Genomic DNA, 72,089 nt, shown 5'->3' with positions numbered 1-72,089 from the left:
TAACACTGTCACTAATTACGTAGCCTATCGTGTTGGCTCCCTCTACTGTTTCCTCCTGCTTTCTCCCTTTCCCACAGTGATATTGTCTATATCAAGAATATAAGACCCCCCATTTTTCAGTCTATTTTTAGAACTCAAACCCCATCTTATATTCGGGTATATACGTTACTGTAATACGGTTTGTAGATGGGAAGGAAGGAGGCGGGAACCGGCGAACATTTCACAAACATTTATTAACTCAAAATAAATAAACAAAACGAAAGTAAAACCGCGGACAGCCCCTCACGGACGACTGCCCGCAAACACACACAAAATAAAACGTGGGCAGCCCCTCACGGACGACTGCCCACAAACACATAAACAAAACATAACATAAAATTCCAGGCCTGGTCCTCTCTCGTCTTCCGCTGTCCTTGCTCCTCCTTATATGCTCCCGTCATATGGCCGCGAGACGAGACCGGTGTGCCACGCAGCTGGCACTCGTGAACGTTAATCACCGGCCCGCTCTCTCGGTCCCTCGCCCCGCTGCTTGCCACACCACAGTTACATTACCTCACGGACACAAATTAGTCAGTTCTGATATTACAGAGGAGCAGTGGGGTAAAGTAACAAATTACAAATACTCTCATTACTGTAATTGAGTAGTGCTTCTCAGGAATTGTTCTTTTTTAAGTAGTTTAAAAACAGTGTACTTTTACTTGAGTACATTTTAAGTGATGTATCAGTACTTTTACTGTGCTATTTTCCCTAAACCTGCTGTCGCTACATTATGTTTATTTATTTTCCTGTCAACATGATTGGCTAAGATAAATAATCAGTCCTGTGTATCCATGCCTCACACGCGTGACTCTCGTCAAATCAACCACAGTGACCAGCCTAGAGTGTGAGAGGCACACGCATGCTTAATGAAATTGGGTATGTGCTTCAAAATGCATTAGGCAATAACCGATCATCACTGCTAGATTTTTGTCCCTTACATCGATTTTGTTTAACATATAAACACAAACCTGCTTTTCTGTCAGTATATTGAAGTGCATATTTGTACACTTCAATAGTGTTCACACATGGCGATTTAAAATTGTAGTCTATGTATATAGCAAATAACTTTAATAAAACATAAGATTTATATTTAAATCAGGTTTATTTTTTAAATTGCAAGCAAAAATAATCAGTGGGAAAAATTGTGAGTTACTCTATTCTGATTTCTTAAATCTATTATTTTTACAGAAAAAAACATCTATTGAAATTAAAGCAGGACAATGAATGTGTCTTGAAAAGAAAGAACTAAAGAATTGTTAATGTACAACCTTTTTTGATTAACCGCAAATAAATATTTAAATACTGTTGATCTCAGGGTGTTTTTGTTCTTATTTAGAATCATCCATAAAAGAGTAAGCTACATTTTAAAATTAGCAGGGTATAAGGTGGAATAACATTCATAGCATAATACTCACTACTTACTACTCATGAGTACTTTTAAAAGGGCTACTTTTTACTCCTATTTTGAGTAGTATTTAGGACAGGTAATTTTACTCTACTACATTTTTTGACAAGTAACAGTACTTCTACTTGAGTATGCTTTTTCAGTACTCTTTCCACCACTGCAGAAGAGGCAGAGTGGACTATTTTACCTTTAAGTGAGTCGCACACGCTTACCCATAACAAAAAGTCTAGTAATAGTAATGAAGCTGCAACTTGTTAAAGGGGTGGTAAAACACAATTTCACTTTTATAACTTTAGCTAGTGTTGCTGTTTGAGCCCAAACAACATCTGCAAAGTTACAACGTTCAAATTTTAGCAATGGGAGATATTTGCTTTTAAAGAAACCCTCTCGTTACGTATGGTAACCCTCGTTCTCTGAAGGAGGGAAGGGAGACGTACGTCTGACGTCACCAACGAATCGGGATCACTTCTATGAGCCTGATCAGCTTCGAGATATAGACAACGAGCCAATAAACATTGGCATGCGTGGTTTGCATATCGCACCCTGCTTCGCGGCACCGGTATAAAGCGGAAAAGATCGCCAAGCACTGTTGTTTTTCACTGAGGAGCCAAACTAGTGACTCAGCCTGCAGTGATGGTACAGCAGCTGTGGCGAAGGGACGTACGTCTCCGTTCCCTCCTTCAGGGAACGATTGTTACCATATGTAACCGAGGTGTTCCCTTTCAGTCGGTCACATTCAACGTACATCGGATGTCACCGATGAATTGGGATCCCTTTGGAAAACGCCACAGTTACTACCACTTCCAGCGCACTGATAGAGCCCCTTAGACCTTGTCTGTTCTGGGCGGGGAAATTCACACAGGTAGAGTCACGCTGCTGTTCTGCAAGACCCATTCAGCAGACTATTGGATAACGCTGGGAAAGCGTGCCGCGGGGGGCCCTTGCGGAAGTCACATCTTGCCTGGAGAATACATGTATGTACTGACCGTGGGCAGTACAACATACGGAAGTCCCAGGTGTGGCCCAGGTCATTGTAGACAGTGAAGCATCACCAGACTGAGACAAGGGCTTGCCGTAGGAGCACTACCGTGGAGAATACACATATGGGACTGCCATGGGGGTCACAACATATGGAACCCTGCCTAAACTCAAGTTCCACCAACGCATACAAGTGTTAGACTTGGCATCAGGTGCTACGCCATGTTTGACTGCCGTAGGTTGCGGAGGACTCGACAGGGTTCGCGAGCCAGCACCTAGGAAGAAGCCACACCCCTGGTGGAGTGGGCTCTAACCACAAACGAGCTTATCTTGGGATTCATAGGCCAAGATGATGGCATCCAGTATCCAGTGGGCCATCCTTTGCTTGGAGACAGCCTTTCCCTTCTACTGGCCTTTGTACCAGACCAAGAGCTGCTCTGAGGTTCTAAAGCTTTGCGTTCTGTCTATGTAAATCTGTAGGGCACAGAGGGGACAGAGAAAAGCCAGGGCTGGGTCTGCCTCCTCTGAAGACAGTGCTTGCAGGTTCACCACCTGATCCCTGAAGGGAGTGGTGGGAACCTTGGGCACATATCCGGGCTGGGATCTCAGGATCACGTAAGATCAAGGCCAATGCAGTAATGAGCACCATCTTCAGAGACAGGATTTTCAACTCTGCTGACTACAAAGGCTCAAAGGGTGGTCTCTGCAGTGCGGTCAGCACCAGAGACAGGTCCCAAGAGAGAGAATCTCCGGGGTTTTTTTTTTGTCTCCTCGCCCTACTCAGGAACCTGACGATCTGTTCGTGCTTTCCTAAGGACTATCCACCTACCAAATCATGATTAGCAGCAGTGTAAACCTTGAGGTTGGAGGGGGACAGCCTTCTCTCCAACCCATCTTGTAGGAAGGAAAGCACGCCACTGACCATCTTCGGGGGTTTTCTCAGTGAGAAGAGCACCAGTCAATGAACAGGTTCCACTTCAATACATGCAGGTGCCTCATAGAGGGCGCTCTAGTGGAAGTGATGGTGTCTACCACAGCCTGTGGCAGGTCGCCTAGAACCTCCGTCAGATGGTGCCCCGTCTCTGAGTCAAGAGGTCCTTCCTCAGAGGAATGGGCCATGGAGGTGCTGTTGCGAGAAAAACTAGTTTCAGGAATCAAGTCCTGTTGGGTCAATACAAAGCTAACAAACAGGACCTGCTTCTTGTCCTCCCTGACCTTGCACAGAGTCTGTGCGAGAAGGCTCATAGGGGAAACGCATACTTGCATAGGCCCCGAGGCCAGCTGTATGCCAGGGCATCCGTGCTGAGGGTCCCCTCGGTCAGGGAATAGAACAACTGGCAATGGGCCGTCTCCTGGGTGGCAAACAGGTCTACCTGTGAAGTGGCTCAATATCAGCTGGACCACCTGGGGATGGAGTCTCCACTGTCCTGGGAGCACTGGCCGTAGTGAGAGCTCGTCGGCTGCAACAACACAAGATCATCCACTTCTCCTGATATATGTGACATTACATGATGTTTTATTAAAAAAAAAATCTGTAGTAGCATGTGCAGATAATTAAACATATGAAATAAAACACAAGTGTAGCAAGCTCAGATTATTAAAGCTAATTAAACACGAGGGGAGCACATCAAGCTAATCAATTTAATCAATGATAAGAGGTGTATATGTTACGCCTCTGTAAAAGAGGAAATACAAAGAACAACACGGACACCATCAGAATCAGAATCAGAATCAGAATCAGAAAGAGCTTTATTGCCAAGTGTGCTTTCACACACAAGGAATTTTTTTTGGTGCTGAAGCTTCCAGTGCACATAAACAATACAATACAACACGGTAATAAAAAATTCTAAGAATAAAAATATGAAGAAAAATATGAACAGTATAAGGTCACGGTTACGTTTAGTCAGAAGACATAGATTATGAGCATTTACAGTATTTGGGTGGAGAGAATAAATATAAATATAAATAATAAATAATATAAGTAATATAAGTAATCACCTGAGTTTAGGAGATATTGCACTAAAAAGTGGGAATAATTGCACTTACAGGCATTTGCCTTGGGGGGGGGGGGGGGGGGGGGGGTTAACTGTTCAAGAGGGAAATGGCCTGTGGGAAGAAACTGTTCCTATGCCTAGATGTTCTAGTGGCAAGTGATCGGAGTCGCCGTCCTGACGGTAACAGTTCAAACAAGAGGTGTCCGGGGTGAGTGGAGTCTGTGATGATTTTACCCGCTCTCTTCCTCACTCTGGAAGAGTACAGGTCCTGGAGGGTTGGCAGTTTGGCACCAATAATCCTCTCTGCAGTCCGGATGGTACGTTGCAGTCTCCTGATGTCTGATTTGGTAGCTGAACCAAACCAGACAGTGATGGAGGTGCATATAACCGACTCAATGACAGCTGAGTAGAACTGAATCAGCAGGTCCTGTGGCAGGTTGAACTTCCTCAGCTGACGAAGGAAGTACAGTCTCTGCTGGGCCTTTTTCACATTGGAGTCAATGTGATTGTCCCACTTCAGGTCCTGAGAGATGGTAGTTCCCAGGAACCTGAATGACTCCACTGCGTCCACAGTGCTGTTCATGATGGTGAGTGGGGGGAGTGCTGGGATGTTCCTCCTGAAGTCCACTATCATCTCCACCGTTTTGAGCGCATTCAGCTCAAGGTTGTTATAACTGCACCAGACAGCCAGCTGTTCAACCTCCAGTCTGTAAGCAGACTCGTCACCGTTCTGGATAAGGCCGATGACAGTGGTGTCATCTGCAAATTTCAGAAGCTTGACAGAGGAGTCTTTAGAAGTGCAGTCATTGGTGTACAGGGAGAAGAGCAGTGGGGAGAGAACGCAACCCTGGGGGGCACCAGTGCTGATTGTAAGAGTGCTGGATGTGAGTTTACCCAGTCTCACTCGCTGCTGCCGGTCTGTCAGGAAGCTAGAGATCCATTGACAGATTGAGGATGGTATGGAGAGCTGGGTCAGTTTGGCTGTGAGGAGATCAGGCATGATGGTATTAAAGGCCGAACTGAAGTCCACAAATAGGATCCTTGCATAGGTCCCAGGTCTGTCGAGATGTTGCAGGATATAATGCAGTCCAATGTTGACTGCATCATCCACAGACCTGTTTGCTCTGTAGGCAAATTGAAGAGGATCCAGCAAGGGTCCAGTGATGTCCTTTAGGTGGGCCAATACCAGTCTTTCAAATGACTTCATGACAACAGACGTGAGAGCAACAGGTCTGTAGTCATTTAGTCCAGTGATTTTGGTTTTTTTGGGGACGGGAATGATTGTGGAGCGTTTGAAGCAGCTGGGAACTTCACACTGCTCCAATGATCTGTTGAAGATCTGCGTGAAGACTGGGGCCAGTTGGTCAGCGCAGGCTTTCAAACAAGCAGATGAGATGCCGTCTGGGCCTGAAGCTTTCTTGATCTTCTGTTTTTTGAAGACTCGGCTCACGTCCTCCACACAGACCTTAAGCTCAGGTTGGATGGCAGGAGGGGGGAGAAGAGGGGGTGCAGGAGGTGATGGTGAGGGTGTGAAGTGCAGATCAGGGTGGGTGTGAGGTGTGAGACTGGGCTTTTCAAACCTGCAGTAGAATGCATTCAGATCTTCAGCCAGTTGTGGATTCTCTACAGCTCGGGGGGATGGTGACTTGTAGTTGGTGATGTTCCTCAGGCCTTTCCAGACTGATGCAGGGTCGTTGGCTGAAAACTGGTTTTTCAGCTTTTCAGAGTAGCTTGTTTTAGCAACTCTGATCTCCTTTGTCAGTCTGTTCCTGGCTTGGTTATACAAGATCTTATCCCCACTTCTGTAAGCATCCTCTTTGGCATGACGAAGCTGTTTGAGTTTCCCAGTAAACCATGGTTTATCATTTGTGAATGATAAGAATGACTGGGTAGGAATGCATGTATCCTCACAGAAACTGATGTATGATGTTACAGTATCTGTGAGCTCATCCAGATCGGTGGTAGCAGCTTCAAAAACAGTCCAATCAGTGCAATCGAAGCAGGCTTGTAAGTTCTGCTCTGCTTCATTAGTCCATCTTTTTACAGTCCTTATTACAGGTTTAGCTGATTTCAGTTTCTGCCTGTAGGTCGGTATAAGATGAACCACACAGTGATCAGACAACCCCAAAGCTGCCCGTTGGACGGAGTGATATGCATCTTTTATTGTTGTATAACAGTGGTCCAGTATATTACTGTCTCTGGTGGGACATGTAACGTGCTGTCTGTATTTTGGCAGTTCACGGGAGAGATTTGCTTTGTTAAAATCTCCAAGAATGATTAAAAGAGAGTCTGGGTAGCTTTGTTCTGTTTCAGCGATTTGTTCAGCCAGCTGCTGCAGTGCCGCGTTCACACACGCGTCTGGAGGAATGTAAACATTCACGAGAACGAACGAGGAAAACTCTCGTGGCGAGTAAAAAGGTTTACAGTTTATGAAAAGTGCCTCTAAGTTAGGAGAGCACATCTTCTTCAGCGTTGTTACATCTGAACACCAACTTTCGTTAATGTAGAAACACAATCCACCACCTCTCGTTTTCCCTGTAAGTTCCGTGATGCGATCCGCTCTGAACAGCTGGAAGCCCGGCAGATGTAGTCCGTTGTCCGGAATGGCTTCACTCAGCCAGGTTTCAGTGAAGCACAGTGCAGCAGAGTTATTAAAGTCCCTGTTAATGCGGGAGAGGAGAATAAGTTCGTCCGTTTTGTTAGGAAGGGATCGGAGATTCGCAAGATGAATACTGGGGAGTGCAGTGCGGAGGCCGCGCGAGCGGAGTTTAACCAGCGCGCCGGCTCGCTTCCCTCGTTTGCCATGTAGATTCAGTCAATCCCATGTTGTAATGCATTTATCATGAACAGCATAACATATTTACACAGTATCACACTTAAACATGTTATTTTCCCTTTGCGCGACATAATGTCTCTCTAAGAAACTACACAATTTGGAAAAATATCAGCTGGTCAATTATAACTCCATATTACTAAAATATTTGAGTTAACCTTTAAAGTCCATTGCCAAAAATACACCTCAATATGTTTACAGCATCTTAAACAGTATTGGCAAATAACCTTGAGAAAAAGTACATTTAATAAAACAGATTAATTAGACAAAATAGATTTAACTTTACTTAGAAACAAACACCAAAATAGAAGATAATCTGTAATGCTTAATACTGCCATTTTATAGTCATTCATTCAGAAGACACTTACCATTTTACCCTCAGTAGTTGTGTTGCACTTAAACGGATAAACTATCTTGCCTCTTTCACATTAAACACTAATTTCTCTTAAATTTTAACAATAGCACTTTTACCTTATCCCTATATAAAACGTGTACACAGAGAGAAAACGGCAGCTGCGGTGTTTACATGCTTTAACTTCAATCCAGGTGCTATACCATGTGCTACGAAACTAGCACGGGCTAGACTGGTACAGCACTTCACGTTTAGTCTGTTAAATGCGCTTACATAAATTACTTCAATCATTAACATTTACTCTGCGCATATTCCTTCCAGTGTTAAACACATACATAAATCGTTTAAACATAGTACAACCCTTGTTCTTACCTGTAAAATAGGAAATAGAAAGAACAACAAGGACATGATGTAGATTCAGTCAATCCAATGTTGTAATGGACGAATGTAAGCCACACTGAACAAGGCATTAGCAGTCGATCACAAACTCGTACTTAAACTTACGGTAAAAGAAAGTGAGACTTATATAAACAAGCAAACACTGCATATTGTGAATTTCCCCAAAATGTTATACAAATAAATAAAACAACATTTTGAGCTCGGATCATCTTTTTATACTGTTCATCTCTTTAGCCTCTTTTACCCAAAAAGCAATGGATTACCGATATACAGGCCATAGGTGTATTTTACCTTTCTCCTGTTTATGGACTATTTTAAGTATCTTTCGACTTTCTTTACTCTATTTAATTTAATGTACGTCATGAAGTGAGGGAACAGGGTAGAAAATGGTTGTGTAAGTTGATCGGTAAAGTTATCACGGGGTGTGGGCATCCATGCCACCATTATGTTTTTTAAAAAACATCTTAAGACACATCTCTTCCAATTGCACCTGACCAATAAAGAATAGCACTTAACTATCCATTAATTTTTGTTGTTTGTCCAAAAAAAAAAGTGTACTGTACTAATTAACTGAGACTTCTTACAGCTCTTACAGGTTGTTGGCCTTGTTTGTTTCGTTGCTTCTATTACTCTCCCCTTTTTTGTAAGTCGCTTTGGATAAAAGCGTCTGCTAAATGATTAAATGTAAATGTATGTGTTTAACATTACATTACTGATGGTGCCTGCTAGATTTATCCCACAAGATCATCCACTTCTCCTGATATAGGGTGAATTTAAGGTTATTGGGACGCTTTTTGGTATTTGGATGACTTGGGAAAAGTGACCCAATCACCCTGAATTAACCCTATTGAGACATTACGTAATGGAACAGTGTAGAAAATTATTGTGTTAGCTGATCGGTAAAGTTATCATGTGCTGTAAACGTCTGCGCCGTAGTTATATGTTTACAACACTGACGAAGATGGGGCCTGCTGGATTTACAACCTAAGATCTTTCACTTCTCCTGATATATGTGACATGTTTGTGATAAAAATAAAACATGAACACATTACAGTGCACCCCACAAACACAATTAAGCTTTCGAAAGAATGTGTTTTACCACCCCTTTAATAACAGTGGTGCTTAGAAATCGGATATTCCCTCATGCTTAGCTCCCTGCTCCAGTCATGGAGTCCTCCGTATGATCTGCCCTGACTGATTTGAAGAAAATCCTACTTACTCCTAATGTGACACTAAGGGTGCATTCACACTTGTATTTTGGTTCATTTGGTCCGGAAACATAGCGAGCCATGTTGCCATGCCCATCTCTGTACTCAGCCGAGATGGGCAGATGTGTAACCAGTGCTAAAGTGGTCTCATATCCATCAATCTGAGCTGTGTGACAGCGGCTATGGATGCCATATGCCCTCGGAGCCTCTAAAATTGCTTCAGTAGAACGTATTCAGGCACTTTCACACTGAACGAGCATGAGCATTGCGATGTCATGATCGCATCTCTCCAATCAAGAACTTGAAAATGGTAGAGGCACCCATATGCTGTTACTTATAGGTTACAGTAGGACTGCCAATCTTGTACCTGGAGATTTAACTTTCCGCAAAGATCAGCTCCAGCCCTGATCAAACACTCATGTGACTAAAACTGATTTTTTCCCCCCTAAAAAAAGTCATTCTAAAAATTATGCCACGTATGTTGGTAGGTTTTTGTATAGCCCAGGCACCATATTAGCTACTATTTTAAACCGGAGTAGGTGTGTTATCCAAGCATTAATGGCAAGGAAAGCACCTTACACTTGTGAGCGTCACATATGATTTGTTTGTGTCTGTTTCTCCCTCATATCTGCTTCAAGGTCTTTATGATAACGTGGCATTTCTTTGTTTAGAATCCAGTATTCCTGTAATTCGATTGTCGATTCGATTCGATTTTATGAGTTTAAAAAATAAGTCTGTTTTTGTGTAGAATTGAGGCATTTCCATTGGGTGTATTTTCAATTCGCAATTTCAGTTTGCGATATTTGAATGGTAATGGAAACACGGCTACTGAGATATATGGCTCTACACAGATTTGTGTTAAAACGTTATTCATATAAATATGACTCTTTATATTAATGGACTGCATGTGAATAACTATTCCAACTATTTATGATTAATTTTGTCTGTATGTTTGTTTAATTTTAGTTTTGATCATGGAGGGCCCTTCAGGATCAAACCAGGACTACAAAAGTGTAGGTTCTTTCTCTGACACACTCTTGCACATTTACTGAAAACAAATATGATTAATAAAGTGTTTTTATTTGTCCTTTTCTGTTCAGATGCCTGTAATCTCACACTGAATCCAAACACAGCAAACACTCATCTCATCCTGTCTGAGGGGAACAGAAATATCAAATTTGTGAAAGATCATCAGCCGTATCCTGATCATCCAGAGAGATTTGCTGATATTCCTCAGGTTCTGTGTCGAGAGAGACTGACTGGACGCTGTTACTGGGAGGCTGAATGGGGCTCCAGGGATGTTGAACAGGGCTCTTGGGCTCGTATAGCAGTGGCCTATAAAGGAATCAGCAGGAAAGAAGGGACTGTCTGTAAGTTTGGATACAATGACAAATCCTGGTGCCTTTTCTGCACTGGTAATGGATTTGCTGTTTGGCACAATAATGTTTGTGATAACATGCCAACCCATGTACCGCAATTTAATAGAGTTGGAGTGTATGTGGATGTGCCTGCCGGCACTCTGTCCTTCTACAGCGTCTCTGACAACACATTCACACACTTACACACATACAACACCCCATTCACTGAACCCATCTATGCTGGATTTAAGGTTTTTGAGTCAGAACTGTCTCTGTGTCCGATTTAACAACAAACAAAGGCTTAAATGCCAAGCTAGACTGAGTACAGATGTAACGGTGAGCAATTGTAACACTAAATATTTCCTTTCTCATGCAAGCTGCACAGAGATGATGATTGTATATGTACATTCACACTGTAATAGAGACAGTTCTCAGAAAGTCATTTTGTTATTATAAAAGCATCTGATTTAAAAAGTAATCACGATTTTATTCTGGCCAGCATTTCTGCACAACAGCAAAAACAAAAAAAAACTATTTTATTCAGTCTATCCAGAGAGATAGCCATCGGGGGTCAGACTGGTGAACTGTAACGCATTTTGACCGGTCTGCGTATGAAACTGGATGAAATATCACTCCATGAACCGGACGCACCACAGTGATGATCAGTGACTGATTGATTTATTATGATCAGGACAAATTACCGAAGATAAACGAAATGGATTCAAATATTGCTTTTTCATCACTTCACTTCATCTTGTCCCTATTTCTCTTGGATGGGGGGCCAGCTTGACATCTGGATCTTGCTATCGTTCCGTGTGCACTGCCATATCTCCCTTCAAGGACAAGCCACAGAACTGAACTTGTAAACATTTTAAATTATGGCTAACATTCTCCTACAACAAAAGTTTAACACAACTCTTACTCGCATCATACAGAATTTGGATTTGATCTTGCTTCACGGCTCATACTCAATTTGTACAGCCGATGCAGTTTAGACCAAAGCCTTCTTATGACAATACAGTTGTTTAGCAGTGCTCTGTTTTGGGTCCTCTCTTGTTTATTGTTTATCTTTTACCCTTTGGTAATATTTTTTAGGATATTTGGTATTCAGTTCCATTAATATGCTGATGACAACCAACGTTACATGTCCTCCAAACCTACCTCTACTTTTCCTCAATCTGTCCTCTTAGATTGTTTGACAGACATAGAAGAGTGGTTTACATCGAAATCTTAAGACAAAAATCCTTCTTGTTGGCTAAAAACCCAAATCTACATCTTTATCTGTGAATATTGATAACTTACCAGTGTCTGTTTGTTTCTAAACAGGTTAAAAGTTGTCATCTTTTATAATTCTTAGCACATATAAACAGTGTCTTTCACTCTGCATATTTCCACATACGTAAAATTAACCAACTTTGTTCGGCTCTCTCAGTAAAGAGCACTGCGATTCTTGTTCATGCTTTAGTCCTATCCTGTAATGATTACTGCAATGCTTTTTTATGGCCTGCCTTCAAAGCTTCTCTGCAGCCTCCAGCTAGTACATAATTCAGCTGCTTGAATCATCTGCAGATCTCCACTAGCTGAACACACTACTTCCATACTAGAACACTTGCATTGGTTCCCAATTAAATATCATATTGATTTTAAAAATCTTTTTTACAAGGCACTTGTTAATCTTGCCCCTTCATACTTATCTAACCTTCTTCATATTTACACTCCTACCTGTACTTTAAGATCATCTTCTGCACTGACTCTTGTTCTCCCTTGAACTCACACTACTTCTATGGGGTCCAGAGCCTGTAGTCCTGCATTTATGGAACTTGCTTCCACAGGATGTGCGAAACAGTGAAAGTATTTAGTGTTTTTAAATCTCGCCTTTAGACCCATCTTTTTATGAGTTTATATGATTACTTTTATGCTTGTATCCTGTAATATTGATTATTTGTTTAATGGTGATGGTTTTGTGTCTGTAAGTTGGCCTTCAATGTCATGTTAGGGGTCTTTAAATAAAATGTATATTAATAGCAATTGACAGTAATACACTTCATGTAAGAAACTTCATGTCTCTCTAACACAAACACACACATCGATCAATGCTTTCTACCTCCGTAATATATGTTTATGAAAAAGTATGATGACATCTGTATACTTATTATATTATTTTAAGACTTACTTTATACATTATATAATGGATGATTTTAATGACAAAATTAGCAAATGCAAACTATAATTGATGTAAATATTTAGAAAAAACACGCTGTAAAACAAATGTTAAAATATAGTCAATCATATAAGAACAATTGACGTCTTCTTTATCAAGATTCATTTTAAGTGTATAATACTGAATTTAAATTTTCAATGAGTCATTAAAACAATGCAAAATTAAAGTTAATTTTGCAAAGTTAAAGTTAAAGTTAAATTTGCAAAGTTAAAGTTAAATTAAAGTAAATTAAAGTTGTTATTCCCTGGATCTTCTTTGAATCAAATTCTCAGTCATGGATGGTTCTAGTGCTGTTGGTTCTCATGTACCTCTATTCCACCAGAATGAACCGGGTGCTAGCTCAGAGCTAGTGCTAATGCCAGTTCGGAGTTGGTTCGACTGACGAGCCTTCTAAGAACCGGATTGCCTTTCCACTTGCTAGAGAGCCAGCACAGAGCCAGGTCTTATGTCACTGTATACATCTCATCTATCTCTCAGCAACACTAGAGAGGCATCGGGAAACACAAACATTGAAACACACCAGGCTTGTTCGAGATGCATTGGTGCTGCATAGACTGATCCATGTATGATATCAAAATACCGCTTGGGAATGTACTCTCTTATTGTACTTTGATGTCATACAGAGATCTGTACAGCACCGATGCATCTCAATCCTACATCGGCATCAAAACACAGCAAATCCAACGCAATCCATTATTTGTATAGACGGAGATTACAATCAAGCAGCTATTAACTAGATTAGCTGCTATTTCAAAAATGGCGCTCACATGTTTATGTGGTCATCTTGCTGTTCACAGCTGCTAATGCATAGGTTCTTACTTCTAGCTCAGCAATGTTTTGGTGCTACTTAAGAACCACTTTTCCTGTTTCGGAGCTGAGGCTTTGGGTGTGAAAAGACAAAGAACCGATTTGAAACTAGGCTCTGAACCAGCACCAGCACTGCCTTGGAAAAGAGGTAATGAACTCAGGAAAGTCAGATTTTAGTGCAGTGAAGTTAAACTCTAAATACTGCAGCTCATCAAACCTTTCTGGTGTTGAGTCTAGATTTTTTGTGAGAAAGCTCTCTCTTCACGCTTTAGATCTCAGAGAACTGTGGTTTGAGCAATGCAGTCACTGAGATACTCCTGTTCAAGACTAAAGCAAATGAACCAGTTCCTCTAGATGCCATTTATGCAGCTTGTTTACTGTAAATCTGATAATGAGAAACCAGTGTCCCATATCCATCCACACAGTCTGACACAACCCAGTTCAGTCTGTTTGCTAATTTATTATTGAACTGTACCTTGGATTCAAATGAATTTGTTTAGCTCAAATTCACATCTACACAACTGCACAACTACCTTATAAATGGCAGATGACCATATATTATACGGATAAATGCATTAATACATTATAACTTAAAACTGAAAGTTATGGTGGTTTGGATTGGAATTAGAATCTGGATCCTGTAATGTCTGATGAACATGGAAGAGATGGGATTGGTCATATTTTCTCTATGTCGCTTACTGGACCCTTTAGAACAGAGCTCCTCAGATAGCGGCTCCGCCAGATCGTGGGATATGATGACAGTAGCACCATTTTACTGTCCCTATAGTTTAAAATGAACAGCACGACAAAACAACAGAGAAGAACAAAAACAAAATTCAAAAATTGTATCTATCATATGTTTGTGATGACATTTTTCATGACATTTTTCATCTACATCAGTATATTAAGAGCATCCCATAAGGAAAGGAAAGATAACTAAAAATGTAAAATTACTAGTTAGTTTTCTGCTCATGGTGAGAGCATTTCGATTATTATGTACAATGTGTGTTTGTTTTTAGTAGATACTTTGATTTAAGTAAAATATAAAAATGGTCTAGACATGTCGAGGACTGATTTTTCTTTTAATATACCTGCTTCAGACAAACACACATTTACACTAATGCACATCAAAGGACCAAAATATATTAGTTTAACATATGAAGACATTCATATTAAATGTAAGGAAGCCAACACTATTTTGAATTGTAATTTTAAAGTTAAATTGAGGAAGTGGGTTAGAGTTACATTTTAATTAATTACTTTACTTTGCATTTAATATTTACTATGACTTATAAGTTATAATCTAAACACGTTATTTTACATAAACATTAAATGGTTTCAATTCTTCAAATGATACCTTTGTATTTAATGAATATTTCATTACCTGTAGTTTCATTAATTGAATTACCCTATATTTAAGTTTGTGTCATGTACACTGTCAGAATGTTTAGCACAATGCTGTCTATTTTTTGTTAATTAATGTTATGCTCCGTGATATTATTAAATTAACATGTTTATGAGGCTAATTTTATTAATGGAGTTTTTTATTTTTTGTTAGGTCAAGGTCAAGTTTATTTATATAGCCCTTTAAAACAACATAAATGCTGACCAAAGTGCTGCACAATATACTAAACAAAACATCCTCATACAATACAATTTAAGCACTAATAATAAAATATCAAAAGAAACCAAATAAAAGTAATAAAATTAAGACATGCAATATAAAACAATATTTAAAACTTTAAAAATTAGTATCAAATTAAACATATCCCTGAGAAATAAAAGTATGTTTTGAGAGAAGATTTAAACGTAGAAAGAGTATGGGAAAGTCTAATAGACATAGGTTAGGAATTGCAGAGCTTAGGAGCATAAACGGAGAAAGCTCTGTCACCAAAGTGCATCTATTCATCATAAAAGTGTTCCACACAGCTCCTATGATGAATTGAGGGTGAGTAAATTATGGGCTAATTTTAATATATATATATGTGTGTGTGTGTGTGTGTGTGTGTGTGTGTGTGTGTGTGTGTGTGTGTGTGTGTGTGTTTCCTCTAGATTGGTTAATAACACACAGCACACAAACATATTTGAACTGTCTCAGACTAGACCTTTTATGGTGGATTGGAATAAGGAGACGAGACCCTCTTCTATCTGTGATGAAAATGTAGAGCAAAAACCTTGGTCAAAACCAATACAATGCATGTTTGATCATTTTAAAATGAATTGTTAATCGCTTAATCTAAACAGAAAAAATATTCTCAAATAATTTAATAAAAACCTGATTGACCCGATATATGGATCTCAATTGTTTTTATCGCAAATCACAGCAATGTTTAATATTAAAAACTTAGAACAGAACACGATTTAATCATTTTAATAATGATATAAATATTTTTCTTTCTTCTACCCATTGAGCACACATGCACTGACAGCTTCTCATAAACTTGGTCGCAAATTAAAATAAAAAGCTAATAAAAAAGTTTCTATTAACAGTAATTTTAAATATAATATAATATCATGACATTGACTCAACTGCAGATTTTCTTTGTAAAATGTAAATTCTGAACTAATTAATTTGTGCATGGCTGTACTAACAAGAAAAACAATTAAATAAATAAAGCTACATGCTTGCAAGACAACAGAAAACTAATGGGTGTCTGAACTTTATCAGCACTGTCAGAAAAAAGGTACATTGCTGTCACTGGGGCGGTACCCTAAGGTACAAAACCGAAAAGGTACTAAAATGTACCTTTAAGGTACTACTATGTTCCTTTAAGGTACTAATTCGCACTCTTAAATAACTGATATGTACCTTTAAAGGTACTAATATGTACAATTTAGGGGTAAGTAAGGTACAAAGATGTACCTTTTCACTTTTGTACCTTAGGGTAATGCCCCAGTGACAGAACTGTACCTTTTTTTCTGAGATTGAATGATGCCAAACAGTTTGACAGTTCTGTTTGACATTAGACACTGCACATTTCATGTGTCTGTTCTAGCCCAAACAAACTATACATAAACAAACACCCTTTGCATTGCACACTGCATATTCAGAAAAATTATCTATTTCATAGCACAAGACGAGTTTTAGGATAATTTTAAACTGTTAAATGTAATGTAACACTAAATCCATTCAATTCAGGAACACTAAATAATCATCTTCATCGAAAGATAGTGAGTGGTGGGTGATTTATGAGGTAGGCATGTCATTCATATTTAGGGGAGCAATTTGACGAGAAAGTGACACCTCTGGCCATTGATTCTGTCGGGTCGTTTGTCCAGTCACATATACTGTATGGACAATCCAACCCAAAATGGCTCAGTTTTTCTATATATCATTCTTTGTTGAGTGGTAGAAGTGATTTTACACAGGATATACTGGGTTAACGGCATGCATTTCCAGTGTGGGGGAATGGATTGTTTTCCCGCACGCCACGCCCCCAGCTATGACATGACACCGACCAAGTCTATGGAATTTGGCGGTTTACCTGGAGAAACCAGTTTCAGTCTCAGACGTCATGCCCACGAACCATCTGAATGACTGGCTGTGCGAGACTAGAAGCAAACAAACTGTTTAGTTTAAAATACCTCTATAGGTATCCGAAAGTAAAAGCCACAGTGGTTTTCAACAACAAGGGACAAGGCTGAAACATTCCCCAGTGGGAGAGTTTTACTTGGTAAGTAGTTACACTGCTTGTAATGAGTTAGATTATTTAAAATGATAGAACTGTGTAAAACGTTTGTAGCTGAGTAATCACCTGCCTGTGAGACCAACTGTTAAAAGTAAAATACAAATATAAAATATAACTCTTTAAATATATGTACGCCACTCTTAATAACAATTTTCAGTGAACAGATTAAATAAACAAATGCATTTATTCATATATCAAGATGCTTTTATCCAATGTGACAATTATTTGAGTAAATTGGGAGCTTTCAATTCACCCTTAAAAAAATTACCGTGGTTTTATTACAGCATTTGCATTAAAACCTTACAGTAACTACAAACTTAACCATAGTTTCAAAATATATGGTTAGTACAGTCACGATTACCACAGTTTTACTCATTACTACAATATTGCTATAGCAGAACCATGGTTTGAATAATTTTTAAAATAAAAAAACATATTTACTACAGTTTTACCTTAGCAAAACCATATAGTGCATTTGACATATACATAAGTATCTTTACAGGAAATGCATGTTTTAAGGTTACAATTAAAAATTATTCTTTAAACAGCCATTTCTGACAATAAAGAAATGTACAAATGTCAATAGCTCTATACATTAGACATTACATGTCGTGTTTATTTGACGTTGATTATGGTCACATGACAAGCAAGTAAACATATCAATTATTAAATCTTTTCTATATGTGTTCTATTTTGAGTGCTGCATGTATATATTATTATCATTAGGGCTGTTGTGATTACTAAATAATTACTAATTAAGCGTGATTATTTCAAATACCCACGATTATTGTGCTTGGTTAGAAGGCACAAGGGGCAATCATATACCAAAGGACACAGGGTTCCCTCTCAAATGGATGCTTGCTTTTACTTCCAATTTAAAAAAAAAAAATTCTCTGTTGGGGCTTGTGGTAAGAATAGCGATTTAATTTTCATTAGTAATTTTGGCTATGGGTTGTTAGATCTAGCATTCTGCCCACTTTAAATGTGACACAGAGATCATTGAATCCAAATCATTGAATGCAGGTGTTCAGTCACTTCCATGGCCACAGGTGTATAAATCAAGTACTAGGCATGCAGACGCTTCTACAAACATTTGTGAAAGAATGGGAACCTCTCAGGAGCTCAGTGAACTCAAATGTGGTACCGTGCTAGGTTGCCACCTGTGCAATAAGTCAACAGCTCCAGACCTCCAAACTTCTGTGGCCTTCAGATGAGCTCAAGAACAGTGGAGAGAGCTTCATGGAATGGGTTTTCATGGCCGAGCAGCTCATCCAAGCCTTACATCACCAAGAGCAATGCAAAGCGTGGGATGCAGTGGAGTAAAGCAGCCGCCACTGGACTCTAGAGCAGTGAGACGTGTTCTCTGAGTGACCAATCACGCTTCTCTGTCTGCCAATCCTATGGACGAGTCTGGTTTGGCAGTCGCCAGGAGAACGGGACTTGCCTGACTGCATTGTGCCAATTGTAAATTTTGATGTAGGGGGGATTATTGGGTGGATTGTTTTTCAGGGGTAGTCCTTGGCCCCTTAGTTCCAGTGAAAGGAACTCTTAATGCTTCAGCATACCAAGACATTTTGGACAATTTCATGCTCCCATCTTTGACTTTGTGGGATTAGTTTGGGGACGGCCCTTTCCTGTCCCAAAATGACTGCGCTTCAGTGCACAAAGCATCGGTCCATAAATACATGGATGAGTGAGTTTGGTGTGGAGGAACTTGACTGGCCTGCACAGAGTCCTGAGCTCAACCCGATAGAACAGCTTTGGGATGAATTAGGGCGGAGACTGCGAGCCAGGCCTTCTCATCCAACATCAGTGCCTGACCTCACAAATGGGATTTTGGGATGTCCCAAAACTTTTGACAATATTGTGTGTGAAGTATATATGTATAAGTATATAAGTGTATTAATAGATGCCTACTTCTGTAGATCTCTATAGTCTGAGGAGATGGAGACGAGGGGCACTGCAGCCTCTTCAAATCCCAGCTGTGTGTCTATAAAGAGTACCAGATCCATAGATTATCCTCCTGATCTCAGTGATAAAACAGTGTCTGCTGACCGCAGGTAAGCGGAAAACTCTAATATTGAGTATCACATGAAGCATGTAATAAATATTGGCTGAATCCTATGATTGATGTTATATATAATGAGTTAAGCATTTTTTTATTTGATCTTTTTTACTATTTTACAATATATCCTTTTATGAACATATAAAGACAATAGTATAACCATAAAAAGTTATTCACTGTGGAAAACAACCCATGTGCACTAGGGGTGTAATGATTTATTGTTAAACGATATATCGATAGAAAAATGTGACAATGTATACTGTTGATGGAAACGATATGATTTGCGATATAGATATATTTTATCCAACGCTCACCTTGCTGTAGTAGGCCTATTTATACTGTATAATTCATCCAAACACAAATGTATAATGTATAATGTATATAATCTGTAATGATCTAATGGGGGAATATTTTTGGGTCCTAATAATAAAACACAAATGATAATAATGTTATTATTTAACAAGGATAAAAAAGTTTAAAAAATACACATTTAAAAAAAAAACTCTTCTTTATGATGGATTACAATATCGAGATACATATTGTATCGTGAGTTCAGTATCACTTGAATTGAGCATATAGGACTTGATAGTACAATCCCTTTGAGTAATCAGCACTTTCTAAGCATCGTGAGTGGGTAGGGGTAATCACTTCATGGGAGTCATCAGGTGGGCAACCTCCTTCTTTAGTGTTTCATTGATAGGCCTACGACACCTCAAAAGGGCTCAACAGTAACACCTGGCATCCCAGGTGTGCTCCCCTCTGCTTGATATAAATTGAATCGTGACACAAGTGTATCGTTACATCCCTAATGTGCACAGAAATAGACAGAGTTAGCTAGTGCTAAAAAGTTATCTTGGGGTAATATTAAATTCTCCATTTGTGTCTATCAGTTCTGAATCACAGTAAATATTTCTGTTTTCACTCAGTGGTAAGAGGGATGATCTGATCCAGGTTCAGCCCAGATGTGGAGTTTGTGAGCAGGTCCTGATAGATCCGATCTCTGTCATCTGTAGACACATTTTCTGTAAACAATGCATCAGTTTCTACTGGGATCAGTCTAGACCATCAGAAGACTTTGACTGTCCTCAGTGCAGAAAGAGATCCAGAACACACACAGTCATGAGAGAATCCAGTTCTGCTGGTTCTGCTTACTCTTACACACAAGCAGCCCTGCAGGAGGCGACTGGAGACCGGCAGAAACCAGTGGATGATGAACTAAAGAAAGTCAAAGACAGGCTCAAAAACAGCATGAAAAACAAGTATGAGAGATTATTTGAGGGAAACAAACTGCAAGAGAATCAAACCCTCCTGAACAGGATCTACACACAGATCTACATCATAGAGGGAGAGAGGGAAGGAGTGAATGAAGAACATGAGGTTTTACAGATGGAGAAAACAGCCAGAACACAACACTCACAAGACACTCCAATCTACTGCAATGACATCTTTACAGCCTCACCTGAACCGGGACGTGAGGATGAGCAGATCAAGACTGTTCTTACTAAAGGCATCGCTGGAATCGGAAAAACCGTCTCTGTGCAGAAGTTCATTCTGGACTGGGCAGAGGGAAAAGCCAATCAGGATGTAGATTTCATTTTTGTGCTTCCATTTCGAGAGCTGAACTTGATCAGAGATCATCAGTACAGTCTTCACAGACTTCTGCTGGACTTTCATCCTGAACTTCAAGATCTGAACTCAATGATTTATGAGGGATGTAAAGTTGTGTTCATCTTTGATGGTCTGGATGAAAGCAGAATCACACTGAGGTTTTCAGACACTCAGAAAGTTTCTGATGTGACTGAGACTTCATCAGTGGGTGTGTTGATGTCAAACCTCATGAAAGGAGAGCTGCTTCCCTCAGCTCTCATCTGGATCACCTCCAGACCAGCAGCAGCCAGTCAGATCCCCTCCAAATACATCAACCGTCTGACAGAGATTCAGGGATTCAATGAGCCTCAGAAGGAGGAATATTTCCAGAAGAGAATCAGTGACGAGCATCAAGCCAACAGAATCATCTCACACATCAGAAGAGCAAGAAGCCTCCACATCATGTGCCACATACCCGTCTTCTGTTGGATCTCATCCACTGTGCTTCAAAAGCTCCTGGAAGAAGATCTGAGTGCAGAAATCCCTCAAACTCTGACTGAAATGTACATCCACTTCCTGGTAAATCAGATCAACATGAGGAATCAGAAGTATGAAGAGGGAGATCCAGAGAAACTCCTGCAGTCTAACAGAGAAGTGATTGTGAAACTTGCTGAAGTGGCTTTCAAACAGCTGATGAAGGGCAATGTGATGTTCTATGAGGAGGACCTGAGAGAGAGCAGTATAGACGTAACTGACGCCTCAGTGTACTCTGGGATCTGCACTGAGATCTTTAAGGAGGAATCTGTGATTCATCAGAGGAAAGTCTACAGCTTCATTCATCTGAGCCTTCAGGAGTTTCTCGCTGCCTTCCATGTGTTTTACTGTTATTTAAGCAGCATTGTGGAGACCCTCAAGTTTTTTAATCCAATGCATAATCTGCTTAGAGGAGCAGTAGATAAAGCCACTGAGAGTGAGAATGGACATTTGGACATGTTCCTGCGGTTCCTACTGGGAATATCGCTAGAGTCCAATCAGAGACTCTTACAGGATCTACTGACACACACAGAGAACAGCTCAGAGAGCATCAGGAGAACCACACAGTACATTAAAGAGAAGATCAAAGATGGACATGGACTCTCCACTGAAAGATCCATCAATCTGTTCCTCTGTCTGCTGGAAGTGAAAGATCAGACTCTGTCTAGAGAGATTCAGGAGTTTGTGAAATCAGACAAACACTCAGAGAAGAAACTCTCTCCTGCTCACTGCTCAACAATCGCCTACATGCTTCAGATGTCAGAGGAGGTGCTGGATGAGCTGGACCTAAAGAAATACAACACATCAGATGAGGGTAGAAGAAGACTGATACCAGCTGTGGTCAACTGCAGGAAAGCACTGTGAGTGATTAATTGTGTTACAGTGAAGCTTTTTAAAAAGTGTTCAGCATTGAATACTTTATACATTCTCAAATTTCAAATTATGCTAATACAATTCAGTACATAAAAAGCTTAAATGGTTAGTTCACCTAAAAATCTAAATTCTATTGTGTTTCTCATGTTCTTCCTTTCAAGACCTTCATTCAACCTCAGAACACAAATTAAGATTTTTTTTAAATGAAATCTGAGCGCAGCCCCCACGCCCAATTTCAAGTACCCTTAAAAGTCGTAAAGACGTGTTAAAATAGTCGATATGAATTCTAGGGGTGGGAGTCACAGGGTACCGCACAATGACGAATACATGGCTCACTATACCGATAATACCATGATACAGCAATTATGTAATAATAAATATATAGCTTTACAATCCTATAACGATACACCACGATATCTGTCTAACTATGAAAAAAATGTCTGTGAGTGCAGATTATCTCTCTTTATTCAATACCAAACTGTTAGAAAACAGCTAGTTTTTCAGTCTGTAAATTAACATTTTATGCTTATAATTTTGAAACATTTAAATGCTTCTTTGTGTAAACTGATACATTTAACTGCTTATTAACTTGTTTTATATTTATCCGTGGTAAAAGCACAGCTGCTGGTTTATCTAAAAATGAACGTCTCCTCCATCTTGACATTAACACTACACTACAGGATCATGTGTGCTCAGATGACTTCACTCCTATTGGTTTTTGCTCCTAAAGTCAGTTAGTTAAATATATATATCAACTTTGTCATGTTGTTGGACATCCATGCATACATTCTCTCGCCAATGGTCACAGTCACTCATGTTAGTCACTTAAATTCCCAGTTCTCCACTGAAAGAAATGGGATCATGTGGCTTTGCCATAAACGAGAGGACCAGGCCTGGACTTTCCATTGTGTTTTGTGTGGCAGCCGTCTGTAAGGGGGTCCATGTTTGAACTTTTGCTGGTACCTTGAACCTCCTTCTTCCCTGAACTACAAACCGTGTTACACTGGTGGTGAAAACCTGGGAGGAAGGAGGGACAACCTGCTGAAAAGGATTGCAGTGCTGAGGATGTCGGGCAGCAAAACGGAGAACTTGCTGCTGCATGAGAAGGAGCGGAGGAGTTTGGTGCTGTTTGCCAGAAAGCTAGCTGCTGACTGTCCACAACTGTAGGAACCAACGCCATCTGCCAGGAGGTGAAGGAAGATCAAGCAACCACCAAGGAGTGTCCAGTACCATCATATGGCACTGCAAGTGAGAGCCTCTCAGCTGGTTGAGGACTAAGTGGCAGTGTGTCCGGACCAAGACCAATATTTATTTTTTGCTTTTCCTCCCACCCCTTTTAAATTTGACTTTGTATTAGGTTGCAGCCAGATGCAGCAATAACGACTTGTTTAGTTAAAGACAGGACCACTTTATTCAGTAAACCACTGTTTAACCTATTTTATGTGAAAACAGTTGATACTATTGAAATACCAGTTGAAGAATTGTCACAGCTGATGCACCGATGAAAAAGAGCATAGTCTATTTGGAGCAGTCTTCATTTATTAACAAACAAAAAACACTAAGATACTAAAGATAATCAGAACTCAGCACAAAACAAAACATTAACAGAGCAACCAGCTTTTATCAAATAAGACTAATAGAATACAGTCTCAATATATACTAACCAAATCCAATGAATAAAATAAGAAACAGGTGCAGTGTATTAATCAAAAATTGAATAACCATGATAACAAATTTTAACAAAGTAATCAGAACAGGAAAAGTGAAAAACCAACTAAGAATACAACTCAAACTGTGACAAAATATGATACGAAATAAGTTAAAATAAATTGTCTTGCTGTCTTTCAGTCTTGCTGGCTGTAGTCTCACTGAGCAGACCTGTAAAACAGTGGTATCGGCTCTACAGTCCTCAAACTGTGTCCTGCGAGAGCTGGACCTGAGTAACAATGACCTGCAGGATTCAGTAGTAAAACTGCTCTCGAATGGATTGAAGAGCCCGAACTGTCAGCTGGAGATATTGAGGTGTGTAAGAACATAAGGAATAATGTGCAGTCATGTTTATATGTGTCTGTAGATGATCTCTCTCTCTCTCTCTCTCTCTCTCTCTCTCTCTCTCTCTCTCTCTCTCTCTCTCTCTCTCTCTCTCTCTCTCTCTCTCTCCCCTCTCTTTCTGTTTGTAGGTTGTCTGGCTGTATGGTGACAGAGAAAGGCTGTGGTTATGTGTCTTCCGCTCTGAGTTCAAACCCCTCACACCTGAGAGAGCTGGATCTGAGCTACAATCATCCAGGGGATTTAGGAGTTAAGCTGCTCTCTGACAAACTGCAGGATCCAAGCTGCTATCTGCAGACACTCAAGTATGTGGGAATCTAAATAAGATACCTTATTGGTTGGAGCCCAAACTTTGCATGGAATATATATAAAAAAGTTTTTCTTCCAACAATTTTCTGCATGTACTGATAAAATCATTATATTAGCTCACAAAATGTATTTGTAACATATTCTTTATTGTTGTTCTAGCATAATATATGTTACAATGTCTTCTTCTACAACTGTATATTTAAAAGAATTTAGAGGTAAAGTGCAATATGGGCAACATTTTCTTTTTTGCTCGATGTAAATCTAAGATTAAGAAAATGTTTGCTAAATACAACAGGAAATTAATTAGAAAATATAAAGAATTTGAAGATGCAGAAATGTCATGGTAGGCGGCTGCAAGGAAATGCATGACAACTGAGAATACAAGGAAATAGTCTTTAATCCAACATTTTACAGGAACACTCAGGGAAACATTAGAAGACATTAAACATAGACGACACCAAAGAAAGAAATGAATGAAGACAGGACTTAAGTAGACAGAGGAACAAACGAGCTAATGAGTTAACAAGATTAATAAGATAATAAGTGAACAAGTTCATTAATCAAATACACTTTGAAACTAGGTCAAACATGCAAAAGCAAAACCAAACTCAATGAAAACTAAATAAAAACAGAGCATACATATGTTACAAGAGATACCTATATTATAATATTTATATGTTAGTTACTGAATGTAAACAATTTACAATTGGATATAAAAAAAAACTTTCTGATGTTGTTTAAAGATTATGTACATAGATCCGATCACTTTTAACTCTTTGGCTGTTCACTCGGGGTTCAAAGACATTAAGGGATGTTTTTGGCATGTTTTTTGCAGTCCGAGCACGATTGTTCCCGGCACCCCCTGCAGCGTTGGTCTGGTTTCACAATTAACGTGATTCTATCGAACCCTTGTGAATTTGCATTTATCTTACGTTATCACAAACGTGCACGCTGCATGATAGAAAACAGAACGTGGGTCAATAGATTTAGTTTTTTTTATTAATTTAGTGCTATTATATGCGGCTGTGCAAATGACACTTGGGTTTACTATATGCACATTCCATGAAGGCAGCTTTCTTCTGTTTGGAAACAAATTCTTTTGAGGAGACAGTCTATTGCCATTCATTTACTGCCCTGATTGCACTCGTTATGCTCGCTGCAGTCTTGCTCTCGGACGTATACAAGGTTATCAACACTATCATCCCTTACATGTATTCTTTTGAACCGTGCCCCGTTTCGAACTGAACTGCCAGTGTGAAAATGCCCTGAGACATACGGCACGGGAAATCAGATTTGGAACAATTTGTATTGAGAAATGTGCTGTATATTTAAATATGACTTGACTCCTTATATCAATGGACTGTATGTGAATAACTATTCTGTATGTTTGTGTGTTTTAGTTTGGACCATGGAGGGCCCTTCAGGATCAAACCAGGACTGCGAAAATGTAGGTTCTTTCTCTAACACACTCATCACACACATTTAATGAAACCAAATTATATTAATAAACTGTTTTTATCTGTCATCTTGTGTCCAGATACCTGGGATCTCACACTGGACCCAAACACAGCAAACACTCAACTCATCCTGTCTGAGGGGAACAGAAAGATCACATATGTGAAAGTTCATCAGCCGTATCCTGATCATCCAGAGAGATTTGCTGATATTCCTCAGGTTCTGTGTCGAGAGAGACTGACTGGACGCTGTTACTGGGAGGTTGAATGGGGCTCCAGGGATGTTGAACAGGGCTCTTGGGCTCGTATAGCAGTGGCCTATAAAGGAATCAGCAGGAAAGACGGGACTGTCTGTAAATTTGGATACAATGACAAATCATGGTGCCTTTTCTGCACGAATACTGGATTTGGTGTCTGGTACAATAATGAGAGCACTAGCATAAAAACCCATGTACCAAAATCTAAAAGAGTTGGAGTGTATGTGGACGTGTCGGCCGGCACTCTGTCCTTCTACAGCGTCTCTGACACACACACACTCACACACATACACACATTCAACACCACATTCACTGAACCGCTCTATGCTGGATTTAAAGTTTTTGAGTCAGAACTGTCTTTGTGTCAGATTTAACAACAGACACACACAGTCGACAACATTTTCTACCTCCATCTTAATCTTGGTCATATGGCTATTGATAAAGAAACCTGATGTATATAATATATGAATTTAACTACAGAAATTGTAAACGCAGAATGTAGTACATGTACATATAGATAAAACACATTTGTAAAATAATTTGATGTTATAAAGAAACGTGAATATTAGGACAAACTAGTTAAATAGTCATTTCCTTACTAAGTCATACTTTAGATGTGTATATTGAGTCACAATATAGGCACAGGTTTAGGTTTCTCTTTGGATTCTCTGAGCAGTTCCTTTTAATCTGTCTCAATGATCCTCATGCAAGTGAATCAAAGAATGAACTTGAATAAAAGGATGAGCTTTACAGTTTAACTGTAAAGCTCATCCTTTTATATAAAATTCTTTCTTAAGGTTAAGATCTAAACGGTAAATATCCTCAGGTATCTTTTGACGTGTGCTACAGCAATTCCTGCTTATGAAATTAGAAGTTTTCAGCAGTTTTGTTAAAGATTCAGATGTCAGAGGTGTTTTTAAAGCTTCACAAAAGGACTGGTTTGGGGAATGCTGATTTACTGGGAGCCACCTGTTTTTTTAGAATTGGGCTAGGGAAACAAAAGTGAATAAACTGGTTTCACTAGACAGGCTATTTCTGTAGAGTTTACTGTAAACCTGTGCTGGTTGCAAACATTGTGTACTGTCAAATATAAGATTCAATAAACAATAAACACCAAAGTTTTCGTATTTTTTCATCATTTCCACAGTTATGGAGTCTTCTGGCCATACAACGACATTTCCAAATAATCACATTATGTCTAAACAAAATGTGGACAAAAATACTCTAAAAGGACTTAACAACAATTCAAAATCAATGCAAATACTGAAACAGCTCAATAAGCCTTCACCGTGTCCTAACCAAACGTGACATACTCTGCCATATGTAAATGCCGCCAAGAGTGATTATAGCGACTGATTATAGTTTTCCCCTGTCTTACAAAAAAAAAAGCGTTTTTATCCTTGGTCCAGTTTGGTTTAGATTTCTCTCTCTGTAAAGCTGGTTAGCATATTTTGAACATCCTCCGATGTCATTGCTGGAATCATAAAATACACAACTAGTATTCTAGAAATAAGCCCCCAAAACACAACATGTGCCTGTAATAAATGGATAATGGACTTGAAGATGACAAAAAGTTTAAAAATAGGCTTGTTTGCCTCTTCAACAGTGGTGGATGAATGCATATACTGGTGGTATATGCTAAATAAAAACTGGTGGTGGTTGAGGAGATTCCCCCTTCTATGTAAAAGCGCTTTGAGTACCTAGAAAAAAGCGCTATATAAATGTAATGAATTATTATTATTACTTCCATTGATGTAAATACTGTATATGAAGAATAAATTGTTTGTTTTTTCAAGTAAATTTACATTTACACAAGCAGCGCAGCGCTTTGTCATACAAGGTAAGATGTAAGCTGAACATGAAGACAATACAGCGATATTTGCCAAGTATTTACGACAAATATGTTCAAAGACTGACATTCATTTCCATGGATGCAAACTTCCTTTTTGAATTTCTGCAATTGTAATGATATTTACGTTATTTGTTACACAATGCACAAATAAATATTTAGCAGTTTTCAGTATATCAGACAGAGGGAGTGAATGAGTAAAAAGTAATGATGCTGAAAATTCATCTTTGATCACATTAATAAATTACACTTTACTATACATTCATATCGATTAATAATAATAATAATAATAATAATAGTAATAATATTTCACACATTATTAACTATTATTAACTACCATACCAGAGTATTGTTATATTGACTGATGTATTGAACTGTCTATGTGTAAAAATGGTCATGTAGGTCAGGAAAGACATTATAATGTAAAGAAGTTTGTCAGTCATTCATTATTGTTAATGATAAGCATTTATATTAAAATGTAAATAGCATTTATATTTGTGTATGTTAGTGTGATAGTACGTGTTAAAAATGGCTCTGTGTATAATGAGCTGGTGAGTTTGCGCTTTGCAGAATGTGTTTTTGAATATGATTGTATTTTCTTTAAGAAAAATAATATTAGATGTGTATGGTTTCACTTAAAACTTTTATATTGTGTGAGGCCTTGTGCACACAAACCTAAACTCTCACTTTATATTTATAAACAAACACACATTTACACTAATGCACATCATGGCAGAGGACCAAAATATTAGGTGCTTAACAATATTAAGAGGTTTTGGATTTTTACTCTAGATGAATTCATAACAGTTTAGCACAGAAGTATTTGCCTGAATCATATCAGACTGGACCTTTAATGGTGGCTTGAGTTGAGGAGCCTGACATGTAGCGACCCCTTCTGGAAAGAGAGAGAAAGTTCTCCTTTAATGTTTATTATGTCCACAATTCAGAATTGAATCAACAATAATTAAAAATTCCTGAATTTGAATTGCTTTCTAAATTGATTTCAATTCTGTTTAATTAAAACACAAAATGCAAAAAGTATTCAGTATTTTTTAAATCTGAATTTAAGGAAGCAGGGTTAAATTAAAACTGGAATTCATATATTTGTGTTTAATTGAGTTTGCATTTATTTTTGAATCCTTCACTATTATTTGTTATTATGACACACACAACAAATGAGGTAAACATTAGATGACGTTAATATTTGAAATACAATCTATAGATATGTGTATGTATTTTTTGCATTTCTTAAGGGCCATATTTAATTTTTTTAAAACAGTTAGAATTGGACTTTATAACACAATTATGAGGGAAAAAGCCCGAATTGTGAGATAAATAGTTGCAATTATCTTGTAAATTGTTTTTGTCAGAAGAAACCATTTGAAAACTTTTTAATCACAAATCAACTTGAAGTTTGAAATATGATTTGTGTAAACTAACGTTTGCTTTATATACAATTATAGTAGGCTACTTTAAAATGAAACTAATTCCTCCACACACACACTGAGCACGCATGCGCTGACGGCCTCTTCGTGAGATTTTTAGTGAAGTATAGTCCGATTCATTTCCGCGAACCGGTTCTTTCGGAGAGTTTGTTTCAATGAACCGACTCCAAAGAACGATTCGTTCAAGAATCGAACATACGTCATCACCTAGTGTTTTACCTGAAGCAAACCAATCCGCATTAAGTGCTCTGTGATCGCGTCAGGTACACGGAATAATTTATCTTTGCTAACATGCCCTGAAAGTTAGCTTTGTGTTTGAAAGCGAAATTTTTGGTGAACTTGAACTGAGTTAAATGTGTTAGCTGTTAACACCTAGGCAAACGAAAGTAAAAAGCCACATAGGCTACATTAGTTTTGATCAACAAGGAGCAAGGCTGAAACATTCACCCGCGGGAGAGTTTTGGTAAGTACTGAATAAAGTAACACTGCATGTAATGAGTTAGGTTATTAAAAATGACGAAAGTGGAAATAAAAACGATGTTTATAGACGTTGTAGAAATCATCGTTTGAATTGAGATTCGTTAGTATTGACAATAACTGTAAACTTCAGAAGTTGCTAAAAGTCTTGTGTTTTTGATGCCTAATTAAATGGCATCATGCCTACTTAACTTTTGTAATATTAGAGTTGGTAAATTCGGTTAACCTAACTTTAAACGATTTAAAGAATATATTTTAAAGAACAGTCTTATAAAGAAAGATAATAACATTCTAAATATAAAATATTTTTGATTGTAAATTAAGATTATAAGAACTGTTTAACATTTTGGGATTGAAATAAGAGTGAAAAGCATGTCATTGGGTAAACACCTCATAAATGTCTAATAACTCAATGGCAGGTTTGGCCGGTTCTCACAGATTTTGACATCCTCCATTTTGTTTTGCTTTGTGCAGTTATACAAAAATGACATGCTCTTCTCAAATGGCAATTTTGTTTTTAATAATCCCACTCACAACATCAGGGCCAAGCTTAAAGTGCAATTTTAGTCTTAAAGGGATAGTTCACCCAAAAATGAAAATGTGATGTTTATCTGCTGACCCTCAGCAACATGTAGGTGCGTGTTTCTTCAGTAGAACACAAATGAAGATTTTTAACTCAACCGTTGCTGTGTGCCAGTCATATAATACATGTGAATGGGTAACAAGTCTATGAGAGCAAAAAAATAAATAAACACATGCTTAGACAACATGCACAAAGAGCCCTGTGGCACATGACGACACATTGATATCTTAAGACACAAAACAATCAGTTTGTGGTAGAAATCAAGCCATATTTATATAACATTTACAACGCTATATCCAACAGCCTGAAACGTGCTTCACTTCCGGTAAGATGAATATACACTCTTTGGCGTTGTGTACGAGATTCACTTCTGGCGTTGGCGTAAACTACGCCAGATCGTGTATACCGGAAGTGACATCTTTACACGTACACATAGAGAGTGTGTATATTGACCTTAAGTGTATATTGACCGGATGTTATGCCCTTACATGACATACTTTGATTGTGTAAAGTGATGTCATTACATTAATGAATTAACTAATTAATAATTCACTTAAATAAATAAATGTACATAAAATAGCTAGCTTGGATGCCAGCCGAACTTAGCTCCGCCCACAACATTTTTAGGTCGGGAAGTTCTGTCTGGACTTAATCCATAGAGGAGTGATTATGCCTGAATAGAAACTGAACAATGAAATCATCAGGGCGGGCTTTAGACGATGACGTAAAGGTGATAAACAGTAATGTAACCATGCACGTCATCAAAGGTACTTGGATTATATTTGTTCAAATCCTAAACGGAGATCTTGTTTGTATCTGCATCACCTTCACTATTTCTCTCAGAAATGATGATCATGTTGGTAAGTAATCATGTTCTCGAACATTTATAAAATAAATATCTGCAAAATAAGGGGGATAGAGCACTTTTAATAATTTATGAAACAGCAGTTGTTTTTATGTTGGAATCTGTACATTTCTGCAAATGGCCTTGATTATTTTCACTAGGACTACAACAACTAGTCGATAAAATGGATAATAATCAATCATGAAAATCATCGCCAACGATTCTCATTATCGATTAGTCGGGTCTGCCATCACTTTCCACTAGTCGCACCAAATCACAGCACTGAATAACGTATTTCTATAAGTTTCAAACTTTACTGAACGAGCTCCGGGGCGGGGGGTGCACTTCAAACAGACAGAACGCAGTTAACGACAATTAATATTCAGTGAAATATTAATTCATATTAGCTGAAATATCTATACCTAAACGTTACATTTAGGTTAAACAGTGTCATTTAATATAAATGTAAGACATTTCTTATAGCAAATATTTACAGCAAAAAGAAATTACAGAAACAGGTAACTTTGTCCAGAGCGAATGTGTGTGAGTTCATGCAGAACATTCCTCTTATCTGGTAAAACTGAGTGTTTGGGTTTTTGTTTTTCTTTAATATAATTTTAATGTAGGGATTCCAACTGTTCTTTTACTTATCCACACAACATATAGTTAAACTAGGGATTGAAGCAAAACCATGGCTAATTTTGTGGTTTTATTTATTATTGTTGTTATTATTATTGTTTTGTTTTAAAACCATGGTTAAGTTTTGTAAGTTATATTTAGGTATTATTAGCATTCAGCTGACACATTCGCTTAAAGCATTGGGCAGGATGGGGAGTGTGTTTTGTCAGTAAAAAACAATAACAAAAACTTCTAACACAGTGTGGCATCCATTACCACATTAGTTGTTGTTATGACTGGAATCTCTTATTATTGTTGTTGGTTTAAATACATTTGTAAATCAAATAGAATGTTGTAATGAAGGTGTTTTTGTGTCTCATTGTCACAGTTACTCGATTAGTGTGTTTTGTATGGAGAATGTGAATTTTGTTCCATAAATAACCTATATGTATTTTCTATAGACTCTGAATGAGGGCTGCTGCAGCCTCTCCAGAACCCAGCTGTGCATCTGAGGACTGATAAATCCATAGAATTACCCCCGATCTTAATGATGGAGCAGTACCCTCTGTCCTCAGGTGAGAAAATACACTGATATTAAATATAATTGGAATTTGCTGAATCCTTTCATGTAATAATGAGTAAAGCATTTTAAAGTTTAATGGTAACTTGCTTGTTATATTGTTTGCAAATTATCCTTGTATGAACATGTAAAGATAATAATAAAACCAATTAAAGGTGCCCTAGAATGAAAAATTGAATTAACCTTGCCATAGTGAAATAATAAGAGTTCAGTACATGGACATCACATTCTGTGAGTCTCAAACACCATTGCCTCCTCCTTCATATGTAAATCTCTTGAATCAAAAATACCACAGAAAAAAAAGTGCTTCTCAACATTAACCCAACCGTGACGCAAGCGTTGGGGATCATTTATATGCACGCCCTTAACATTTGCATCTGTCCAAACATGTTCATTTTCAGGCAGAACTGACGAAGCCGAATCCTTGAGACTGCAGGTAAACAAAACACTCGAAGATAGCAAATACAGCTCTCATGACATGTCATGTTTAGGCTGTGCAGGAGATGTGAGGACTTTTCATATGTCAACAGTCATGGTTGAGGTTTATTATAATCGGATACCACAACAAATCGTTCGTTTGTTCGGCCCACTTCAAGCAAGCTTCGCTCAGCCTCTTAAACTGAAGAAAGGGGCAACTGTATTCCTGCAAGCAGGCAGGAAGTAGTGAATTATCCACTTATTGACGAGCTGTTTAAACAATTTCTTATTAAATTGAAAGTTTCTTAGAGAGACAGCATTGTCTAGATAACACAAGATGCTAGTACAGTAACAATAGGAAACTCCAAGTACCATACAAAACTAAATAGTGTGTCTAATGACGAAGGGTAGTATTATTTTGTATTACAAAATACAACCGTAGATACGTTGCTTACAGATTGTTCACTCAATCCTTCTAGCAAACGCCACCTTTTCCACCATATGAGTTAAAACAACAGTAATTTGACAAGGCTATTCATTTTGTAAAAATATAAGTTATATATTTTTATTTTTGAGCACTGAAGTAGGCCTATGATGTTTTTGCATGCTTGTATTAAGAGTACATCACAATCACTGCGTAGCCTACATTGTGACTAACGTTATATAAACATGCAATATCGTTGACGAAAAAAGACAAGTCTAAAATATTGACTAAATGACACTTTAAGCAGAACATCTCAAATGGAGATAGCTTAAATACAGCTTACTTGTTTATTGGTTTTTTTTGATCATCCGCGCGTGCACGAGAGAGAGAGCTCATGTGCATATGGTTGCCAGACTGGATATGTTTAGGTATACACCAGATGTGTTCTTTTCACAGAAAAGCTCTGTTTGGGGGATTTAAATTACTGAAACGAATGCAAGCTCTTTCTCGTGCGCGGATGATCTGAAAACACCAATAAACAAGTAAGCTGCATTTTATCAATCTCCATTAGAGATGTTCTGCTTAAAGTATCATTCAGTCGGTCTGTGTTCTGTCAGGACTCACGAGCCACTTCACTGAACTGCTGTGAGCTGCTGAAATAAGCCAATCAGAGCAGAGCTCAACATTAATATTCATGAACTTTCCAAATAAGGCAAAAATAGAGCATTACATCCTAGCGACAATTTATACGGTTGTAAATGGACCTGTAAAACTGTATCTGGACAATTTTTTCCTTAAAGGGGTACTTCAGCGCTGGGAAGATGAATCTGTATTTAAACTGGGTCATCAATGTAGTAGAAATGTGAAATTATTTTTGAATTTAGTGCTTTCTAGACTGAGAAAAGACAGAAAATGTATTTTTGTCTCATGGGGATGAAAGACTACAATTCACAGAATGCTTCGCTGCCCTGTGAGGCCATTCCCAAAGCCACCTAGGTTATTGGATTACTGTGACTGAGTTGAAGACACTACAATTAAAACCTGAACGTGTGTGTTCAATATAAAGAGTGAGTCACCGCGCGAGTATCACAGCACTGAGCACTAACTGTAAGAGAAATTAGCTCGTGATGATGACAGCTGAGGTAATCGCGACTACACTCGCGGCATACATTCACAACGCGAGTTCAGTCTGGCGCTTTTCAGTTCATGCCTTTGCAAGCTTAACTTTCATAGAAATTAATTTGAGAAGTTAAAACACTTACATTGCTCACCATAGCTCCGTTTAAATGAGTGCCTGCAGCTGCCTGCTGAGCTCTCCGAGCTGAGTGTAACCCATGAGTGTAACCCATCCCCCGTGCGCGAGTTCAAAACATGCGGAAATGGCTCCCTCTGCTGGCTGTAGTCTTTAGCCTTATTCCAAACATTCCTCCTATGATGCAAATATCGTCAATTTGCATCATAGGAGGAATTTTTCCAGAAATAAAATGCATAAATCTCTTGTCTCAGGGGGATATAAGGGGGGAAAGCACAATCATTTGATTATACTTCAGGGTTTCTACTGATACAAAGCCATATGCTAATCGCTGAAGTAACCCTTTAAATAAGCCACATACCCTCTATGTAGATATCAGAGAACAATTTAACATATTGTTTCAACTCATTCTAGGGCACCTTTAAAAAAGTTATTCATTGAGGAAGCATCCCATGTACACAGAACTGACTGATAATGGAATTTGTCAATTTTTTTGTTTATTGTAGCAATAATTGTTTTTGCAAAGGTGAGCTGGTGCTAATACATATTAAAATAATATAAAAGCTAGATTGGGCAAATAAATACTTACATTTCCCCGTTTGTGGTTATCAGTTTTTATGTAAATATTTATTCTTTGACACAGTGGTAAGAGGGAGGATCTAAACCAAGTCCAGCCCAGATGTGGAGTTTGTGAGCAGGTCCTGAGAAATCCGGTCTTTGTCACTTGTAAACACAATTTTTGCAGACAGTGTATCAGTTTCTGCAAGGATCAGTCCAGGCTATCAGAACTTTGACTGTCCTCAGTGCAGAAAGAGATCCAGAACACACACAATCATGAGAGAATCCAGTTCTGCTGGTTCTGCTCTCTGTTATACACAAGCAGCCTTGAAGATAGCATCTAGACACCTGCATAAACCAGTGAACGATGTATTTCAGAGACTCAAAGACCTACACAAAACCAGAATGAAGAACAAGTATGATAGATTATTTGAGGGTAACAAATTACAAGAGAATGAAACCCTCCTGAACAGGATCTACACACAACTCTACATCATAGAGGGAGAGAGGGAAGGAGTGAATGAAGAACATGAGGTTTTACAGATGGAGAAAACAGCCAGAACGCAACACTCACAAGACACTGCAATCTACTGCAATGACATATTTAAAGCCTCACCTGAACCGGGATGTGAGGAGAAACACCAGATCAAGACTGTTCTTACTAAAGGCATTGCTGGAATCGGAAAAACCGTCTCTGTGCAGAAGTTCATTCTGGACTGGGCCGAGGGAAAAGCCAATCAGGATGTAGATTTCATTTTTGTGCTTCCATTTCGAGAGCTGAACTTAATCAGAGATCATCAGTACAGTCTTCACAGACTTCTGCTGGACTTTCATCCTGAACTTCAAGATCTGGACTCAAAGATTTATGAGGCGTGTAAAGTTGTGTTGATCTTTGATGGTTTGGATGAAAGCAGAATGACAATGATGTTTTCAGGCACTCAGAAAGTTTCTGATGTGACTGAGACTTCATCGGTGGGTGTGTTGATGTCAAACCTCCTGAAAGGAAAACTTCTTCCCTCAGCTCTCATCTGGATCACCTCCAGACCAGCAGCAGCCAGTCAGATCCCCTCCAAATACATCAGCCGTCTGACAGAGATTCAGGGATTCAGTGAGCCTCAGAAGGAAGAATATTTCAGGAAGAGAATCAGTGACGAGCATCAAGCCAACAGAATCATCTCACACATCAGAAGAGCAAGAAGCCTCCACATCATGTGCCACATACCCGTCTTCTGCTGGATCTCATCCACTGTGTTTCAAAAGCTCCTGGAAGAAGATCTGAGCTCAGAAATCCCTCAAACTCTGACTGAAATGTACATCCACTTCCTGGTAAATCAGATCAACATGAGGAATCAGAAGTATGAAGAGAGAGATCCAGAGAAACTCGTGCAGTCTAACAGAGAAGTAATTGTGAAACTTGCTGAAGTGGCTTTCAAACAGCTGATGAAGGGCAATGTGATGTTCTATGAGGAGGACCTGAGAGAGAACGGTATAGACATCACTGTGTATTCTGGGATTTTCACTGAGATCTTTATAGAGGATTCAGTGGTCCATCAGAGGAAAGTCTACAGCTTCATTCATCTGAGCATCCAGGAGTTTCTTGCTGCCTTTCATGTGTTTCACTGCTATTTAACCAGCACTGTTGAGACCCTTACGTTTTTTGATCCACTGCATAATTTGCTTAGAGGAGCAGTAGATAAAGCCATTGAGAGTGAGAATGGACATCTGGATCTGTTCCTGCGGTTCCTGCTGGGCATCTCACTGGAGTCCAATCAGAGACTCTTACAGGATCTACTGACACACACAGAGAACAGCTCAGAGAGCATCAGGAGAACCACACAGTACATTAAAGACAAGATCAAAGATGGACATGAACTCTCCACTGAAAGATCCATCAATCTGTTCCTCTGTCTGCTGGAAGTCAAAGATCAGACTCTGTCTAGAGAGATTGAGGAGTTTTTGAAATCAGACAAACACTCAGAGAAGAAACTCTCTCCTGCTCACTGCTCAACAATCGCCTACATGCTTCAGATCTCAGAGGAGGTGATGGATGAGCTGGACCTAAAGAAATACAACACATCAGATGAGGGTAGAAGAAGACTGATCCCAGCTGTGATTAACTGCAGGAAAGCCATGTGAGTGTAATAATGAGGAAAACATCAATGCATAGCAGAAATATCCTTTATGATATTCACAAGAAATAAAGTCACATTGGATTTTGAAATGTAATAATTAGATAATAATAATTTTACTCTCTTTCAGTCTTGATGGCTGTAATCTGACTGGTCAGTCCTCTAAAAGTGTGGTATCAGCCCTCCAATCCTCAAACTTTGTCCTGCGGGAGCTGGACCTGACTAACAATGACCTGCAAGATTCAGGAGTGAAGCTAATCTCTGATGGACTGAAGAGTCTAAACTGTCACCTGGAGATACTGAGGTATTAAGAACATATAAGGGATAAGGGATCCCTTCAGTCAGCTACTCATTAATTTGAAGTGTGTTTGTTGACTGTGTATGTCTGTAGGTTGTCTGGTTGTATGGTGACAGAGGAAGGCTGTGGTTATTTGTCTTCAGCTCTGAGTTCAAACCCCTCACACCTGAGAGAGCTGGATCTGAGCTACAATCACCCAGGGGATTTGGGAGTAAGGCTGCTCTATGACAAACTGGAGGATCCGAACTGCTATCTGCAGACACTCAAGTATGTGGGAATACAACTATGAATGTTTGCAAACGTATTTCTCATCTTATTTTTCATCTCTGAATGTAGTGATGAGAGTATTGGACTGTGAACTGCAGACATAATTGTCTTAAAGTGTTCTCCCTTTTTATCTCGCATTCATACCATATTCATGACTGCTGTTTTTAAATATCTAGTAACATTTCTCTGTAAAAGTGCAACATCCATCTACATCTAAAATGGAAAAAAGTATTGAAAATGAAACTAAAAACATTAAGAGGATTGAGAAGGATAGTAGAGAGACATATGAGGTTATTTATAGGGTGCATAGTTACTAAAGGCAAATAATTCAAAACAAATTAAAATATTTTTAGCAGCTTTGTCTGTTCATTGGGGGTTAAAAACAATTAAATCATATATCCTGTGTAGAAGTTCAGTAGGACCTGAAGACACTGAAGCATAAGACATGTACAATAAAGCCATTTTAGAATGATATTGAGGAAAAAAACGCTATAAACATAGCTATGATTTCACTCCTTAACAGATTGTATATGAATAACTATTCCAAATACTTACGATTCTATATGCATGTTTGTTTGTGTGTGTTTTAGTTTGAATTATGGCGATCCCTTCAGGATTAAACCAGGACTACGGAAATGTAGGTTCTTTCTCTGACATACTCTTGCACATTTAATTATAAGAAATTTGATTAATAAAACAGTTTTTTATTATTTGTCATCTTGTGTTCAGATGCATGTGATCTCTCACTGGATCCAAACACAGCACATACTCAACTCATCCTGTCTGAGGGGAACAGAAAGATCACATATGTGAAAGATCATCAGCCGTATCCTGATCATCCAGAGAGATTTGCTGATATTCCTCAGGTTCTGTGTCGAGAGAGTCTGACTGGACGCTGTTACTGGGAGGCTGAATGGGGCTCCAGGGATGTTGAACAGGGCTCTTGGGCTCGTATAGCAGTGGCCTATAAAGGAATTAGCAGGAAAGAAGGGACTGTCTGTAAGTTTGGATACAATGACAAATCCTGGAGCCTTTTCTGCAATAGTAATGGATTTGCTGCCTGGCACAATAATATGAATAGTAAAAAAACAATTCAAATACCAAATAATTTACAATTTAATAGAGTAGGAGTGTATCTGGACTGGTTGGCTGGCACTCTGTCTTTCTATAATGTCTCTGACACACACACACTCACGCACTTACACACATTCAACACCACATTCACTGAACCCCTCTATGCTGGATTTAAGATTTTTCAGTCTGCACTGTCTCTGTGTCAGATTTAACAACAGAAACACTGATAAAGTGCTAAAATATACTAGCGATGCACAGGTCATGATTTTTCATGGCCAGGAAAAATTTTTGCCAGGAAATGTGGCAATTTTAATACCAGTTGCCAATTTTTTTTATTTAAGCAAATTTATATGTTGTTAATTTGCTTTATAACAGGTAAACTGGCCTCAAACAAAAAATGTTTCTAGCTGTTTGAAATGAGAAGAAACCACTGCATTGTAATCATTATCCAAACAAAGATGCTACACGTGTAAAGTGAGCTGTTGTACTATTTACAAATTATATAGCATGGATTTCCAGATTTAAAGCAAAATTTTAATCGTCTGATTTAGATGTGTTCGATTATGCAAAAATATATATTTTTAATTTGTGTACATTACAATTTTAGATATGCAGTTTGTTTTATTTTGTGTTGCTTTTTTCCTTTTAAATGTGTATACACTGTTGGCCTTTTCTCAGATAAAAAAAGTAATAAATACAAATATTATTTGACACTAACTTACTATATGTTGCTTATTTATAGTAAAGTTGCTCTGTAAGTAAGGCTTAAGGGATGTGGCAATTGATTAGGAGTTAAAACACAGACTAGGACGGGTGCTTTATGTATATGACAATGTCCACTGTAATAGAGATAATGTGATAGATGAAGAAGGCTCCAGAAACTTTCATCGCCTGACTGTCAGACACAAGACTATAACATCCACAATCTCACAGATAAATATTACTCAAACTCAGGGGAAATATTCAAAGGTATTCATTGATACCTACTTTGGGTTTTCACTGTTTATCTGTTTATGAAATCAGAAGAAAAAAAAACAGTCAGTAGTTCTCTTCAAGGTTGAGAAGTTAGAAAAGTTTAATAGGAGGGTGGTGGATTATCATGAGATCTGGTTTATGGAATGTGAAGGAAAACGTAATAAACCGGTCCCTCCTGATGTATTTCCGGCAGTTTGTTTACTGTAAAGGTGCTGTATGTTTTTTACCTGAAATTTTAAGAGAGAAAAAAAAACTATTGTCAGTAGTATAGAGGAAACCAAGCAGCTTTGTTGCTCAATGCATTATTGTTCAGAGTTTGGTGGTAAAGAAGTACATTTACTTGAGTATTATTCTGGAATCACTTTGCTTTTAAAAATAGATTTAAAAATTAGTACTTTTACTTTAACTCGAGTAAATTTCACTTTTACTTTGGATAAATATTTCTATAGGTACTTGTACTTTTACATGAGTTGTTTTTAGATATTCTACCCATCTCTGTGGTTATGTTCTGTGTTCATAAACTGCAGTACTGGGCCAGCCCCCAAGAGGCTGTGAGAGAAAATGGTATGCTGTCAGAGTAGTTGAGGAGAAGAATTTTAAAAAAGTGTTGATAATGTTGTGAAACATTTATTACAAGACCCAAAATTTAGGCTAAGCTGCAACTTCATCAAAGGCCATCTGAATTTAAAGGATCAAGCCAGCCTTCCATTTGAGACGCAGCCTCTATCAAACTGAGCTGTGATTAGACTGTCAGATTGTCTTTTAGTGCCCCCTTCTGGACTGAAACCAATCAGACAGACAATCGAATGGATTTACAAGAGTTTACCAGAGCTGATCTATTTATAAAGAGAATTAAATGTTGAAATTAGACGTTACAAACATTTAGAACATTTACATTGTTCATTTTAATATCTTATACTTTATTATACGTTTTTAATTTACATAGTTAATAGCTATCATAGTAATAGACACCCATGCACTGGCAGGATCAGTGTGATCTATAACACCTGGAGTTGGAATTGGGACACATTTTTAGGAAAAATTATTTGAATGATGAATTATAAGTGAAGTTAATAAACGTAGTTTCGGGAGGAGTACGCCCATCTAATCTTTCAGTTAATACCAAGGTATAAAACCAGGAGCTTACCTCTTCCCCTTTTTAGTTCCTGAAGCATCCCTCCTCCTCCCCTGCTCCTCCCTTTTGTACAATTTTGTACACCACATTGGTGGTGGTTGAGGAGAGATCCCTGACACGAGTGTATAGCGCTTTGGGTGTACAGTAGTACATATGAAAGCGCTATATAAATGACTCATTCATTCATTATTTTATTAATTCAAATTTGCCTGTTATAGGGGGGCAATCGGAGCTCGGGTAGAATATCCCCTCCAAGCCCCTCTATAGCAGACAGCAAGCCAAATCTGTTTACCACTTTCACTAAGATTATATGGGCACACAAACTCGTGAAATTATAATAAAGATCTTACATGCTACATCAAACACAACAGCCTTATTTGTTTTACAGCACATGTTGAAACAGGAACACATAAATTGGTGCACAATTACAATTCCAGTTTTGTCAACAAACTGAAAAAATGTACTAAACTAGAGAGAAGATATCGGAGAAAGAGTGTAGGACACTGCCTTGCCCGAACTTATCTCCTTGCACCCCTCTCCCTACTGCCTACTGTCTCAGTGCGATTAGTAAAATGCTATTAGTTTCACTGCAGTCACCGGTAGTATAAGAAAGATTGAAAACTTGTGAAATCTGTTTTTGAGTAGTGTATTAGACAGCAATAGACAACCTACAGATGCCAACAATTATTTGAGCAATATATTTCAAGGTAAATTGTTTTCCAGATATAGTTACATGGATATATGGATTTTACTGAAGTTTAAAAAAATAAAAACAGCAGCAGCAGGCACTTGTGGGTGGAGCTTAATTCACCTTCTCAAACCAAAAGTGGAAGTGAAGTCCTCGACAGATGGACTTTTCAAGATTTTAACAAGAACCTAAAACACCATCACGTAAGTTTGTTAAATTTGTTTTGCCTACAGAGAGATGCTCGGTTTATACATGCATCATTTATGTCAAACTTCAGTCAATAATTGTACATGTGCCATTATTTCCTGATCATTTAGACTTCCTGGAATGTAAACATGGTTTATATTATTTTTTTACGTTTAGACTTCCTGGAATGTAAACATGGTTTATATTATTATAATTTAAAGTTGATGTTTTCTCTAGAAAGGTAATATCAATATAATTTTAAAATTCTATTTAACAACTTAACACAGATTTAGGTGGTTTGGTTATATTGATCCTATAGCATTGGTTTACTTTAAAATTGACTCTCGCTCTCGGCTCTCTCTCTCTGTGTGTGTGCATGCTAGGTGAACATAGACTGTCAGTGAGAGATGCATTCATTCCGGTTTTGCTGCTGTCTCCCTCCAAAACAAGTTATCCTTTCCAATTGTCCTCCATTCATTGCAAAATGATACACTTGAGTGCACTCTTATGCATTAAGGAAAATTAATGGGACCGATCAATTTGATTCCCCTTGGTAAAAACAAACAAAACAGAATTAAATCTTATTTAGAAGTCACATATAATTTTAAATGCTGAGTTTCAAAACCTGGAAGTTGCTGTAAAACTGACATTGAATGGGTCAGATTATACAATATTTATCACTGTTGATTCAATTAAATGTTTTACTTGCGGTTAACAGGATCATGTGAGACAATCTGGAGGCTGAGAAGGAGAGTAATCCCGTAACGGAACAGGTGAATATGGCTGTAGATAATATCATTGCAGATAGTACTGATAATGTACAGAAAGATGAAGCCACAGCTTTGTCTAACAGAGGAGAGGGCTCTAATGTGCTTGCACAAGATTCTCCCACTGAAGTTATGAATGCTTCCATCATCAGTAGCCTACACATGTACATGGAGATGAGAAGCTCATCCCTTACAAAAATGAACCATGGTTTTACTACAAAAAACAAACAAAAAAAAAAAACATGGTTTTTATAGTTTAACCACGGTATCCACAAATTAACCATGGCTTTGCTACTGTAACCGAAGTTTAACCATGGTATTTGTGGTAAAACTCTGGTAATCAATTAGCCAAAATAACATGGTTACTACACTTTTACTATATTAAAACCATGGTTAATTTTTGTAAGGGATTGTTGCGGTACGGAAACCCTAAGAGCTCTTGTTTTCTCGTAATCATGACTTAATCTTACACATCTGGGATTTAGTTTTGGGTCAGAGAGAGTTAAGACCTTTCATGATTGCTATCTTTTGGTCAGTATTGTGTGCATTAAATTAACTAATGTTAAATGCTTGAATATGATTTTTGTGCTTTAAAGTGTATCTGTTATCATTGCGCTCCAACTGTTAAGGATGCATGACTCATCACAGGTTCACTTCTGCAATAGAGTTTGGTGTGATTCTAAAATTATTGCTTATTAAAACTAATTTTGATGCCACTGGATTCTGTTTGTACCTTATTGTGCATCTTTAAGATTCCATTTTAATCATCAGTCTAAATAACTGTTAGTTTACCATTACTCAATGTATAGCCTATTGATATGAAATATGATTTATAGCCTATGTAAAGATGTGTAGCGGCCTATAGTTTAATTCAGTTATAGTGTGTAACCTGTTGTATTTTGTATGTCTTTGTAGGAAACCACACACATGCACACTCTTCTCAAACAGTAGGCTATTCCAAGATTGTATTTAGCCTATATCAACTGGATCAAACTTTTTTTGGAAATTTGGAGCATTGCACCTTTTTAATGAAAGAGCATGGCTAGAAGGAGAAAGCCAGTTAGAGCTTGCGTGCGTGTAAACCTCACTTCCCTAATCTTGTTAGAGCGCCCGCCTCTCACCCTGGAGACCACAGTTTGATTACTGCTCTGAGCTGGTTAGTAGAACTGGTTACACATATTTTATAGATTCTTTCAGAAAGGGAGCTTGATTCTACTGTGTCTCTACCTTGTGCTCACGCAAAACAAAATATTGTTAATATTCAGGTTTTTTAATGTGTTAAAATTCATTGTATCCTTTATGTATTGTGTTTCCTCAAACAGATCACAGATTCTGGAGATGATGGAGGGAGGCGCTGCCTCTAAAATGAGTCTCCATGAGGAGAGAGAGGATCAAACCCAGAAAGCACCATCTGCAGTATCCAGCTGTGTGTCTTTGAAGAGTAACATCTCTATGAGGGAACCTCCTGTATTGAGTGATGGAACAGTGACCTCTGACCCCAAGTAAGATGCTACGTAACAAATACAGTACATAGAGATGCAATAAAATTTGAACTGATTAACTTATTTATTTATACTAAAAATACTTTAATTTGTTTTAAAAATTGTTATATGTGTATAAAAGATGCCTGTTTCAATACGGCACATTCATCAAAGGGGTTCTGTTATAAAATATTAAAAATGAACAGAAAGACACTATTTAATATTAGTAGTACAAACAACATGTACTATAACTTACACAAACAACACCAGCAAATGAACTGAAGAAATAGAGGGCAAAATTCACCCAACTAACCAAACTAAACAAAGAGCAGGTGTGTGAAATCAGTAAAAAAACAATCAGTAACCATGATGGCAACCAAAAACATACTTAGCAATCATGATAACAGAAGACAACCCCCCTCTGGAGACAGCTCCTGACATGACATCTACACAGGACACAAATGATTATGAATAGGTAGGACCATTGACATAAGAGGTACTGGGAAACCAGCCATGGATTAGACCAGATGGAAGCTGGCAGCAGACGAGATCATGGGAAAGCTGGCAGCAGAAGGAGCCCAGAGTGATCCAGAATGATGGTTGCCCATGGCAGAACTGATGGAGGGAGGAGCCAGGGTGGATTCATGAACCTAACCAACAGATGTGCCACTGGGAGAATAGACCAATGGATGAATAGACCAGGCAACACTGGTGGACCAGGAGACTTGGTGAAGACCAGGAAAGGTGAAACCACAGTAGCGAGCAACCGAGGTGGATCCAGGGGTGCCGGAGGACTGAGGCAAAGCCAGTGGGCGTGAGGACTGAAGTAGAGCCAGAGGGAATAAGTAGCAAGACAGAGCAGAAAGGGTGGGACAACGAGGCACAGCCGAAACCCCAAAAGTCTGTGGCAGAGGTAGATCGATGACTGACTGACCAAGGTGATGTTGGAAGGACAACAGTCCCAGGTGGAGTCGAGAGAGCAAGAAGCCAAGGTGGAGCTGACTGGTAAATGGGCTGAGTAGTGGGCTCGGAGGCTCAAAGCGCTGTAGCATCATGGGGATGAGTCAGCGGAGAGGAGGAGATGAGGACCCTAATTGTACCGACAGAGCCGACACGAGAACTAGATGGCTTACTTGATAGAGGATGGAGTGGGATACTTTGCATGACCCTCAGAGATGAAGGAGACATGGGGCGGGTCATAACCATCAGCAATGATGAAGACTTGGAGCTGGGCAGGACCACCAGCGACGAAGAAGATTGAGAACTGGGTGGAACTAGTGGTGATGAAGAAGACTTGTGAAGAAGACTTGGAGATGAAGGAGAAGATGTTTAAAGCATGGGTTAAAGAGAGCCCTATCATGCCCCTTTTTAAACAATGTAAAGTACGTCTCTGATGTCCCCATAGTATGTATGTGAAGTTTTAGCTAAATTTTTTATAGCATGTTGAAATTGTCACTTTTTTAAGGGGGGCGTTATGTTGTCATCTTGCTAGGACGTTAATATTATAATAAGATCCCCTTCCCTTGTCACTAGGTGAGCAAAATCTGAGTGGCCGTTTTTCTCTCACATGCTTGCAGAGAGAGGCTTCCAAAACAAAGTTACTGTGATGTACTTTTTCACATTTTCTGGGTTGGTAGATGCACCAGGAAGTCAGATTTTCATGATATATCCCCTTTAAAATATCTGGGCCCGTATTCATAAAGATTCTAAGAGTCCTCTCAGAAAACTCCTAATTTAGCTTAAAACATTTTACATAGGAGTCTTAGCTTAAGAGCTATTCAGGACCGATCTGAGAGCAACTCTGAGCAAGGAAAATACAAAAACTTTTATCTTAGTGAAGAGGCGGGGCTGACGCTGTTGCTATGTGTGTCTATTGAAGACTATGATTTGTTGCTTGTCCAAAAATTTGCGCTCCAAAACAAGAAGTCATTCATTGTCTCCAACACAATTCTTCTCCTTCTTCATCTCTCTGCCATTTTATCCGCTGCTAAAGAAACTCTTAATTCTCTTAAAATTCCTTGTCCATGCTCTTAACAAATTTGACCTTAAGACCTCTTTTAAGGGTTAAGATGCTTTCTGAATTACTTTTTTCGTTACTAGGATTTTTTTGGGTTAATTTTAAGAGTAAACGCCCACATTTCTAAGAATTTTCTTAAAATTTTGTCACTATGAGCTACTCTTTGCATTAAGATTTTTTTATGAATACGGGCCCTGATTTGTTATGTGGAGTAATAAACCAAGTGTTGGTAACTTCAAGCTGTAATTAAAGGGATATTTCACCCAAAAATGAAAATTCTGTCATCATTTACTCACCCTCAAGTTGTTCCAAGCATAGCATTGAATACCATAGTATTTTTCCCCAATTATGGTAGTGAATGGTTGCTATTTCTGCTTGGTTACAAACATTCTTCCAAATTTCTTCTTTTGTGTTCAGCAGAAGAAAGAAACTCATACAGGTTTGTTACAACTTGAGGGTGAGTAAATGATGACAGAATTTTTATTTTTGGGTGAACTATCCCTTTAAGTGAAATAATCATTAAAAACATTGGTCATCCAAAAGTGTAATTTACAGATTTTTTTTTTCAGTGTGTTAAAATGTATTGTATTCTTTATGTATTGTGTTTCCTCAAACAGATCACAGATTCTGGAGAGGACGGAGGGAGGCGCTGCCTCTAAAATGAGTCTCCATGAGAAGAGAGATGATCAAACTCAGAAAGCACCATCTGCAGTATCCAGCTATGTGTCTTTGAAGAGTAACTACTCTATGAGGGAACCTCCTGTATTGAGTGATGGAACAGTGACCTCTCACCGCAAGTAAGATGCTACATAGCAAAGACAGTAACGTAGAGATGCAATACAATTTTAATTGATTGCTATTTTAAGTATAAAATTTGTATATTCAACTTTTAATAATGAATACAATTGAGAGACATGTTTCAATCCATTTTAAAACCATAGATTAACAAATATTACGATAATATATGAATATTATATCACATCCGGTAACTTATACACTGGATTTACTGTCAGAGTGAGGGTGTTCACATACAAAGTTATGTCATGATACTCTAGAGGGTGCAGGCTAATAGATTCTAGATTCTAACTAGCTTGCAATCAAATCTTTGTCTAAAGGGCACAGCTTGCATGCTCAACCTTCAAATAGTTGGTTCGCATTTGCCCTAGCAGTGCAGAGCACTTTCAGAAGTCTTATACTATATTACTATGCGTTATTGTGTGGTCTGCTTTATCAATTCCTTATTAAGTAACCATGCAGGAGGTTTAATTCGTGTGTCATGTTGATTGGAATTTTTTTTAACCCCGCCCATATCAGCTGATCCGATTCCTATGCACTCAATTGGAAATTCTCAAACAGTGTGCCTTACTTAAAGCTGCTGTGCGTAACTTTTTTTTTGGTTAAGAATAATTGACAAATCGACAGTTATGACCAGTGTTTAGTTTAAAATACTGCTTTAACAGGAATTTGGCCATAATTTAGGCTGATATCACTTTCCAGTCGTAGTCTTTAATACTTCAGCACAACATAATGTACAGTTTTGCAAAGATTTTAAAACTGAAATCATAAATGACTGTCAAGCACAAGTTTGACGAAACAGCCATTTATAAATGAATTTTCAGTGTTTAGAAACATAGCCTACATGCATTATTGTTTTAATAATAACTAAAGTACCTTATTATGTTATATATTATTTTATAATATTTAGTGCTGGGCAACGGTTAAAATGTTTAATCGCGATTCATCGTACGATTATCTGTAATTAATCGTGATTAATTGCAGCATGCACAAAATTCTGTAATGAATACAAAAGTAGTGTATTGCATACTTTTATTTTAAAAGTGCTGCTATATGAACAAAAGTGCAATAACATATGGTTTGCAAAAACTTTAAACAAATAAGGTGCTTTTTACAGCAGTTAAAAGGTAGTTACATTTACAATATTTCTTGTAAATATCAACTTAAACTTTAATTTAATCAAATTAAATATAAAACCAAAACTATTTGCCACTGCCAGGGCATTAACATTTTGTTTGGTTTGGTATATAAAAAAACAGGTTATGTCTAGAGCAGGGGTCCCCAAACTCAGTCCTGGAGGGCTGCTGTCCTGCAGAGTTTAGCTCCAACCCCAATCAAACACACCTGAAACAGCCTTTATAGGACCTAGTAAGACATTGATTAGCTGTTTCAGATGTGTTTGGTTGGGGTTGGAGCTAAACTCTGCAGGACAGCGGCCCTCCAGGACCGAGTCTGAGGACCCCTAGTCTAGAGCCTCAATCATAACATTATAACATTGTAACATTTTTGTGCACTCTGACAAGAAAATAAAGGTAAAAGATAACATTTGCTTCAAGTAACAAAACATTTACACTAAAGCGCTGGGCATTGTCACAAATTTCACAATTTGATTTGATATTGATTAACTCTGGGCCTATCAGATAGAGTACATAGCAAATTGTATGTACTGTACAATGTGTGGGGGGGATTTTTTGGTGGTATACATATATTGATTCTGTAGTAATATTCTCATCAGTGTTCTATCAGCTTTAACATAGGCATACTTAAATCGGCATATTTCTGATATTCACCCCAGGCTATTTTTAAAAATCTTATAAAATGTATGCATCATCTTTAATGCTAAATTCTTACATTTGATTAATAAATTTAGTTATAATAGTAAATATACTATAGGGCTGTTACCAATCAAATGAAATAATGAAAACTTCAAAAAATACAGCTGTAATAAGTAATGTTATAAAATTGAGGTTCAAAATAAAAACATGCAATCATACTTTTAAACAATAATGAGTAAGTCATTAAGTCGATCATTCAAATGATTCATTTAAAATGCTGAATCATTTAGTAGCAAAACACCGCGCTGAGCGTTGCTTTCCTCTGGAACTATTTTCGTCGGTGAAATAGAACAAAAAAGTTGTTTGGGTCTAAAATGTAAGTAACTTAATATTAATTAGACTACTTGTTTATTGAACTACGCCATTCATGCTACACAATTCACCGTTGCAAAGTCGACTTGTGTTATTAACAATATCATAAATAATAAATATCAAAAACAACAACTAAAAAAAACACAGTTTTACCCCAGTTTGTTTCTTCTGTGAGTTTACATTTGAATATAATAATAACAATGAAAAATCGGAATCATTCTCACTTCTGGTTATTTTAATACTTTATTTGTACCATTTGTCCCAGACAAAGAATGTCAAGCCCTTGTTCTCCTGTGACCAATGGTTTGTCTGTATGTCTATTCAGAGGCAGTGAGCAACGGGCTTTCAATATAATAATAAATAACTACGTTAATGCGCGATAAAATAATTGTCGGCGTTAATTAATTCATGCAATAATAATGCGTTAACTTGCCCAGCCAATAATTTTTACCCATTTTTGCCCATTCTTTTTAGAATAAGTGATTAGTTTTGCTCTTATTGTTCTATTGTCAACTGTTTTCTATAAACATGTTTGCATTGGCTAACGTTTACTCAGCTAATGCTTGTCCTGTTAATAATTTGCAATCAAATGCAAAAAAACCCTTTTTTGTGGGATTAAGTATTATATTTGGAAATTGGAATAATATAGTAAGTATAATAAATATAATAAATAATAAGTATTTTAAATGACTCACACACATACATAATGTTCCTTTTTTACTGTTTTCTAGGGGTTTCTCAATTTTAGACCAGTTGACTAGTCATTACAAAACTTAAGTTTAAACAACTATCAAATTAGTCGTAGCACACATCCCTGATGTAAATACTTGAAATTGCAAACAAAACAATTATTTCCATTTATATTAAATAATTGAATGTGATTCACTTGTGGTTATCAGTTTGTATAAGCACACATTATGCAATGCAATATTTATCATGGATAAAACATTTATTTGAGCAGGTGTTTTGAAACTTTTAACTTTCACTGTATATTAGGGGTGGGATGGTTGATTGGCGGTCTCTAAAAATGCCAATCTCATAAACCGATCTCATGCTGACGATCCGCGCCTGCCATGAAAGCATTCAGCATCACCAGCTCATTCTCTTTCGAGCACTGGTAAAATAATTATATAGCTGAAGGTGAGGTACAACTTGTATTTCTTTATTAAATAAATTGCAAAGTAATTAGAAAACTTTCTGCGAAACGCAAGTTCACAAACAGCGTGGGCAAATCACTGTGCGCTCTCTCTCTGTCCCTCTCAAAATGCGCAAACGGCTTAAAATCACCACAGAGCTGCACAGCTGACACAGTATTAAATTGCCACTTGCTCAATTGAGGCAGTATCACACAGGCCACCTCACAAAAAAAGTGAGTCCATGCTCATTCTTTTTCTTTTGTTGTTTGATTAACCTTAGTGACCCTCTAAGGATGAATCTGATTTAATTTATTCAGGGAAGACCATCCAATATTATTTTACATTTGAGTCCATATTAAATGTATTTCTTACCTGAATACTACCTACCTGAAAAAAACTAAAATCACTTTGTATCTTTATTCTATTTTATGTATTTGTGCTACTGCTTTTACAATTGTTTATTTGTGCTTATTTTATTACTGACTGCTTACTTTTTGTTTGAAAGTTAGTTTGAAATCTGGATTGTCCTGTGTGTAAGCTATTGTGCAACAATTGCCCTATTGTAAAAACAAAAATGCACTTCATGAAAAATAGGGATGGGTGATATTTTTTGTTTGCGATATACCAGTAAATTTTTTTTACTTACAATAAGAATTTGTCTTCCCACAATAATAACGATAAAGCTTAGTTGGCAATTTGACCCATTCAAAGCTCAAGTGCAGAGCGAAAACTACTGTGGCTGAAGGCGAACGTGAAACTGAGAAGGAGTTTATCACTAAAATAGGAGCTACCTCTACAATCTGGAACTGGTACACATAGATATATTTTCACTCGCTAAATACTTGGATTGAGGGTTTAAGAGTTTTGCTCTCTGTCAAGCGATCTGTAAACTGTGCCCTTTCAGTTAATCTCAATTAATAAACATATTTTTTAAATATTTTCTTTTCTGTTCCACAGAAATGGCATTTGAATGTTTTGAGTTTTTCATTGAAAATGTTTTTCTTTGTCTGTTTCTTTGAAGAGTGGAGAGAGATGGCCTGATCAGATCTCTGAACTCTTGTCAGACCCATATCACACAGCAGGAGGAGACTGGAGACCTGCAGAAATCCGACTTTGACTGTCCTCAGCGAAAAAAGAGATCCAGAGTCATGAGAGGATCTAGTTCTGATTCTGCTCACTCTCACACACCAACAGCCCTGCAGGAGGAAACTGGAGACCTGCAGAAACCAGTAGATGATGAACAACAGAGAGTCAAAGACCTGCACAAAACCAGCATGAAGAACAAGTATGAGAGATTATTTGAGGGAAACAAATTACAAGAGAATCAAGCTCTCCTGAACAGGATCTACACACAACTCTACATCATAGAGGGAGAGAGTGAAGGAGTGAATGAAGAACATGAGGTTTTACATATGGAGAAAACAGCCAGAACGCAACACTCACAAGACACTGCAATCTACTGCAATGACATATTTAAAGCCTCACCTGAACCGGGATGTGAGGAGAAACACCAGATCAAGACTGTTCTTACTAAAGGCATCGCTGGAATCGGAAAAACCGTCTCTGTGCAGAAGTTCATTCTGGACTGGGCAGAGGGAAGAGCCAATCAGGATGTAGATTTCATTTTTGTGCTTCCATTTCGAGAGCTGAACTTAATCAGAGATCATCAGTACAGTCTTCACAGACTTCTGCTGGACTTTCATCCTGAACTTCAAGATCTGGACTCAAAGATTTATGAGGCGTGTAAAGTTCTGTTCATCTTTGATGGTTTGGATGAAAGCAGATTGACAATGATGTTTTCAGGCACTCAGAAAGTTTCTGATGTGACTGAGACTTCATCGGTGGGTGTGTTGATGTCAAACCTCCTGAAAGGAGAACTGCTTCCTTCGGCTCTCATCTGGATCACCTCCAGACCAGCAGCAGCCAGTCAGATCCCCTCCAAATACATCAGCCGTCTGACAGAGATTCAGGGATTCAATGAGCCTCAGAAGGAGGAATATTTCAAGAAGAGAATCCTTAACGAGCATCAGGCCAGAAGAATCATCTCTCATGTCAGAAGAGCAAAAAGCCTCCACATCATGTGCCACATACCCGTCTTCTGCTGGATCTCATCCACTGTGCTTCAAACGCTCCTGGAAGAAGATTTGAGTTCAGAAATCCCTCAAACTCTGACTGAAATGTATATCCACTTCCTGCTGATTCAGATCAACATGAGGAATCAGAAGTATGAAGAGAGAGATCCAGAGAAATCCCTGCAGTCCAACAGAGAAGTGATTGTTAAACTTGCTGAAGTGGCTTTCAAACAGCTGATGAAGGGCAATGTGATGTTCTATGAGGAGGACCTGAGAGAGAGCGGCATAGACATCACTGATGCCGCAGTGTATTCTGGGATTTGCACTGAGATCTTTAAGGAGGAATCTTTGATTCATCAGAGGAAGGTCTACAGCTTCATTCATCTGAGCATTCAGGAGTTTCTTGCTGCTTTTTATGTTTTTTACTTCCACATAAGCAGCAATAAAGAAGCAAGTTTAGATTCACTGCATAATCTGCATAAAAGAGCAGTAGATAAAGCCCTCGAGAGTGAGAATGGACACCTGGATCTCTTCCTGCGGTTCCTGCTGGGCATCTCACTGGAGTCCAATCAGAGACTCTTACAGGATCTACTGACACACACAGAGAACAGCTCAGAGAGCATCAGGAGAACCACACAGTACATTAAAGAGAAGATCAAAGATGGACATGAACTCTCCACTGAAAGATCCATCAATCTGTTCCTCTGTCTTCTGGAAGTCAAAGATCAGACTCTGTCCAGAGAGATTCAGGAGTTTGTGAAATCAGACAAACACTCAGAGAAGAAACTCTCTCCTGCTCACTGCTCAACAATCGCCTACATGCTTCAGATGTCAGAGGAGGTGCTGGATGAGCTGGACCTCAAGAAATACAACACATCAGATGACGGGAGAAGAAGACTGATCCCAGCTGTGATAAACTGCACAAAAGCTCTGTGAGTGTTGCAAAGAACAAAATATTTCTGAAGAGCCGCATTATCCGCTCTGAATGTATCATGTTCAGACAAAATAAAGTCGTATTGAATTGTATTGGAAATAATAGCTTTTCTCCTTTCCAGTCTTACAGGCTGTAATCTCACTGCTCAGCATTGTGAAATTGTGTCATCAGCTCTTCAATCCTCTAACTCTGTCCTGAGAGAGCTGGACCTGAGTAACAATGACCTGCAGGATTCAGGAGTGAAGCTGCTCTCTGATGGACTTAAGAGTCCCAACTGTCAGCTGCAGATACTGAGGTTTGTGAATAGAATGGAACAGTCACACCCACCACCACCCAAATGTAGGTATTTGGTTCACAGGGGCAAAAATAACTTTACAGTGTTCTGGTATCATGTATATGTAGTACTTTCAAGATACAAATTGTCCATGCTCTGCTTTGCTGTGAAATAAAATCACAATTCCAGCAGGTCATGATGATAATGGTGTTAGGGTAACAGTTTTGTACCCAAGACCAGTAATGAAAAATGAAGACCAAGAGTCAGGGGTGTAATTAATTCAAGAAAAATTACAGAAGAATAGTTTGCAGTTTAAGCAGAAGCCAACTTCAAGTCTAACAAGGAATTTGTTGGTCGGCCTACCTCTCTACCAGTCGTACATATAAAATTGTACATATAATTTCTCAACAGTTATACTCTTTTTTTAAATGTCTAGCCATGTCATTACTGCAAGGTGGATTATTCTGACTGGCTCAAAGAAAGTTAACAGTCATGGTAAATTTCCACACATTGTCAGTTAATCAGGTTCATGTGTCCTTAGAGCACTTGTTGATGCTTTCACCCCGGATTTAGTCACGTATGTGACCCCCCAGCTTGTCCAGAACAACAGGTTAACCCATCTCTTAGGATCCCAATAATCCTCCCCCAATACTAATCTCTAATTATGAATATTGCACACATACACAGTTACACAGTCTCTCCAAGGTTTGAGTTGGTTGAGCTCTGGTCCTAACCAGAAAGTTTCCCAAAACATACTGATATCTTGTGGTCTGTTAAAGTAAGAGGTACAGGCAGTAGCACAGGCAACATTTACCTTGATTTTTTTAGTGTTTGAGTAAAAGGAAATATAAAATGAATTTAAAAAAAATAAGAAAATGAAAGAGAAATCCATATTTCATATATAGAAGCCAGACTAAGTAAGCTGCACTCCTGGCATGTTAGGGTTGTGTGATACCTCCAAAATCCAAACACACGGTAACAAGTTCTGCTATAAGGTGTTTTGTAAAACATCTCTAGGCCAGGCCCGAACAAATAAAAACTCTAGAAAACATATATGAAGAAACAAACAATCAGTGTTATACATTTAATTAGGATACAAGTATCTTGAAGTAGCAGTGGATTTCAGAATTAGGATATATACAAGTATATTGAAGCAGCAGTGGTCTTCAAGTGTTTAACTTTTTGAAACTATATGCATTATAAAATTAGAGTTAAAAAAAACACTAATTTTGAAATGGAGGATCACATCACCTGAATTCACAAATCATGTGTGACATGCAATATTATTTACAGTACATTTCTTAGACTAAGTTATTCTGACAAATAAAAGGTTTTCAAATTTAAACATGCAATTGTAATGCAACATAATACATATTTCTCTGCAGGTTGTCAGGTTGTATGGTGACAGAGAAAGGCTGTGGTTATGTGTCTTCAGCTCTGAGTTCAAACCCCTCACACCTGAGAGAGCTGGATCTGAGCTACAATCACCCAGGAGATTCAGGAGAAAAGCTGCTTTCTGACAAACTGAAGGATCCAAGCTGCTCACTGCAGACACTCAAGTAAGTGAGGCAGTATGAGAAAGTTGTGTGTTTGCACGTGTATAATTGGGATTGATTTTACTCAAGACTTAACTCTTAAGAAGAATACTGCAATGTTGTTAAAAACCCTCATGCTTCCCTTGCACTCAAAATGACCTACAGCATTACTATTATACTTTTGTTTTTGTTTTATATCACCTATTTATTTTAATATTATTTAATGGTTAGATTTTTTTATTGAATTTTATTTTATGTACATTTAAATGAATAGACTTAAACTATAATTTAAAGACATTATTCATATTCTTTCAACTTGAATTCAAAATAACTCAATATTTAATGCCTAACCCTGTTAATTCAGCTCAGAATATCTCACATCTGGTGTCTCTGCTGATCTCTTGTGGGGAAAAAAATATAAGATGATATTTCATGACTCTTGCCACTAGATGGCCTTATAGCTGTATATTTAGGAAATTAACTGTTCTCCTGGTTCTTAAAGTTCATTCTTCAGGCTTCAATTTTATTTCTTCAGTATGCATTCAGGTATCTATTTAGATATTATAAAATATTAAAGTTTTAACATTTTTATGGTTTTTCTATATATATATATAGAAGTGTCATATATTGTAATAATTAAAGATAGAAAGATGGACAGCAGGGAAAAAATAAAATAAATCAAAGAAATACATGAATTAAAACCTTCTTTTTAAGATGCTATTTTAATTTAAAGCTTCAAAAATGTTAGAATTTCACTGTTTATGTTGCATTTGTGTGGGGTGGTGGGTCTGGGAGGTTTGTGGGTTGTTCTGCATTGTAGATATGTTATAATCTAATCACTACATATATGTGCGCAGTCTGCATTGTGACTAGCCATGTGCCGATTTTCGGTAATGCGATATTATCACGATAAGGAATATGCACAATATTGTTATTGTGGGCTCTTCAAAATATCATAAATAATAATTTATTAACAATTATTACATTTTTTATAATGCACTCAAGAATACTTTGCCCATCAACCGTATAAATGCTCAACACCACTATTCTGCGTCAAAGGGACACGCGCCAATGCTCCCAATTAATGCTCATTAATCGATTATAACAGTTAACTGTTAAGATTATAATATTGAATTGGCATTAAATAAAAATACAATTGACGAGCGTCTGTGACCCGTTAAAAATACTTTTTTTAACTGCAAACAGCAGAACAAACAGAACAGCTCAACAACATAACTGCAGTGTTTCTGACAACAGAGGAAAAACTGAATAAAATCATATAAATAAAAAGGCCTACACTAAATATTTTTACGTAAATAATTATCAAATTATAATGACAAAACGAAAATACACTGAATCCGTTTGAAGCTTTGAACAACCCGAATAGTTTTGCGTCAAATAAAAATAGCAGATCTACCTTAATCCACACTTTGACTGGTATTATTTATTTTTTAAAGTAACATGTCTACAATATGTGGGTTAGTCTGGTGTACAAGACCCACAGCAGAAAGCCTTGTTTACACGTTTGTCTGTCTTCGCAGTACAGTGTGCGTCTGTGATGACTGGGAGTGTTAATACCAGAGGTTTATACTCAACGCGCTCGCTGTTGTGCTGTTCTTTGAAATGACAGGGGGCGACTCAGATTTATTGTTCTATAAACCATCAAGAAAAAGAGGCAAGAAGAACATACGTGACAATGTTTACTTTAGTAAACCTAACCAAAACCACACTCCGAAATGCCTTAAACAAGGCTTAGATGCAGAGCCGGCCCAGCCACTAAGCGACCCTTGCAATTGCAAAGGGCCCCGTGGCCTGCAGAGGGCCCCCTAGAGAGCGCACGCACCTCGCCTCATCTGTTTGGGGAGGTGTTTATTATACTCGAAGCGCAGACTGGGTGCAGGCGTGATGAGACGTCATGCTCGGCCAGATTCGCCTCGAGCTTCTTCGGTTGTGGAGCCGCACGCAAAGTTACAAAATTTGACGTGCACACCGGACACCGCCAAGCGAAATTGGGTCTCGCGCACTCCTCGTTGACGCAATTTTTGCCGCGCTCGTGCGGACGCGTCAAGTATTAACAAGGCTTAAAGCTACACTGAAGTTGGCCGTTTGATAAATGCAAGTTAATTCTTCAGTTCAATATTTGTGTCTAAAAAAGGCACATAAGTTCCTGTAGAGATAGCAATACACAATCTCCTTTTTTTTTGCCAAATAAATGAAAGCATGTCATCAATGTCTTTCTCTTGCTGTATCAAAATATCACCTAGCTTTCCTCAGAAATAGTCAAGTTCAGTTTGTGCATGATTACATGATATAACAATTGTGTTAATACTGTATCCTGAATTGTGGATAAGTAAGCTATATATCATATTATGCTGAAGTAAATTTCTGGAGTGTTAACAAGTAAAAGCAAAAACAACAACAACAACCGTACAGAACTTAAAAACCGTGACCCTAAAGCCGTGATACGAACCGAACCGTGGCTTTTGTGAACCGTGCCACCCCTAATGTGTACCCAAAGCAGTTTTCATCAATTTTATTTATTGCTTTTGGTATTTATTCAAGTGTATTTTTTGTTAACAGACTGAGAGTCCATTGCTTTTCTTGTTTTTTGGTTGTTTTGTTAATTTATTGTGGACATTTAAAATGTTTTCCGTATCAGAGTCTTTAAAAAATCTTTAAAAAAGGTGTACCTGCATTATTATGCCATTATCATTATTTTAGATGAAAATGGGTTTAGAACGAAAAATCTTATCATTTATCGCAATAATTTCTCGACCAATTTATTGTCCAGCAAAATTTGTTATCGTGTGCTGTTTTTGCCTTTTAAACTCTGGTGTCAATTAAAAATGTTTCTTTGATGGTCAGTGAAAATCACTTTATCAGTCTTTTTATTCAGCAAGTTCATCCGTGTGTGTTCATTGCACTGCACTGCCATTCAGCTCAGTGGTATCATAATTTTCCTGTTAGACATCAAACATGGAACTCAACTCAAGAACTCAAGGTCTTTTATTGACGTTCTGTACATGTTACCACATAAGAACGAAATACGTACTCAGGACCAGCAGCGTAAAAAAAGATAATTATCATACAGTAGGCTACATAGAATAATTAAAACATAATTTAATAGACTACAACATTTTAAAGTAATATAGTAGATATATGTACAGTATAGTTATAAGGTAGTCATTGCTTTTCTTTAGGCCTTACTTAAAACGGTCAAGGGCCTCCAACCAAATTTTGCTTAGGGCCCCCAAAGGTCTAGGGCCGGCTCTGCTTAGATGTCACTGGTGCCTGGAGAATACATCATTTGCTTTCCACCAATCAAGATCTTGTAGTCCTGCTCTTACAGTTTTTCTCAATCGCTTTGGTGCATTTCTCACATCACTTATTTACATTTGCACAACAGTTTATGCAGTTCTCAAAATAATTAGTACAAACTGCAAAACCTAGTTAATGACCTGCAAAAGTGTGTCACTTGCTCAAAATGGATAGCTCATTCCTCAAATGCAAGTATTCATGTCAATGAAAGTGGCAGTGTCATCAAGATGAAAAGTCCTGACACCATTGTTTATTAACAAGAAAGTCAAATTGCTTTGTCATGTTTTCATTATGACAATTTACTCTGTAAATGTTTTCCAATGCATAAAAGTCAGATCTTGGTGACTACCTAAAAATGCTCAAGATAGCACTATATACCATTTGCACAGCCATTTGAAAAAAAAAAAAAAACAGAAAAGTTACACATTACTGTATTTAGTGGGGTAACTGAGTACAAGACACTGGATATGTATTTCACATTTTTACTGCATATGCTCTTTATAATTCTAATTTGTTCACAGCATTGAGCAAAATAAAAAATACACCCTTATTTAAAACAAACATAAACTCCCTTTGGGTAGAGCTGTGCACAACTGTAAACAATATTGCAGTACATATTGGAACTGAACATACAACATACATAGTAATATAATCATTCATGCTTATAGATATTCCTCTCTGTCTGCCCACATAATTTCATCTACATCACAGCGAGGCACATGAGACATTTTCAGGAAAAAAAAAAAGATTTTAAAAAATGTGTAAAATTAGCTTGACAGATTTTTGACAACTAGTTCAACATTTTTGTATGTAATGACTCAAGCAATGAAATGAGGACTTTTAGTTTTATATGGAATGACTATTCACCATTCCCAAGTATAGTTAATTTTGACTGACATGACATAAGCAAATGATAATGTTATTAAACAGCAGAGAGTTGTATGAAAGCAATTGATGCATGTCCAAAAGTATTTGCAATTTGTTGGAAGGAATGAGAAACGGCGACTATAATGTCCACAAATGTTGTGGAGGTTGAGCTAACTATCTGAGAAAAATGCACCAAAGCGACTGAGAAAAACTGTAATACCGCATAGCATATTTTGCAAGTAACTTCATTGCCCTTTCTGTCTAAATGGTCCCACACAGTAGACTTCTTCTTTTCCATTACTTAAATTTGCTGCATATGTCTGTGTCGGCACGTGTGGTTGCAAGTGTTAACGTGCTCTGTGAGTTAACAAATACAGCATATATCATTCTTTAGCCATGCAACAAATAAACAAACAAAAGTGTTAACAAAAACTTTTGTTTAACTGATAGTATTAATGGTTCGGTTAATGGTAAAACGGTCAATATGAGCATCCCTACTTCTGTCAAAATCAAACTTTGTAATCTGTGTGAAAAGTGAGATGTGTTTATAGTTTTGAGAAATGTGTCTCGCTTAAGAATAGAATAAATGCTTTGGGAAATTGTGCCAAATTATTCAGTTATAGTTTGTTATCAGTCAGGTCCGTTTGTAGCCATTTTGACGCCCTAGGCGAAATTCTTATTGGTGCCCCCTATCGAATTTTAAAGCAACATTGGTATTACTGGTATCAATTAATAAATACATACATACATTCCAAGCTATATTTGTATATATATGTTAATATTAATACAAATTATACCATTGTGTAGCCAGATGCCTGTATAGCCCATAGGCCTGTGTGTGTGTGTGTGTGTGTGTGTGTGTGTGTGTGTGTGTGTGTGTGTGTGTGTGTGTGTGTATTGAATGATTTTTTTGTGTGTTAATGAGGCTCTCCTGTTTCTCTGTCACTTTTTAAATATCTGGTGTCTATTCATTTGTCTAGTTTGAATCATGGAGAACATTTCAGGATCACACCAGGACTGCAAAAATGTAAGTCTTCACACACAACAATATGAATTCAACATATCTTAAAAACTGTCCATGTTCTAATCTCTCTCTCCCCCTCTTCTTGTGTTCAGATGCTTGTGTTCTTACACTGGATCCAAACACAGCATATACTAAACTCATCTTGTCTGATGAGAACAGAAAGGCGACTCTTGTGGAAGAGCTCCAGCCGTATCCTGATCATCCAGAGAGGTTTGAGCTCTATGAGCAGGTTCTGTCTCGAGAGAGTCTGACTGGGCGCTGTTACTGGGAGGCGGAATGGAGCGGATATGTTGATATTGCAATGACATATAAAGGACTCAGCAGGAAAGGAAGAGGTGATGACTGTGATTATGGACTCAATAAAAAGTCTTGGACTTTGAGCTGTGTTAAGGGCAGATTCACTCTCTGGTACGATAAAGTCAGCATTGATATTCCTGTACCTTTATCAAAATCTACTAGAGTAGGTGTATTTCTGGACTGGCCGGCTGGCACTCTGTCCTACTACAGTATTTGTGACAAACACACTCTCACACACTTACACACATTCAACAACACATTCACTGAACCCCTCTATGCTGGGATTGGGGTTTTTTATTCTAACTGCTCAGTATATCTGTGTCAGGTTTAAAAACTTACAGCAGAGAAATGGCAAAGAATGTTTCTATGTCTAGGAATGACGGCACGGTACCGACAAGTTATTTCGTTTGTGTTTAGAAGCTTTTTGCTGTGTTCAGACACCTTTAAAAATTATTTTTACTGTAATGACTTCTTGACAATAAGAAGGAAATTAAATATGAATTTATTATTAGTATTATTGTGGGAGTGTTTACACTTGAATAAAAAGACAATGATAGCTGTGTGAAACTTGTATTCATTTTGCATTAATACAGTAAGTAGCTTACTGTATCAAGTAGCCTATACTTTATAATAGCAACAAATCTAATTTCTCTAGAAATATTTTTTTTCATAAATATCCCTGTCAAATGTTTTTTATTGTGATATTTATTTACCTTGCACGACATCCTGATGTGTGAAAGTATTTGCAGAAAATACATAAATAAATACTGAATAAAAATATTCTCAATCTACTTGTTCTTATAGTAAACAGAATATAAAATAAAAAAGTCAAGTGCCTAATTTTAATGAATGCTTTATACTGATGATATGCCAGAATGTATTAATTAACTAAATAAAAAAATCATATATTAATACAGAAGAATGCATTTTATGCACATCATGTATATTAAGTGAGTTAATTATAGTTTATAATTATTTACTAAAGTATTTGTCGGCAAACCTAAAAATCCTTTAATATGTATGTATTATTCAAAGAAAAGTAAACTTTAACTTCAGATATCACCTGCTCAGTAAGGGAAAAGTGTAAAGATATTAGGTGTAAAGATGTTTGAGTAAATGTAATTAGTTACTGATGCTTTGTAGTTGTACTGAGTATCAAAGATATTAGCAACTTTTACTCTCTACGGACTACATTTTTGAACAAGTAAATGTACTTTTTACTCCAGTACATTTGTGTTGAGTAATGCAATTAGACATTATATTTTGCATGCCACCTAACTTTTTCTGCAGCAGTTTGTTTCTGCTCTTAAGAAGCGATATCGCCATCTAAGAGTATTGAAGGTCAACATGTCAACAAGGCTACTAGACATCTACTTTGTAGACATTTAAGAGGCTTGTTGGGATTTTTTAAGTGGCTTAATAGGATTTATTACAATATTGAAGTGTTGTTTTATTTTGATTTTAGAAAATAAACAGGATTTCCCATCGTACAAATCAATTGTTTCTTATTTTTTTACTGGTATGTCTCTCAGGTGCTGAGGACTAGTGCATCATTGAGCCTATATTTAGTATTAGAAAAATACTTAAGTACTGTTAAAATCGGATACTTTAAGACTTACTCAAGTTGTATTGCAATTAATGACTTGTAATGGAGTCATTTTCGCTGTAAGGAATCTGTACTTCTCCTCAAGTATGGTTATCAGATACTTGGTTTTCAGATACAGATACTTTACACCTCTGGATTTATATGGTAAGAAATTGTATAAATGTACACGGCACGTTGTTTTAAAATGATAAGTCTTTGAAGACATATGTACTGTATTTAGACCCGGAACATAAAGCACGACGCTGTTTGCATTAATAATAATATAAATAATAATAACAAGAATATAGCTGTAGGTATAATTGGGGTTAAACTCTAAGCCTACGTTTTACAATATATCATTAATAATTTCTCAATCAGTCTTCACTAAAGAGAGAGAAAAGTCACTCTGAATTGCAGCACACCAGGGCAAAAACAATGGATATGAAGCTTTTTGTATAATGTTTTCCACATTTACAATACCAACTGCTTGTTTACATGCTCCCTCAGACTCGCAACTTACACATATATAGCCGATGTTGTGTTCAGAAGTTTAAAACTTTGAATAAAATGTTGGGTTCTGCCAATAAAGTAATGTTTAACTGCGAGAGTAAAGCTGAATTAAAAATTCAACACTGTTTATGAAGAAGTTTATGACCTATGCACCTGTAATTGACCTTTTGGACTTCACAGCAGGGGCGAGGACACATACAGCAAGTGAAAGGCTGCGGCAATATAGGCTACTAATGGTTCGGAAATAATTAGAAATTAAATGAATACAATACATTTCTCTATTGCACCAAGTGGGTAAGTAGTTGGATAGTTGCTATATTCTGTTTTTGCTATACTCTGTTATTGATATGTATGGAATAGCCTAATTTGAGGACAGGCTGTTGAATTCTAGAAAACTGCAGCCACACCTTTCAAATGAGTTTGAAATAGCAATCAAGTAAAATACATTATTTTACAATATCTTATTTTATTGATTCAGAAGAGAATTTGAAAAAAGCTGTACCTTCAATATTAAACATTTTAACAAATCTATAGTCATACATCTCTATAGGGATCTTTTTTAATATACTACAGCTATGTTTGTGATTTGAGTTTTCCTTCTCATGTATGGCCTGGGTTATTTTTTGCGAAGAATTAACCTTTCATGTAAAATAAATTGAATTGTACTCATGTATAAAGTTATTTTTAAGATGCTGCCCTTGAAACGTTTTCTTTTCTTTTTCTGGTCACTCTGGTTTCAAAATAATTCTCACACAGTTATGTAGAGTTAATATTCATTGATTTTGTAGATGTTCATTAATGCAGTTTAAACTTAAACTTACAGTATAGAAGCTGTTCAGTTGACAAAAGATGATTAAAAGGGTGGATGCATGATGTCCTTATTAGCCTGTATGTGGTGTGCTCTTTATGGAGAATGATAATTGTTTAATTTATAATTTGTGTATTTCAGCCCTAAAAGCTGCCTATTTCTGTATAAGAATAGAAGAATAGCACTATGTCCAAAACTACTCCATTTGAAGAGCTGGAGGAGGTGTGCACTCCCTCTAAAATGAGCCTGATGGAGGTGAGGGGAACTGCATCTCCAGAACATAGCTGTGTGTCAATGAAGAGTAACCGGTCCTTAGTTATGCCCACCCCTGATCTCAGTGATGAAACAGTGAACTCTGAACCCAGGTAAGACAAGAATCTGATACTGAATACCATAAAGAATAAAAATAGAGATTTACTTTATCCTATGATTGATGTAATGAGACTGAAGATCCAAAAAGCAGCATCTCCTGAACCCAGTTATGTGTCAATGAAGAGTAACCAGTCCTTAGTTATGCCCACACCTGATCTCAGTGATGAAGCAGTGACCACTGAACCCAGGTAAGACAAGAATCTGATACTGAATACCAAAAAGAATAAAAATAAAGATTGACTTTATCCTTTGATTGATGTAATGAGATTGAAGATCCAGAAAGCAGCATCTCCAGAACCCAGTTATGTGTCTATAAAGAGTAACCGGTCCTTAGTAATGCCCACCCCTGATCTAAGTTATGAAGCAATGACCTCTGACCCTAGGTAAGACAAGAAACTGAGACTAATAAAGAATATTATTAAAAAAAATTATTATAAAATAGATGACTGACTGATGGCTAACTTATGTGTTGTATGCAATAAGTGAAGCTTTTTTGGAATGTTACTGTTGATATGATATTAGGATGACCTATTTTGCTAAATATTTTTGCATGAGTTCCTAGCTGTAATGAAGTTCATAGAATAAGGAGGAAGATGGGAAGCGGTGAACATTTAACAGACTTTAATAAATAAACAATCTGATAGCAAAACGCAGACAGCCCCTCACGAATGACTGCCACGCACATACATAATAAAAGATAAACAAAACACAATGTAAATTCCAGGCCTGGTCCTCTCTCATCCTTCACTGTCATTGCTCCTCCTTTTATGCATCCCATCACTCCACCGTGAGATCCGAGACTGGTGTGATGCACAGCTGTCACTCATCATCAAATCACTCACCAGCCTCGCGTTGCTCTCTTAGCTCTCGCTTGTCCTAGTCATCACACTAACATTTAAAGATTAAAATATAACCATAAACTGTTATTTACTGGTGAAAAATATATAATGTAAACTGACCTGGCTGATGTTGTCAGTTATTTTAGCTTTAGGGTAAATCCTCTCAAGTAGTCCAATACAGGTTCCTTGACACATTTTTAATATTCCTATTTTTTTGAGTGATTACCTCTATATATTAGCAGGGGTGTAAAGTAATGACTTTAAAAATACTGAGGACGACCTAGACATTACCATAGTCAAGTCGTTTTATCAGAAAATTCACTTTTTTAAGTAATTAAAAAAGCGGTGTACTTTTTATTGTACTTAAGTACATTTTAAGTAATGTAACTCTAGTTTTACTCTGTTATTTTCCCTCGTCGTTACATGCTTGTTTTAATTTTATTTCTATGCATTGCACTGCGTGCTGTAAAAAAAAAAAAAACAGTCCAACTAAAGGGGCAAGGGACTCTGGTGGAGGGTGTGGAAAAAATTGTCGAGGGCACAGAAAACTGTCCATGGGGCAGTAGAGGGTGGCAGGTGCCAGGGGGAAGCAAGGAACGGAAAGAGGATATCCAGAGTCCATCCAGGATGACACAATAGAGGGAGGCCATGGGGATGACAGATAGAGATGGAACCAAAGTACCCATGGGCTGAGTTGGAGCTGGGGGGAAGACGGAGCCAGACAGAGCCTTAGTTGTGGAGAGACGGTGCAGCAGACAAGTCCATGTCATAGGTGAAACAACAGCCAAACAAAGTGGAATCAGCAGGTCAAGGGAGCCCTGTGGAGCTATAAGGCCGATGGTCCTGGGTGGAGCCGAGGGAGAGAGGAGCCAATATGTAGGAGTCTGGACGCCAGGCCGAGGTGAAGTGACTTGATCAATGGCTGGATGCGGAGACAGGGGATCCATACGTCCAGACAACACTGTAAAAGGGCTGGAGCGAGGTGGATCCATGTCCTTTGGGGCGATGTACATAGAATAGTGAAATTTGACCACAGAGGGTTAGTGGAGGAGGAACTGATATTCTTTGGTGGCAGCTTGGCTGAGGAATTGGTACCAAAAGCATAGGAGAATTATAGCTGGGCAGAAGCAATGTAGACACAGGAGTGATGTAGACACTTGGGATTAGGTGCGGGGCTGGTGACTTCCTCCTCAGCGTGGTATGTTCTGTTCTTCTGTCACAGGTTGGTTTTGTTACTATAGCTAAGTAGATAAGTAGTGTGCAAGGAGAAAAAAAATTGTGAATTTCAGATTGATTATCTCTGAATAATATATCCTCTGAGGGGATCGGATGGGAACTTTAATTTTAACAGTTATAAGTATTATATGGCAGCATTCTTGTGTAAAAATGCTGTGATTGATATATTGTTAATTATAGAGCTAGTAAAATCTGGGGAAATTTTGAGAAATTTTGAGAAATTAACAGTTGTAACATATACATAATATAAGCAAAGAACGCTGAAATAAAAAATGGTCAAGCAACTTCTATTTGACCACTTGAGATATATTGAATCATTTGATTTTAGGGCTGGCATAAACAAAAATATTTTAAACTGTCATTTGTCTTTGACTCAGCAGTGAGAGGGACGATCTGATCCAAGTTCAGTCCAGATGTGGAGTTTGTAAGCAGGTCCAGAGAGATTCCGTCTCTATTACCTGTGGACACAGTTTCTGCAGACACTGCATCAGTTTCTACTGGGATAAATCCAGACCTTCAGAAGAATTTGACTGTCCTCAGTGCAGAAAGAGATTTAGAACATGTCCTGTTCTACAGACACACAGGGTCATGATAGGATCCAGTTCTGCTGGTTCTGCTCACTGTTACACACAAGCAGCCCTGCATGAGGAGACTGGAGACCTGCAGAAACCAGTAGATGATGATCTACAGAGAGTCAAAAACCAGCAAAAAAACAGCATAAGGAACAAGTATGAGAGATTATTTGAGGGAAACAAACTGCAAAAGAATGAAACCCTCCTGAACAGGATCTACACACAGCTCTACATCATAGAGGGAGAGAATCAAGGAGGGAATGAAGAACATGAGGTTTTACAGATGGAGAAAACAGCCAGAACACAACACTCACATGACACTCTAATCTACTGCAATGACATCTTTAAAGCATCACCTGTACCAGGACTTAAGGAGAAAGACCAAATCAAGACTGTTCTTACTAAAGGCATCGCTGGAATTGGTAAAACTGTCTCTGTGCAGAAGTTCATTCTTGACTGGGCAGAGGGAACAGCCAATCAGGAAGTAGATTTCATGTTTGTGCTTCCATTTCGAGAGCTGAACTTGATCCGAGATCATCAGTACAGTCTTCACAGACTTCTGCTGGACTTTCATCCTGAACTTCAAGATCTGGACTCAAAGATTTATGAGAAGTGTAAAGTTGTGTTGATCTTTGATGGTCTGGATGAAAGCAGAATCACACTGATGTTTTCAGACACTCAGAAAGTATCCAATGTGACTGAGACTGCATCAGTGAGTGTGTTGATGTCAAACCTCATTAAAGGAGAACTTCTTCCTTCTGCTCTAATCTGGATCACCTCCAGACCAGCAGCAGCCAATCAGATCCCCACCCAATACATCAACCGTCTGACAGAGATTCAGGGATTCAATGAGCCTCAGAAGGAGGAATATTTCAGGAAGAGAATCAGTGACGAGCATCAGGCCAGCAGAATCATCTCACACATCAGAAGAGCAAGAAGCCTCCACATTATGTGCCACATACCCGTCTTCTGCTGGATCTCATCCACTGTGCATCAGAAGCTCCTGGAAGAAGATCTGAGCGCAGAAATCCCTCAAACTCTGACTGAAATGTACATCCACTTCCTGCTGATTCAGATGAACATGAGGAATCAGAAGTATGAAGAGAGAGATCCAGAGAATCTCCTGCAGTCTAACAGAGAAGTGATTGTGAAACTTGCTGAAGTGGCTTTCAAACAGCTGATGAAGGGCAATGTGATGTTTTATGAGGAGGACCTGAGAGAGAGCGGCATAGATGTCACAGATGCCGCAGTGTATTCTGGGATCTGCACTGAGATCTTTAAGGAGGAATCTGTGATTCATCAGAGGAAAGTCTACAGCTTCATTCATCTGAGCGTTCAGGAGTTTCTTGCTGCTTTCTATGTGTTTTACCATTATGTAATCAGAAATGTTGACACATTGCAGTTTATGGATGTAGTACAGCATGTGCTTAGAGGAGCAGTAGATAAAGCCATTGAGAGTGAGAATGGACATCTGGATCTGTTCCTGCGGTTCCTGCTGGGCATCTCACTGGAGTCCAATCAGAGACTCTTACAGGATCTACTGACACACACAGAGAACCACTCAGAGAGCATCAGGAGTACCACACAGTACATTAAAGAGAAGATCAAAGATGGACATGAACTCTCCACTGGAAGATCCATCAATCTGTTCCTCTGTTTGCTGGAAGTGAAAGATCAGACTCTGTCCAGAGAGATTCAGGAGTTTGTGAAAACAGATAAATGCTCAGAGAAGAAACTCTCGCCTGCTCACTGCTCAACAATCGCCTACATGCTTCAGATGTGAGAGGAGGTGCTGGATGAGCTGGACCTCAAGAAATACAACACATCAGATGAGGGTAGAAGAAGACTGATACCAGCTGTGATCAACTGCAGGAAAGCTCTGTAAGTTTTTTGTTTTTTTCTTAATCGGATTACAATTTATGTTGTTGTGAGTGCCAAGATAAATATCTAATTTATTTTTCCAATATATTTTACAAAAATGAATCAGATGCTATTGAAGTATCAATTGTAAAATAAGTGTTTGCATTTAATATATTTTTTCCCCCTCTCTTTTAGTCTCGCTGGATGTAATCTCACTGCTCAGGATTGTGAAATCATATCATTAGCTCTACAATCCTCTAACTGTGTCCTGAGAGAGCTGGACCTGAGTAACAATGACCTGCAGGATTCAGGAGTGAAGCTGCTGTCTGATGGACTGAAGAGTCCAAACTGTCAGCTGGAGACACTTAGGTATTAAGAACATATAAGTGAACTTTAAAGGAAGTGTATGTAAGATTGTGGCAAAAACTGGTACTGCAGGTGTGTCCTGTCTCCCCTTCCCCACTGACTCGAGGTTGCCAGATAGGCTGCAAGATCCAGCAGGAACATTTGTAGCTGCAGCTGTGGCAACCCGAATGCCGAAAAACTACTTTGTGATTGGTAGATAGGTGGAAGGTGGCGCTTCAGGCCAAAACACATGTCAACATCAACATCAGTTTTAGGGCTGCAACAACAACTTTTAAATGACAATATCCTGGCCAGACTACTGTTGTCAGTGATATAAGTATTTGAAATTAACATGATTTCTTAATGTCTAGTGACATATCAGGACCATTTTATGATTGATTGAAATACATTTCTTACATACAGTTCCTTTAAGAGTTGGATAAGCCTTTTCCACTATGGTGGATGTGTCTGTTGATCTGTGTCTTTAGATGATCAGTCTGTTGATGAGTGTATGTAGGTGATCTGTCTGTTGATGTGTGTCTGTTGATGATCTGACTGTGTGTGTCTTCCGATGATCTGACAGTTGTTGTATGTCTGTAGGTTGTCTGGCTATATGGTGACAAAGGAAGGCTGTGGTTATTTGTCTTCAGCTCTGAGGTCAAACCCCTCACACCTGAGAGAGCTGGATCTAAGCTACAATCACCCAGGAGATTCAGGAGTTAAGCTGCTCCGACTGGGGGATCCAAATTGCTCATTGCAGATACTTAAGTATGTCAAACACTTATATTGATATATTATGTGTACCAGTATATGCCATGGTCATGTGTTCAATTCCTAGGGAATGCATGAATTGAAAAACAGCCTCATTTGGGGCCATGTACATAGAATAGTGAAATTTGGCCAAGAAATAGTTAAATCTCTTTGTTTCTAGAAATTAATGAATGGTTTTAAAAATTGGGCCTGTTAAATCAGTTATAGTGTGTTATCAATTAAAAAACCTCTAAGAGAAAAGCTCTGTTTGGGGAATTACACTATTTAAATCTGGCAACCGCACACAGGAAAGATAGTGAAGGCTTGTTACCAATGCAAGGTAATGGATATGACTTTTAAAAAATACTTTTCAGATAATGTGCAGATTATCTAAAATGTATCTTAAGAATCAGAATCAGAAATCATTATCATGATTAAAATACGATTAATAACCATTTCACATCGCAAACTTGATCTTGTTTGTGTTCATGCTGCTTATCTACATTAAAATGTGTGTTTGTGTGTTTTATAGTCTGGATCATGAAGGAACGTTCAGGATAAAAGCAGGACCACTAAAATGTAGGTTACACACACACACGCACACACACACACACACACACACACACACACACACACACACACACACACACACACACACACACACACTGACTGTTGTTTAGGTCTTCAAGATGTTTCTCTCTTCTTGTGTTAAGATGCCTGTGACCTCACTCTGGATCCAAACACAGCACACACACGTCTCATTCTGTCTGATGTGAACAGGAAGGTGATGCATGTGTTAGAGAGTCACTCGAAACTGGATCATCCAGATAGATTTGAGCATTATGAGCAGGTTCTGTGTGGAGAGAGTCTGACTGGACGCCGTTACTTTGAAGTTGAATGGAGCGGCTCAGTTGAGATATCAGTGTCATATAAATCAATCAAAAGGAGAGGAGGAAGAGAATGTTGGTTTGGATGCAATGACATATCTTGGACTCTGGACTGCTCTGCTAAGGGATTTACTGCCTGGTATAATAATAACAGCACTGACATATCTGTACCCTTGTCTACTAGGGCAGGAGTATATGTGGACGCGTCGGCCGGAACTCTGTCCTTCTACAGCGTGTCTGACACACACATACTCACACACTTACACACATTCAACACCACATTCACTGAACCACTCTATGCTGGGTTTGGGGTTAAATTGGACTCCACAGTAACTTTGTGTCCAATAAAACAGAGATAAAGAACATTTTCAAACTCACATCTGTAAACTCTTTCTCATGCGTGCATTTAAAAATGTGATTGTGTTTGTAGGTGACCGTCTTGACAATTTGTACCAATATGTTTTTTAATAATTAATAATTAAACATTTGTAATTATATAATTCATCTCTAAGTTGGTTGGTTTAGTGTTAATGGCTCTGAATTAAATAATAATAATAACAATAACATCAATTTTACCTTTTGAAAAATGAATGTATAAAAATACTAAGCCAAAACTAAGCCAATGACTGAATTCAGAATAGCATACCAGCAGCCTTATTAGCAGCAAATGTTGGCCTGTGTGGTAAGAGTGTAATGGTGCTAGTGTTCCATCTGTTTAACTTGTTCCTGTAATTGCTTAAGAAGATATATGGCAATTTTTGAAGGGGACACAAATACAGCCAAAATTGTACTTGTAAGGATATGTGTGGTATTTTGGTACACTTTTTTCAGGGGTAATTTTTTTGCCACGTGTCCATTTGTATTGTGTTACTGCTTACAGTTATTTTAAGTATATATCATTATATTAAAACGTGCCTCTGCTGTTGGGGCAAACAACACAATATTTAACATATCTTTATCTTTATTTCCGTTTTTAAATAACTTTGTTTCAGTATTTTTAAAATGAACATATTGACAGTATTTTTTTTAACATTTTATATATACTGTATAACGTAAACCATTTATTCTAATTAATTCCATATTCTGTGATTAATTAATCTAAATGAATGGCATACCTAATTTTTGCTGTAAAAGTATTTTAAATATTTAAATTCAAAATAATCAATGAATTATCACCATTAGTGACAATAAAGTTCAAAAACTCTTTATTATTTTTTACTGTTCAAATATTGCCAACAACAATATAACCTAGTATGCTGAGGAAATAAAATAAATTCAAAAGTGCTTTAGGAAGATGTATGTTTGTAGCTACAGTAGTATGTATGTATACAGTTTTTTCACTGTACATACAAACAAGGAAACTGGTCTGCAGGACATTGTGATTCATTTATCAAGGGAATTGCTCATTCGGTCACATAAAGATTTGCTAAGTTTGCGTTTCAGTAGGTGCG

At 37.9% G+C, this 72,089-nt stretch overlaps 3 protein-coding genes and 1 pseudogene across 4 annotated transcripts in view; all 4 read left to right on the top strand.

The window, feature by feature from the left end:
* The window catches only part of LOC137072665 (NLR family CARD domain-containing protein 3-like), an 18,154-nt gene extending 5,485 nt beyond the window's left edge, over positions 1–12,669 (top strand). Inside the window, exons 7-8 of the mRNA XM_067440568.1 lie at positions 10,175–10,221; positions 10,309–12,669. Coding sequence (XP_067296669.1) covers positions 10,175–10,221; positions 10,309–10,853 — 592 coding nt within the window. The 3' untranslated portion in view covers positions 10,854–12,669. The remainder of the gene's footprint in view (positions 1–10,174; positions 10,222–10,308) is intronic.
* A 4,540-nt stretch (positions 12,670–17,209) lies between these two features.
* Positions 17,210–39,932, top strand: LOC137072657 (NLR family CARD domain-containing protein 3-like). Of its 2 annotated transcripts, none has more exons than XM_067440561.1 (7): positions 17,210–17,268; positions 19,209–19,343; positions 20,275–22,329; positions 24,191–24,364; positions 24,523–24,696; positions 26,101–26,147; positions 26,238–27,517. In XM_067440561.1, exons 2-7 carry the CDS (start codon positions 19,228–19,230, stop codon positions 26,783–26,785), a joined length of 3,114 nt encoding a protein of 1,037 aa, XP_067296662.1. In that variant the 5' UTR covers positions 17,210–17,268; positions 19,209–19,227; the 3' UTR covers positions 26,786–27,517. The 2 variants fall into 2 exon arrangements, with proteins under 2 accessions (XP_067296662.1, XP_067296663.1); XM_067440562.1 differs by lacking the exons at positions 17,210–17,268; positions 19,209–19,343; positions 20,275–22,329; ... (2 more) ...; positions 26,101–26,147; positions 26,238–27,517 and adding exons at positions 29,809–30,168; positions 32,689–32,802; positions 35,544–37,590; ... (2 more) ...; positions 38,743–38,789; positions 38,882–39,932.
* A 2,241-nt stretch (positions 39,933–42,173) lies between these two features.
* LOC137072652 (NLR family CARD domain-containing protein 3-like) lies at positions 42,174–61,586 on the top strand. The gene is made up of 11 exons (XM_067440556.1): positions 42,174–42,227; positions 42,594–42,763; positions 42,929–42,983; positions 43,893–43,924; positions 44,300–44,479; positions 47,093–47,272; positions 51,575–53,557; positions 53,681–53,854; positions 55,219–55,392; positions 60,534–60,580; positions 60,670–61,586. The coding sequence occupies exons 4-11, from the start codon at positions 43,905–43,907 to the stop codon at positions 61,203–61,205; spliced, it is 3,294 nt and encodes a 1,097-aa protein (XP_067296657.1). The 5' UTR covers positions 42,174–42,227; positions 42,594–42,763; positions 42,929–42,983; positions 43,893–43,904; the 3' UTR covers positions 61,206–61,586.
* A 2,377-nt stretch (positions 61,587–63,963) lies between these two features.
* LOC137073701 (protein NLRC3-like) lies at positions 63,964–70,997 on the top strand (annotated as a pseudogene).
* The last annotated feature ends 1,092 nt before the right edge of the window (positions 70,998–72,089 follow it).

Source organism: Pseudorasbora parva, chromosome 4, assembly GCF_024679245.1.
Source record: "Pseudorasbora parva isolate DD20220531a chromosome 4, ASM2467924v1, whole genome shotgun sequence".
Taxonomy (NCBI): Eukaryota; Metazoa; Chordata; class Actinopteri; order Cypriniformes; family Gobionidae; genus Pseudorasbora; species Pseudorasbora parva.
This window is presented reverse-complemented; position numbering and strand designations above follow the sequence as displayed.

Excerpts from the sequence above, each read along its gene's own strand:
- LOC137072652 (XM_067440556.1), top strand. The coding sequence starts at position 43,905 with ATGCACACTCTTCTCAAACA. Across the intron at positions 43,925-44,299 it reads ATGCACACTCTTCTCAAACA|ATCACAGATTCTGGAGATGA; the intron begins GTAGGCTATTCC and ends TTCCTCAAACAG. Across the intron at positions 53,855-55,218 it reads TGTCAGCTGCAGATACTGAG|GTTGTCAGGTTGTATGGTGA; the intron begins GTTTGTGAATAG and ends ATTTCTCTGCAG.
- LOC137072657 (XM_067440561.1), top strand. The coding sequence starts at position 19,228 with ATGGAGACGAGGGGCACTGCAGCCTCTTCAAATCCCAGCTGTGTGTCT. Across the intron at positions 22,330-24,190 it reads GTCAACTGCAGGAAAGCACT|TCTTGCTGGCTGTAGTCTCA; the intron begins GTGAGTGATTAA and ends GCTGTCTTTCAG. Across the intron at positions 24,365-24,522 it reads TGTCAGCTGGAGATATTGAG|GTTGTCTGGCTGTATGGTGA; the intron begins GTGTGTAAGAAC and ends TTCTGTTTGTAG.